This window comes from Cnephaeus nilssonii, assembly GCF_951640355.1.
Source record: "Cnephaeus nilssonii genome assembly, chromosome: 12".
In the NCBI taxonomy this organism is placed as follows: Eukaryota; Metazoa; Chordata; class Mammalia; order Chiroptera; family Vespertilionidae; genus Cnephaeus; species Cnephaeus nilssonii.
In genome coordinates this window covers 82,266,859-82,338,947 of record NC_137083.1, presented here as the reverse complement: position 1 = coordinate 82,338,947, position 72,089 = coordinate 82,266,859, and positions in this window count along the sequence as shown.

Below are 72,089 nucleotides of genomic sequence, written 5' to 3'. Positions count from 1 at the left end.
CTAGCCTAACTAACATTTTTATTTTATAGTGTTCTCAATACTTTCATGCTGTTCGATAGCTCTAGGAAAATGAGTTTTTCAGTGTTTCACCAAAACCTTTTCCCGAAAACGCCAACTCCTTTTGACGGTTAAAATAAATGTAAACAGGATCACACTCGCTTCTCAGCTGTTTGAACAAGAATTCCCAGTGACAAAATTGTGCTGCTCAGATATTCAGTCTATTGGAATATGTATTCCTATTGTGTGAAGCACATTTCTAAATATTTCCCTAGTCTGGAGTCGTAAGTTCTGAGTGCTACACACCAAATTGTCCAGTGATTGAAGCTTATTCATTGTGAATAGCCAACATTACTACACTGTGACCGTAACCCTGTCCCTAACCCTCTAACCCAAACCCTAAACCTAGCCCACACCTGAGCCTGAACCCTACCTAGCCCAAAACCTTATCCTAACCCTAACCATGAACAGAGCCCCAATTCTCTAACCCTAATACCAGAACTAATCTCGATGACGTCATCACTCCCAGCTAGTCCCCTGGCCAAATCATTATCATCTGGGATCAATTCAGCCTGCCCACGTGGCCCCTCCCCCTTGGTGACATCATCACATCCGGTTTAATGGCCTAACCAGGCCTCTTTCAAAATAGCCAACTCATTGTCCCAGAATAATAAATGTAACCAGTACCAACTCGGATCTATGTTCTTTGAACACGATTTCCTTGTCAGGAAACAATGTGTTACAGATATTAAGGCCCTTTACTCACGTATTCCTAGTGTTTGAAGCATTTTCTTAGATATTAACCTAGGTTATCATTGTGAATTTCCCGAGTTGGTGTCTCTCTCTTCCAGTGTCTCAAGCTTTTTTATTGTGAATTCTAATTTGGTAAAACAACCTTTTTTACAAATATACCAGCACTTTCAACATTATTACCACTTGACAGTCTATCCTACCTTTCACAGCGCTTTGGATACAAATTCTCAGTATTTCAAAATTCAGTAGAGATGTTCGGGTTCTAAAACGTATTCCAGGAGTTCTAGAGACACTCTGCCATTCCCCTGCTCTGTTGTTTTGAGCAATGAGACTTTTCATTTTAACACGGGTGTCATACCGGCTTTTTAAAGACACAGTAAAACATTACTTGGAACCCTAGCCTAACTAACATTTTTATTTCATAGTGTTCTCAATACTTTCATGCTGTTCGATAGCTCTAGGAAAATGAGTTTTTCAGTGTTTCACCAAAACCTTTTCCCGAAAACGCCAACTCCTTTTCATGGGAAAAATAAATGTAAACAGTGTCACACTCGCTTCTCAGCTGTTTGAACAAGATTTCCCAGTGAAAAAATTGTGCTGTTCAGATATTCAGTCTATTGGAATATGTATTCCTGTTGTGTGAAGCACATTTCTAAATCTTTCCCTAGTCTGGAGTCGTAATTTCTGAGTGCTACACACCAAGTTGTCCAGTGATTGAAGCTCATTCATTGTGAATAGCCAACATTACTACACTGTGACCGTAACCCTGTCCCTAACCCTCTAACCCAAACCCTAAACCTAGCCCACACCTGAGCCTGAACCCTACCTAGCCCAAAACCTTATCCTAACCCTAACCATGAACAGAGCCCCAATTCTCTAACCCTAATACCAGAACTAATCTCGATGACATCATCACTCCCAGCTGGTCCCCTGGCCAAATCATTATCACCTGGGATCAATTAAGCCTGCCCACGTGGCCCCTCCCCTTTGGTGACGTCATCACATCCAGTTTAATGGCCTAACCAGGCCTCTTTCAAAATCGCCAACTCATTGTCCCGGAATAATAAATGTAACCAGTATCCATCTCGGTTCTATGTTCTTTGAACACGATTTCCTTCTCAGGAAACAATGTGTTACAGATATTAAGGCCCTTTACTCAGGTATTCCTAATGTTTGAAGCACTTTCTTAGATATTCACCTAGGTTATCATTGTGAATTTCCCGAGTTGGAGTCTCTCTCTTCCAGTGTCTCAAGCTTTTTCATTGTGAATTCTAATTTGGTAAAACAACCTTTTTTACAAATATACCAGCACTTTCAACATTATTACCACTTGACAGTCTATCCTACCTTTCACAGCGCTTTGGATACAAATTGTCAGTATTTCAAAATTCAGTACAGATGTTCGGGTTCTAACACGTATTCCAGGAGTTCTAGAGACACTCTGCCATTCCCCTGGTCTGTTGTTTTGAGCAATGAGACTTTTCATTTTAACATGGGTGTCATACAGGCTTTTTAAAGGCACAGTAAAACATTGCTTGGAACCCTAGCCTAACTAACATTTTTATTTCATAGTGTTCTCAATACTTTCATACTGTTCGATAGCTCTAGGAAAATGAGTTTTTCACTGTTTCACCAAAACCTTTTCCCGAAAACGCCAACTCCTTTTGACGGGAAAAATAAATGTAAACAGTGTCACACTCGCTTCTCAGCTGTTTGAACAAGATTTCCCAGTGACAAAATTGTGCTGTTCAGATACTCAGTCTATTGGAATATGTATTCCTATTGTGTGAAGCACATTTATAAATATTTCCCTAGTCTGGAGTCGTAAGTTCTGAGTGCTACACACCAAATTTTCCAGTGATTGAAACTCATTCATTGTGAATAGCCAACATTACTACACTGTGACCGTAACCTTGTCCCGAACCCTCTAACCCAAACCCTAAACCTAGCCCACACCTGAGCCTGAACCCTACCTAGCCCAAAACCTTATCCTAACCCTAACCATGAACAGAGCCCCAATTCTCTAACCCTAATACCAGAACTAATCTCGATGACGTCATCACTCCCAGCTGGTCCCCTGGCCAAATCATTATCACCTGGGATCAATTAAGCCTGCCCACGTGGCCCCTCCCCCCTTGGTGACGTCATCACATCCAGTTTAATGGCCTAACCAGGCCTCTTTCAAAATCGCCAACTCATTGTCCCGGAATAATAAATGTAACCAGTATCCAACTCGGTTCTATGTTCTTTGAACACGATTTCCTTGTCAGGAAACAATGTGTTACAGATATTAAGGCCCTTTACTCAGGTATTCCTAATGTTTGAAGCACTTTCTTAGATATTCACCTAGGTTATCATTGTGAATTTCCCGAGTTGGAGTCTCTCTCTTCCAGTGTCTCAAGCTTTTTCATTGTGAATTCTAATTTGGTAAAACAACCTTTTTTACAAATATACCAGCGCTTTCAACATTATTACCACTTGACAGTCTATCCTACCTTTCACAGCGCTTTGGATACAAATTGTCAGTATTTCAAAATTCAGTACAGATGTTCGGGTTCTAACACGTATTCCAGGAGTTCTAGAGACACTCTGCCATTCCCCTGGTCTGTTGTTTTGAGCAATGAGACTTTTCATTTTAACATGGGTGTCATACCGGCTTTTTAAAGGCACAGTAAAACATTGCTTGGAACCCTAGCCTAACTAACATTTTTATTTCATAGTGTTCTCAATACTTTCATACTGTTCGATAGCTCTAGGAAAATGAGTTTTTCACTGTTTCACCAAAACCTTTTCCCGAAAACGCCAACTCCTTTTGACGGGAAAAATAAATGTAAACAGTGTCACACTCGCTTCTCAGCTGTTTGAACAAGATTTCCCAGTGACAAAATTGTGCTGTGCAGATATTCAGTCTATTGGAATATGTATTCCTATTGTGGAAAGCACATTTCTAAATATTTCCCTAGTCTGCAGTCGTAAGTTCTGAGTGCTACACACCAAATTGTCCAGTGATTGAAGCTCATTCATTGTGAATAGCCAACATTACTACACTGTGAGCGTAACCCTGTCCCTATCCCTCTAACCCAAACCCTAAACCTAGCCCACACCTGAGCCTGAACCCTACCTAGCCCAAAACCTTATCCTAACCCTAACCATGAACATAGCCCCAATTCTCTAACCCTAATAGCAGAACTAATCTCGATGACGTCATCACTCCCAGCTGGTCCCCTGGCCAAATCATTATCACCTGGGATCAATTAAGCCTGCCCACGTGGCCCCTCCTCCTTGGTGACGTCATCACATCCGGTTTAATGGCCTAACCAGGCCTCTTTCAAAATCGCCAACTCATTGTCCCGGAATAATAAATGTAACCAGTATCCAACTGGGTTCTATGTTCTTTGAACATGATTTCCTTGTCAGGAAACAAAGTGTTACAGATATTAAGGCCCTTTACTGACGTATTCCTAGTGTTTGAAGCACTTTCTTAGATATTAACCAAGGTTATCATTGTGAATTTCCAGAGTTGGAGTCTCTCTCTTCCAGTGTCTCAAGCTTTTTCATTGTGAATTCTAATTTGGTAAAACAACCTTTTTTACAAATATACCAGCACTTTCAACATTATTACCACTTGACAGTCTATCCTACCTTTCACAGTGCTTTGGATACAAATTCTCAGTATTTCAAAATTCAGTAGAGATGTTCGGGTTCTAAAACGTATTCCAGGAGTTCTAGAGACACTCTGCCATTCCCCTGGTCTATTGTTTTGAGCAATGAGACTTTTCATTTTAACATGGGTGTCATACCGGCTTTTTAAAGGCACAGTAAAACATTACTTGGAACCCTAGCCTAACTAACATTTTTATTTCATAGTGTTCTCAATACTTTCATACTGTTCGATAGCTCTAGGAAAATGAGTTTTTCAGTGTTTCACCAAAACCTTTTCCCGAAAACGCCAACTCCTTTTGACGGGAAATAAAAATGTAAACAGTGTCACACTCGCTTCTCAGCTGTTTGAACAAGATTTCCCAGTGACAAAATTGTGCTGTTCAGATATTCAGTCTATTGGAATATGTATTCCTATTGTGTGAAGCACATTTCTAAATATTTCCCTAGTCTGGAGTCGTAAGTTCTGAGTGCTACACACCAAATTGTCCAGTGATGGAAGCTCATTCACTGTGAATAGTCAACATTACTACACTGAGAGCATCACCCTGTCCCTAACCCTCTAACCCAAACCCTAAACGTAGCCCACACCTGAGCCTGAACCCTACCTAGCCCAAAACCTTATCCTAACCCTAAACATGAACAGAGCCCCAATTCTCTAACCCTAATACCAGAACTAATCTCGATGACGTCATCACTCCCAGCTGGTCCCCTGGCCAAATCATTATCACCTGGGATCAATTAAGCCTGCCCACGTGGCCCCTCCCCCTTGGTGACGTCATCACATCCGGTTTAATGGCCTAAACAGGCTTCTTTCAAAATCGCCAACTCATTGTCCCGGAATAATAAATGTAACCAGTATCCAACTTGGTTCTATGTTCTTTGAACACGATTTCCTTGTCAGGAAACAATGTGTTACAGATATTAAGGCCCTTTATTCACGTATTCCTAGTGTTTGAAGGACTTTCTTAGATATTAACCTAGGTAATCATTGTGAATTTCCAGAGTGGGAGTCTCTCTCTTCCAGTGTCTCAAGCTTTTTCATTGTTAATTCTAAATTGGTAAAACAACCTTTTTTACAAATATACCAGCACTTTCAACATTATTACCACTTGACAGTCTATCCTTCCTTTCACAGCGCTTTGGATACAAATTCTCAGTATTTCAAAATTCAGTAGAGATGTTTGGTTCTAAATCATATTGCAGGAGTTCTAGAGACACTCTGCCATTCCCCTGGTCTGTTCTTTTGAGCAATGAGACTTTTCATTTTAACACGGGTGTCATACCGGCTTTTTAAAGGCACAGTAAAAGATTACTTGGAACCCTAGCCTAACTAACATTTTTATTTCATAGTGTTCTCAATACTTTCATACTGTTCGATAGCTCTAGGAAAATGAGTTTTTCAGTGTTTCACCAAAACCTTTTCCCAAAAACGCCAACTCCTTTTGACGGGAAATAAAAATGTAAACAGTGTCACACTCGCTTCTCAGCTGTTTGAACAAGATTACCCAGTGAAAAAATTGTGCTGTTCAGATATTCAGTCTATTGGAATATGTATTCCTATTGTGTGAAGCACATTTCTAAATATTTCCCTAGTCTTGAGTCGTAAGTTCTGAGTGCTACACACCAAATTGTCCAGTGATTGAAGCTCATTCATTGTGAATAGCCAACATTAGTACACTGTGACCATCACCCTGTCCCTAACCATCTAACCCAAACCCTAAACCTAGCCCACACCTGAGCCTGAACCCTACCTAGCCCAAAACCGTATCCTAACCCTAACCATGAACAGAGCCCCAATTCTCTAACCCTAATACCAGAACTAATCTCGATGACGTCATCATTCCCAGCTGGTCCCCTGGCCAAATCATTATCACCTGGGATCAATTAAGCCTGCCCACGTGGCCCCTCCCCCTTGGTGACGTCATCACATCCGGTTTAATGGCCTAAACAGGCTTCTTTCAAAATCGCCAACTCATTGTCCCGGAATAATAAATGTAACCAGTATCCAACTCGGTTCTATGTTCTTTGAACACGATTTCCTTGTCAGGAAACAATGTGTTACAGATATTAAGGCCCTTTATTCACGTATTCCTAGTGTTTGAAGGACTTTCTTAGATATTAACCTAGGTAATCATTGTGAATTTCCAGAGTGGGAGTCTCTCTCTTCCAGTGTCTCAAGCTTTTTCATTGTTAATTCTAAATTGGTAAAACAACCTTTTTTACAAATATACCAGCACTTTCAACATTATTACCACTTGACAGTCTATCCTTCCTTTCACAGCGCTTTGGATACAAATTCTCAGTATTTCAAAATTCAGTAGAGATGTTTGGTTCTAAATCATATTGCAGGAGTTCTAGAGACACTCTGCCATTCCCCTGGTCTGTTCTTTTGAGCAATGAGACTTTTCATTTTAACACGGGTGTCATACCGGCTTTTTAAAGGCACAGTAAAAGATTACTTGGAACCCTAGCCTAACTAACATTTTTATTTCATAGTGTTCTCAATACTTTCATACTGTTCGATAGCTCTAGGAAAATGAGTTTTTCAGTGTTTCACCAAAACCTTTTCCCAAAAACGCCAACTCCTTTTGACGGGAAATAAAAATGTAAACAGTGTCACACTCGCTTCTCAGCTGTTTGAACAAGATTTCCCAGTGAAAAAATTGTGCTGTTCAGATATTCAGTCTATTGGAATATGTATTCCTATTGTGTGAAGCACATTTCTAAATATTTCCCTAGTCTTGAGTCGTAAGTTCTGAGTGCTACACACCAAATTGTCCAGTGATTGAAGCTCATTCATTGTGAATAGCCAACATTAGTACACTGTGACCATCACCCTGTCCCTAACCATCTAACCCAAACCCTAAACCTAGCCCACACCTGAGCCTGAACCCTACCTAGCCCAAAACCGTATCCTAACCCTAACCATGAACAGAGCCCCAATTCTCTAACCCTAATACCAGAACTAATCTCAATGACGTCATCATTCCCAGCTGGTCCCCTGGCCAAATCATTATCACCTGGGATCAATTAAGCCTGCCCACGTGGCCCCTCCCCCTTGGTGACGTCATCACATCCGGTTTAATGGCCTAACCAGGCTTCTTTCAAAATCGCCAATTCATTGTCCCTGAATAATAAATGTAACCAGTATCCAACTCGGTTCTATGTTCTTTGAACACGATTTCCTTGTCAGGAAACAATGTGTTACAGATATTAAGGCCCTTTATTCACGTATTCCTAGTGTTTGAAGCACTTTCTTAGATATTAACCTAGGTAATCATTGTGAATTTCCAGAGTGGGAGTCTCTCTCTTCCAGTGTCTCAAGCTTTTTCATTGTTAATTCTAAATTGGTAAAACAACCTTTTTTACAAATATACCAGCACTTTCAACATTATTACCACTTGACAGTCTATCCTTCCTTTCACAGCGCTTTGGATACAAATTCTCAGTATTTCAAAATTCAGTAGAGATGTTTGGTTCTAAATCATATTGCAGGAGTTCTAGAGACACTCTGCCATTCCCCTGGTCTGTTCTTTTGAGCAATGAGACTTTTCATTTTAACACGGGTGTCATACCGGCTTTTTAAAGGCACAGTAAAAGATTACTTGGAACCCTAGCCTAACTAACATTTTTATTTCATAGTGTTCTCAATACTTTCATACTGTTCGATAGCTCTAGGAAAATGAGTTTTTCAGTGTTTCACCAAAACCTTTTCCCAAAAACGCCAACTCCTTTTGACGGGAAATAAAAATGTAAACAGTGTCACACTCGCTTCTCAGCTGTTTGAACAAGATTTCCCAGTGAAAAAATTGTGCTGTTCAGATATTCAGTCTATTGGAATATGTATTCCTATTGTGTGAAGCACATTTCTAAATATTTCCCTAGTCTGGAGTCGTAAGTTCTGAGTGCTACACACCAAATTGTCCAGTGATTGAAGCTCATTCATTGTGAATAGCCAACATTAGTACACTGTGACCATCACCCTGTCCCTAACCATCTAACCCAAACCCTAAACCTAGCCCACACCTGAGCCTGAACCCTACCTAGCCCAAAACCGTATCCTAACCCTAACCATGAACAGAGCCCCAATTCTCTAACCCTAATACCAGAACTAATCTCGATGACGTCATCATTCCCAGCTGGTCCCCTGGCCAAATCATTATCACCTGGGATCAATTAAGCCTGCCCACGTGGCCCCTCCCCCTTGGTGACGTCATCACATCCGGTTTAATGGCCTAACCAGGCTTCTTTCAAAATCGCCAATTCATTGTCCCTGAATAATAAATGTAACCAGTATCCAACTCGGTTCTATGTTCTTTGAACACGATTTCCTTGTCAGGAAACAATGTGTTACAGATGTTAAGGCCCTTTATTCACGTATTCCTAGTGTTTGAAGCACTTTCTTAGATATTAACCTAGGTAATCATTGTGAATTTCCCGAGTTGGAGTCTCTCTCTTCCAGTGTCTCAAGCTTTTTCATTGTGAATTCTAATTTGGTAAAACAACCTTTTTTACAAATATACCAGCACTTTCAACATTATTACCACTTGACAGTCTATCCTTCCTTTCACAGCGCTTTGGATACAAATTCTCAGTATTTCAAAATTCAGTAGAGATGTTTGGGTTCTAAAACATATTGCAGGAGTTCTAGAGACACTGTGCCATTCCCCTGGTCTGTTGTTTTGAGCAATGTGACTTTTCATTTTAACACGGGTGTCATACCGGCTTTTTAAAGGCACAGTAAAACATTACTTGGAACCCTAGCCTAACTAACATTTTTATTTCATAGTGTTCTCAATACTTTCATACTGTTCGATAGCTCTAGGAAAATGAGTTTTTCAGTGTTTCACCAAAACCTTTTCCCGAAAACACCAACTCCTTTTGACGGGAAAAATAAATGTAAACAGTGTTACACTCGCTTCTCAGCTGTTTGAACAAGATTTCCCAGTGACAAAATTGTGCTGTTCAGATATTCAGTCTATTGGAATATGTATTCCTATTGTGTGAAGCACATTTCTAAATATTTCCCTAGTCTGGAGTCGTAAGTTCTGAGTGCTACACACCAAATTGTCCAGTGATTGAAGCTCATTCAGTGTGAATAGCCAACATTACTACACTGTGACCGTCACCCTGTCCCTAACCCTCTAACCCAAACCGTAAACTTAGCCCACACCTGAGCCTGAACCCTACCTAGCCCAAAACCTTATCCTAACCCTAACCATGAACAGAGCCCCAATTCTCTAACCCTAATACCAGAACTAATCTCGATGACGTCATCACTCCCAGCTGGTCCCCTGGCCAAATCATTATCACCTGGGATCAATTAAGCCTGCCCACGTGGTCCCTCCCCCTTGGTGACGTCATCACATCCGGTTTAATGGCCTAACCAGGCTTCTTTCAAAATCGCCAACTCATTGTCCCTGAATAATAAATGTAACCAGTATCCAACTCGGTTCTATGTTCTTTGAACACGATTTCCTTGTCCGGAAACAATGTGTTACAGATATTAAGGCCCTTTATTCACGTATTCCTAGTGTTTGCAGCACTTTCTTAGATATTAACCTAGGTAATCATTGTGAATTTCCCGAGTTGGAGTCTCTCTCTTCCAGTGTCTCAAGCTTTTTCATTGTGAATTCTAATTTGGTAAAACAACCTTTTTTACAAATATACCAGCACTTTCAACATTATTACCACTTGACAGTCTATCCTTCCTTTCACAGCGCTTTGGATACAAATTCTCAGTATTTCAAAATTCAGTAGAGATGTTCGGGTTCTAAAACATATTGCAGGAGTTCTAGAGACTCTGTGCCATTCCCCTGGTCTGTTGTTTTGAGCAATGTGACTTTTCATTTTAACACGGGTGTCATACCGGCTTTTTAAAGGCACAGTAAAACATTACTTGGAACCCTAGCCTAACTAACATTTTTATTTCATAGTGTTCTCAATACTTTCATACTGTTCGATAGCTCTAGGAAAATGAGTTTTTCAGTGTTTCACCAAAATCTTTTCCCGAAAACGCCAACTCCTTTTGACGGGAAAATAAATGTAAACAGTTTCACACTCACTTCTCAGCTGTTTGAACAAGATTTCCCAGTGACAAAATTGTGCTGTTCAGATATTCCTTCTATTGGAATATGTATTCCTATTGTGTGAAGCACATTTCTAAATATTTCCCTAGTCTGGAGTCGTAAGTCCTGAGTGCTACACACCAAATTGTGCAGTGATTGAAGCTCATTCACTGTGAATAGCCAACATTACTACACTGTGACTGTAACCCTGTCCCTAACCCTCTAACCCAAACCCTAAACCTAGCCCACACCTGAGCCGGAACCCTACCTAACCCAAAACCTTATCCTAACCCTAACCATGAACAGAGCCCCAATTCTCTAACCCTAATACCAGAACTAATCTCGATGACGTCATCACTTTCAGCTGGTCCCCTGGCCAAATCATTATCACCTGGGATCAATTAAGCCTGCCCACGTGGCCCCTCCCCCTTGGTGACGTCATCACATCCCATTTAATGGCCTAACCAGGCTTCTTTCAAAATCGCCAACTCATTGTCCCAGAATAATAAATGTAACCAGTATCCAACTCGGTTCTATGTTCTTTGAACACGATTTCCTTGTCAGGAAACAATGTGTTACAGATATTAAGGCCCTTTACTCACGTATTCCTAGTGTTTGAAGCACTTTCTTAGATATTAATCTAGGTTATCATTGTGAATTTCCCGAGTTGGAGTCTCTCTCTTCCAGTGTCTCAAGCTTTTTCATTGTGAATTCTAATTTGGTAAAACAACCTTTTTTACAAATATACCAGCACTTTCAACATTATTACCACTTGACAGTCTATCCTTCCTTTCACAGCGCTTTGGATACAAATTCTCAGTATTTCAAAATTCAGTAGAGATGTTCGGGTTCTAAAACGTATTCCAGGAGTTCTAGAGACACTTTGCCATTCCCCTGGTCTGTTGTTTTGAGCAATGAGACTTTTCATTTTAACACGGGTGTCATACTGGCTTTTTAAAGGCACAGTAAAACATTACTTGGAACCCTAGCCTAACTAACATTTTTATTTCATAGTGTTCTCAATACTTTCATACTGTTCGATAGCTGTAGGAAAATGAGTTTTTCAGTGTTTCACCAAAACCTTTTCCCGAAAACACCAACTCCTTTTGACGGGAAAAATAAATGTAAACAGTGTCACACTCGCTTCTCAGCTGTTTGAACAAGATTTCCCAGTGAAAAAATTGTGCTGTTCAGATATTCAGTCTATTGGAATATGTATTCCTATTGTGTGAAGCACATTTCTAAATATTTCCCTAGTCTTGAGTCGTAAGTTCTGAGTGCTACACACCAAATTGTCCAGTGATTGAAGCTCATTCATTGTGAATAGCCAACATTAGTACACTGTGACCATCACCCTGTCCCTAACCATCTAACCCAAACCCTAAACCTAGCCCACACCTGAGCCTGAACCCTACCTAGCCCAAAACCGTATCCTAACCCTAACCATGAACAGAGCCCCAATTCTCTAACCCTAATACCAGAACTAATCTCGATGACGTCATCATTCCCAGCTGGTCCCCTGGCCAAATCATTATCACCTGGGATCAATTAAGCCTGCCCACGTGGCCCCTCCCCCTTGGTGACGTCATCACATCCGGTTTAATGGCCTAACCAGGCTTCTTTCAAAATCGCCAATTCATTGTCCCTGAATAATAAATGTAACCAGTATCCAACTCGGTTCTATGTTCTTTGAACACGATTTCCTTGTCAGGAAACAATGTGTTACAGATATTAAGGCCCTTTATTCACGTATTCCTAGTGTTTGAAGCACTTTCTTAGATATTAACCTAGGTAATCATTGTGAATTTCCAGAGTGGGAGTCTCTCTCTTCCAGTGTCTCAAGCTTTTTCATTGTTAATTCTAAATTGGTAAAACAACCTTTTTTACAAATATACCAGCACTTTCAACATTATTACCACTTGACAGTCTATCCTTCCTTTCACAGCGCTTTGGATACAAATTCTCAGTATTTCAAAATTCAGTAGAGATGTTTGGTTCTAAATCATATTGCAGGAGTTCTAGAGACACTCTGCCATTCCCCTGGTCTGTTCTTTTGAGCAATGAGACTTTTCATTTTAACACGGGTGTCATACCGGCTTTTTAAAGGCACAGTAAAAGATTACTTGGAACCCTAGCCTAACTAACATTTTTATTTCATAGTGTTCTCAATACTTTCATACTGTTCGATAGCTCTAGGAAAATGACTTTTTCAGTGTTTCACCAAAACCTTTTCCCAAAAACGCCAACTCCTTTTGACGGGAAATAAAAATGTAAACAGTGTCACACTCGCTTCTCAGCTATTTGAACAAGATTTCCCAGTGAAAAAATTGTGCTGTTCAGATATTCAGTCTATTGGAATATGTATTCCTATTGTGTGAAGCACATTTCTAAATATTTCCCTAGTCTGGAGTCGTAAGTTCTGAGTGCTACACACCAAATTGTCCAGTGATTGAAGCTCATTCATTGTGAATAGCCAACATTAGTACACTGTGACCATCACCCTGTCCCTAACCCTCTAACCCAAACCCTAAACCTAGCCCACACCTGAGCCTGAACCCTACCTAGCCCAAAACCGTATCCTAACCCTAACCATGAACAGAGCCCCAATTCTCTAACCCTAATACCAGAACTAATCTCGATGACGTCATCATTCCCAGCTGGTCCCCTGGCCAAATCATTATCACCTGGGATCAATTAAGCCTGCCCACGTGGCCCCTCCCCCTTGGTGACGTCATCACATCCGGTTTAATGGCCTAACCAGGCTTCTTTCAAAATCGCCAATTCATTGTCCCTGAATAATAAATGTAACCAGTATCCAACTCGGTTCTATGTTCTTTGAACACGATTTCCTTGTCAGGAAACAATGTGTTACAGATATTAAGGCCCTTTATTCACGTATTCCTAGTGTTTGAAGCACTTTCTTAGATATTAACCTAGGTAATCATTGTGAATTTCCCGAGTTGGAGTCTCTCTCTTCCAGTGTCTCAAGCTTTTTCATTGTGAATTCTAATTTGGTAAAACAACCTTTTTTACAAATATACCAGCACTTTCAACATTATTACCACTTGACAGTCTATCCTTCCTTTCACAGCGCTTTGGATACAAATTCTCAGTATTTCAAAATTCAGTAGAGATGTTTGGGTTCTAAAACATATTGCAGGAGTTCTAGAGACACTGTGCCATTCCCCTGGTCTGTTGTTTTGAGCAATGTGACTTTTCATTTTAACACGGGTGTCATACCGGCTTTTTAAAGGCACAGTAAAACATTACTTGGAACCCTAGCCTAACTAACATTTTTATTTCATAGTGTTCTCAATACTTTCATACTGTTCGATAGCTCTAGGAAAATGAGTTTTTCAGTGTTTCACCAAAACCTTTTCCCGAAAACACCAACTCCTTTTGACGGGAAAAATAAATGTAAACAGTGTTACACTCGCTTCTCAGCTGTTTGAACAAGATTTCCCAGTGACAAAATTGTGCTGTTCAGATATTCAGTCTATTGGAATATGTATTCCTATTGTGTGAAGCACATTTCTAAATATTTCCCTAGTCTGGAGTCGTAAGTTCTGAGTGCTACACACCAAATTGTCCAGTGATTGAAGCTCATTCAGTGTGAATAGCCAACATTACTACACTGTGACCGTCACCCTGTCCCTAACCCTCTAACCCAAACCGTAAACTTAGCCCACACCTGAGCCTGAACCCTACCTAGCCCAAAACCTTATCCTAACCCTAACCATGAACAGAGCCCCAATTCTCTAACCCTAATACCAGAACTAATCTCGATGACGTCATCACTCCCAGCTGGTCCCCTGGCCAAATCATTATCACCTGGGATCAATTAAGCCTGCCCACGTGGTCCCTCCCCCTTGGTGACGTCATCACATCCGGTTTAATGGCCTAACCAGGCTTCTTTCAAAATCGCCAACTCATTGTCCCTGAATAATAAATGTAACCAGTATCCAACTCGGTTCTATGTTCTTTGAACACGATTTCCTTGTCCGGAAACAATGTGTTACAGATATTAAGGCCCTTTATTCACGTATTCCTAGTGTTTGCAGCACTTTCTTAGATATTAACCTAGGTAATCATTGTGAATTTCCCGAGTTGGAGTCTCTCTTTTCCAGTGTCTCAAGCTTTTTCATTGTGAATTCTAATTTGGTAAAACAACCTTTTTTACAAATATACCAGCACTTTCAACATTATTACCACTTGACAGTCTATCCTTCCTTTCACAGCGCTTTGGATACAAATTCTCAGTATTTCAAAATTCAGTAGAGATGTTCGGGTTCTAAAACATATTGCAGGAGTTCTAGAGACTCTGTGCCATTCCCCTGGTCTGTTGTTTTGAGCAATGTGACTTTTCATTTTAACACGGGTGTCATACCGGCTTTTTAAAGGCACAGTAAAACATTACTTGGAACCCTAGCCTAACTAACATTTTTATTTCATAGTGTTCTCAATACTTTCATACTGTTCGATAGCTCTAGGAAAATGAGTTTTTCAGTGTTTCACCAAAATCTTTTCCCGAAAACGCCAACTCCTTTTGACGGGAAAATAAATGTAAACAGTTTCACACTCACTTCTCAGCTGTTTGAACAAGATTTCCCAGTGACAAAATTGTGCTGTTCAGATATTCCTTCTATTGGAATATGTATTCCTATTGTGTGAAGCACATTTCTAAATATTTCCCTAGTCTGGAGTCGTAAGTCCTGAGTGCTACACACCAAATTGTGCAGTGATTGAAGCTCATTCACTGTGAATAGCCAACATTACTACACTGTGACTGTAACCCTGTCCCTAACCCTCTAACCCAAACCCTAAACCTAGCCCACACCTGAGCCGGAACCCTACCTAACCCAAAACCTTATCCTAACCCTAACCATGAACAGAGCCCCAATTCTCTAACCCTAATACCAGAACTAATCTCGATGACGTCATCACTTTCAGCTGGTCCCCTGGCCAAATCATTATCACCTGGGATCAATTAAGCCTGCCCACGTGGCCCCTCCCCCTTGGTGACGTCATCACATCCCATTTAATGGCCTAACCAGGCTTCTTTCAAAATCGCCAACTCATTGTCCCAGAATAATAAATGTAACCAGTATCCAACTCGGTTCTATGTTCTTTGAACACGATTTCCTTGTCAGGAAACAATGTGTTACAGATATTAAGGCCCTTTACTCACGTATTCCTAGTGTTTGAAGCACTTTCTTAGATATTAATCTAGGTTATCATTGTGAATTTCCCGAGTTGGAGTCTCTCTCTTCCAGTGTCTCAAGCTTTTTCATTGTGAATTCTAATTTGGTAAAACAACCTTTTTTACAAATATACCAGCACTTTCAACATTATTACCACTTGACAGTCTATCCTTCCTTTCACAGCGCTTTGGATACAAATTCTCAGTATTTCAAAATTCAGTAGAGATGTTCGGGTTCTAAAACGTATTCCAGGAGTTCTAGAGACACTTTGCCATTCCCCTGGTCTGTTGTTTTGAGCAATGAGACTTTTCATTTTAACACGGGTGTCATACTGGCTTTTTAAAGGCACAGTAAAACATTACTTGGAACCCTAGCCTAACTAACATTTTTATTTCATAGTGTTCTCAATACTTTCATACTGTTCGATAGCTGTAGGAAAATGAGTTTTTCAGTGTTTCACCAAAACCTTTTCCCGAAAACACCAACTCCTTTTGACGGGAAAAATAAATGTAAACAGTGTCACACTCGCTTCTCAGCTGTTTGAACAAGATTTCCCAGTGACAAAATTGTGCTGTTCAGATATTCAGTCTATTGGAATATGTATTCCTATTGTGTGAAGCACATTTCTAAATATTTCCCTAGTCTGGAGTCGTAAGTTCTGAGTGCTACACACCAAATTGTCCAGTGATTGAAGCTCATTCAGTGTGAATAGCCAACATTACTACACTGTGACCGTCACCCTGTCCCTAACCCTCTAACCCAAACCGTAAACTTAGCCCACACCTGAGCCTGAACCCTACCTAGCCCAAAACCTTATCCTAACCCTAACCATGAACAGAGCCCCAATTCTCTAACCCTAATACCAGAACTAATCTCGATGACGTCATCACTCCCAGCTGGTCCCCTGGCCAAATCATTATCACCTGGGATCAATTAAGCCTGCCCACGTGGCCCCTCCCCCTTGGTGACGTCATCACATCCGGTTTAATGGCCTAACCAGGCCTCTTTCAAAATCGCCAACTCATTGTTCCTGAATAATAAATGTAACCAGTATCCAACTCGGTTCTATGTTCTTTGAACACGATTTCCTTGTCCTGAAACAATGTGTTACAGATATTAAGGCCCTTTATTCACGTATTCCTAGTGTTTGAAGCACTTTCTTAGATATTAACCTAGGTAATCATTGTGAATTTCCCGAGTTGGAGTCTCTCTCTTCCAGTGTCTCAAGCTTTTTCATTGTGAATTCTAATTTGGTAAAACAACCTTTTTTACAAATATACCAGCACTTTCAACATTATTACCACTTGACAGTCTATCCTTCCTTTCACAGCGCTTTGGATACAAATTCTCAGTATTTCAAAATTCAGTAGAGATGTTCGGGTTCTAAAACATATTGCAGGAGTTCTAGAGACACTGTGCCATTCCCCTGGTCTGTTGTTTTGAGCAATGTGACTTTTCATTTTAACACGGGTGTCATACCGGCTTTTTAAAGGCACAGTAAAACATTACTTGGAACCCTAGCCTAGCTAACATTTTTATTTCATAGTGTTCTCAATACTTTCATACTGTTCGATAGCTCTAGGAAAATGAGTTTTTCAGTGTTTCACCAAAACCTTTTCCCGAAAACGCCAACTCCTTTTGACGGGAAAAATAAATGTAAACAGTCTCACACTCACTTCTCAGCTGTTTGAACAAGATTTCCCAGTGACAAAATTGTGCTGTTCAGATATTCCTTCTATTGGAATATGTATTCCTATTGTGTGAAGCACATTTCTAAATATTTCCCTAGTCTGGAGTCGTAAGTCCTGAGTGCTACACACCAAATTGTCCAGTGATTGAAGCTCATTCACTGTGAATAGCCAACATTACTACACTGTGACCATAACCCTGTCCCTAACCCTCTAACCCAAACCCTAAACCTAGCCCACACCTGAGCCTGAACCCTACCTAGCCCAAAACCTTATCCTAACCCTAACCATGAACAGAGCCCCAATTCTCTAACCCTAATACCAGAACTAATCTCGATGACGTCATCACTCCCAGCTGGTCCCTTGGCCAAATCATTATCACCTGGGATCAATTAAGCCTGCCCACGTGGCCCCTCCCCCTTGGTGACGTCATCACATCCGGTTTAATGGCCTAACCAGGCTTCTTTCAAAATCGCCAACTCATTGTCCCTGAATAATAAATGTAACCAGTATCCAACTCGGTTCTATGTTCTTTGAACACGATTTCCTTGTCAGGAAATAATGTGTTACAGATATTAAGGCCCTTTATTAACGTATTCCTAGTGTTTGAAGCACTTTTTTAGATATTAACCTAGGTAATCATTGTGAATTTCCCGAGTTGGAGTCTCTCTCTTCCAGTGTCTAAGGCTTTTTCATTGTGAATTCTAATTTGGTAAAACAACCTTTTTTACAAATATACCAGCGCTTTCAACATTATTACCACTTAACAGTCTATCCTACCTTTCACAGCGCTTTGGATACAAATTCTCAGTATTTCAAAATTCAGTAGAGATGTTCGGGTTCTAAAACGTATTCCAGGAGTTCTAGAGACACTCTGCCATTCCCCTGGTCTGTTGTTTTGAGCAATGAGACTTTTCATTTTAATACGGGTGTCATACTGGCTTTTTAAAGGCACAGTAAAACATTACTTGGAACCCTAGCCTAACTAACATTTTTATTTCATAGTGTTCTCAATACTTTCATACTGTTCGATAGCTCTAGGAAAATGAGTTTTTCAGTGTTTCACCAAAACCTTTTCCCGAAAATGCCAACTCCATTTGACGGGAAATAAAAATGTAAACAGTGTCACACTTGCTTCTCAGCTGTTTGAACAAGATTTCCCAGTGACAATATTGTGCTGTTCAGATATTCAGTATACTGGAATATGTATTCCTATTGTGTGAAGCACATTTCTAAACATTTCCCTAGTCTGTAGTCGTAAGTTCTGAGTGCTACACACCAAATTGTCCAGTGATTGAAGCTCATTCATTATGAATAGCCAACATTACTACACTGTGACCATCACCCTGTCCCTAACCCTCTAATCCAAACCCTAAACCTAGCCCACACCTGACCCTGAACCCTACCTAGCCCAAAACCTTATCCTAACCCTAACCATGAACAGAGCCCAAATTCTCTAACCCTAATACCAGAACTAATCTCGATGACGTCATCACTCCCAGCTGGTCCCTTGGCCAAATCATTATCACCTGGGATCATTTAAGCCTGCCCACGTGGCCCCTCCCCCTTGGTGATGTCTTCCCATCCGGTTTAATGGCCTAACCAGGCTTCTTTCAACATCGCCAACTCATTGTCCGGGAATAATAAATGTAACCAGTATCCAACTCGGTTCTATGTTCTTTGAACACGATTTCCTTGTCAGGAAACAATGTGTTACAGATATTAAGGCCCTTTACTCACGTATTCCTAGTGTTTGAAGCACTTTCTTAGATATTAACCTAGGTTATCATTGTGAATTTCCCGAGTTGGAGTCTCTCTCTTCCAGTGTCTCAAGCTTTTTCATTGTGAATTCTAATTTGGTAAAACAACCTTTTTTACAAATATACCAGCACGTTCAACATTATTACCACTTGACAGTCTATCCTTCCTTTCACAGCGCTTTGGATACAAATTCTCAGTATTTCAAAATTCAGTAGAAATGTTCGGGTTCCAAAACGTATTGTAGGAGTTCTAGAGACACTCTGCCATTCCCCTGGTCTATTGTTTTGAGCAATGAGACTTTTCATTTTAACACGGGTGTCATACCGGCTTTTTAAAGGCACAGTAAAACATTACTTGGAACCCTAGCCTAACTAACATTTTTATTTCATAGTGTTCTCAATACTTTCATACTGTTCGATAGCTCTAGGAAAATGAGTTTTTCAGTGTTTCACCAAAACATTTTCCCGAAAACGCCAACTCCTTTTGACGGGAAATAAAAATGTAAACAGTGTCATACTCGCTTCTCAGCTGTTTGAACAAGATTTCCCAGTGACAAAATTGTGCTGTTCAGATATTCAGTCTATTGGAATATGTATTCCTATTGTGTGAAGCACATTTCTAAATATTTCCCTAGTCTGCAGTCGTATGTTCTGAGTGCTACACACCAAATTGTCCAGTGATTGAAGCTCATTCATTGTGAATACCCATCTTACTGCACAGTGACCTTAACCCTGTCCCTATCCCTCTAACCCTAACCCTAAACCTAGCCCTAACCTGAGCCTGAACCCTACCTAGCCCGATCCCTTATCCTATCCCTAACCCTAGCCAGAACCCCAATTATCTAACCCTAACACCAGAACTAACCTGGATGAAGTCCACTCCCAGCTGGGCCCCAGGCTAAATCATTATCTCCTGGTATCAATGAAACCTGCCCTGGTGGCCCCTTCCCCTTGGTGACATCATCACTTCCTGTTTAATGGCCTAACCAGGCCTCTTTCAAAAATGCCAACTCATTGTCTCTTAATTATTAATGTAAACAGCATCCAACTCGGTTCTATGTTCTTCGAACATGATTTGCTTGTCAGGAAACAATGTGTGACAGATATTAAAGCCCTTTATTCACGTATTGCTAGTGTTTGAAACACTTTCTTTGATATTAACCTAGGTTTTCATTGTGAATTGCCCGAGGTGGAGTCTCTTTCTTCCAGTGTCTCAAGCTCCTTCATTGTGAATTCCAATTTGGTGAAACAGCGTTTTTTACAAATATACAAGTATTTTAACCATTATTACCACTTGAAATTCTACCCTACTTTTCACAGCGCTTTGGATACAAATTCTCAGTATTTCAAAATTCAGTAGAGATGTTCGTGTTCTAAAACGTATTCCAAGAGTTCTAGAGACACTCTGAGACATCCCCCTGTTCTGTTGTTTTGAGCTCTGAGAGTTTTCATTTTAACAGGGGTGTCATACCGGCTTTTTAAAGGTACTTTAAAACACTACTTGGAACCCTAGCCTAACTAACATTTTGTTTTCATAGTATTCTCAATACTTTCATACTATTCTATAGCTCTAGGAAAATGAATTTTTCAGTGTTTCACCAACTCTTTTTCCCGAAAACGCAAACGACTTTTGACGGGAAAAATAAATGTAAACAGTGTCACACTCGGTTCTCAGGGGTTTGAACAAGATTTCCCAGTGACAAAATTGTGCTGTTCAGATATTCAGTCTATTGGAATATGTATTCCTAGTGTGTGAAGCACATTTCTAAATATTTCCCTAGTCTGGAGTTGTAAATTCTCAGTGCTACACTGCAATTTGTCCAGTGGTTGAAGCTCATTCATTTTGAATACCCAACCTTACAGCACCGTGACCTTAACCCTGTCCCTAACCCTCTAACCCTAACCCTAAACCTAGCCCTAACCTGAGCCTGAACCCTACCTAGCCCGAACCCTTATCCTATCCCTAACCCTAGCCAGAACCCCAATTCTCTAACCCTAACACCAGAACTAACCTGGATGAGGACATCACTCCCAGCTGGGCCCCAGGCTAAATCATTATCTCCTGGTATCCATTAAACCTGCCCTCGTGGCCCCTCCCCCTTGGAGACATAATCACTTCCTTTTTAATGGCCTAAGGAGGCCTCTTTCAAAAACGCCAATTCATTGTCTCTTAATTATAAATGTTAACAGCATCCAACTGGGTTCTATGTTCTTTGAACACGATTTGCTTGTCATGAAACAATCTGTGACAGATATTAAGGCCCTTTATTCATGTATTGCTAGTGTTTGAAACACTTTCTTTGATATTAACCTAGGTTTTCATTGTAAATTGCCCGAGTTGGAGTCTCTCTCTTCCAGTGTCTCAAGCTCCTTAATTGTGAATTCCAATTTGGTGAAACAGCGTTTTTTACAAATATACAAGTACTTTAACCATTATTACCACTTGAAAGTCTACCCTACTATTCACAGCGCTTTGGATACAAATTCTCAGTATTTCAAAATTCAGTAGAGATGTTCGTGTTCTAAAACGTATTCCAAGAGTTCTAGAGACACTCTGAGACACCCCCCTGTTCTGTTGTTTTGAGCTCTGAGAGTTTTCATTTTAACAAGGGTGTCATACCGGCTTTTTAAAGATACTTGAAAACACTACTTGGAACCCTAGCCTAACTAACATTTTGATTTCATAGGGTTCTCAATACTTTCATACTATTCTATAGCTCTAGGAAAATGAATTTTTCAGTGTTTCACCAACTCCTTTTCTCGAAAACGCCAACGACTTTTGATGGGAAAAATAAATGTAAACACTGTCACACTCGGTTCTCAGCGGTTTGCACAAGATTTCCCAGTGAGAAATTGTGCTGTTCAGATATTCAGTCTATTGGAATATGTATTCCTAGTGTGTGAAGCACATTTCTAAATATTTCCCTAGTCTGGTTTGTAAATTCTCAGGGCTACATTCCAATTTGTCCAGTGGTTGAAGCTCATTCATTGTGAATACCCAACCTTACAGCACAGTGACCTTAACCCTTTCCCTAACCCTCTAACCCTAACCCTAAACCTAGCCCTAACCTGAGCCTGAACCGTACCTAGCCCGAACCCTTATCCTATCCCTAACCCTAGCCAGAACCCCAATTATCTAACCCTAACACCAGAACTAACCTCGATGACGTCATCACTCCCAGTTGGGCCCCAGGCTAAATCATTATCTCCTGGTATCAATTAAACCTGCCCTCGTGGACCCTCCCCCTTGGAGACATCACCACTTCCTGTTTAATGGCCTAACCAGGCCTCTTTCAAAAACGCCAACTCATTGTCTCTTAATTATTAATGTAAACAGCATCCAACTCGGTTCTATGTTCTTCGAACATGATTTGCTTGTCAGGAAACAATGTTTGACAGATATTAAGGCCCTTTATTCATGTATTTCTAGTGTTTGAAACACTTTCTTAGACATTAACCTAGGTTTTCATTGTAAATTGCCCGAGTTGGAGTCTCTCTCTTCCAGTGTCTCAAGCTCCTTCATTGTGAATTCCAATTTGCTGAAGCAGCGTTTTTTACAAATATACCAGTACTTTAACCATTATTACCACTTGAAAGTCTACCCTACTTTTCACAGTGCTTTGGATACAAATTCTCAGTATTTCAAAATTCAGTAGAGATGTTCGTGTTCTAAAACGTATTTAAAGAGTTCTAGAGACACTCTGAGAATTCCCCTGTTCTGTTTTTTTGAGATCTGAGAGTTTTCATTTTAACACGGGTGTCATATCGGCTTTTTAAAGGTAATTTAAACCACTACTTCGAACCCTAGCCTAACTAACATTTTGATTTCATAGTGTTCTCAATACTTTCATACTATTCTATAGCTCTAGGAAAATGAATTTTTCAGTGTTTCACCAACTCCCTTTCCCGAAAACGCCAACTCCTTTTGACGGGAAAAATAAATGTAAACAGTGTCACACATGATTCTCAAAGGTATGAACAAGATTTCCCAGTGACAAAATTGTACTGTTCAGATATTCAGTCTATTGGAATATGTATTCCTAGTGTGTGAAGCACATTTCTAAATATTTCCCTAGTCTGGCATTGTAAATTCTCAGTGCTACACTCCAATTTGTTCAGTGGTTGAAGCTCATTCATTGTGAATACCCAACCTTACTGCACCATGACCGTAACCCTTTCCCTAACCCTCTAACCCTAACCCTAAACCTAGCCCTAACCTGAGCCAGAACCCTACCTAGCCCGAACCCTTATCCTAACCCTAACCCTAGCCAGAACCCCAATTCTCTAACCCTAACACCAGAACTAACTTCAATGTTGTCATCACACCCAGCTGGGCCCCCGGCTAAATCATTATCTCCTGGTATCAATTAAACCTGCCCTCGTGGGCCCTCCCCCTTGGTGACGTCATCACTTCCTGTTTAATGGCCTAACCAGGCCTCTTTCAAAAACGCCAACTCATTGTCTCTTAATTATAAATGTAAACAGCATCCAACTCTGTTCTATATTCTTTGAACACGATTTGCTTGTCAGGAAACAATGTGTGACAGATATTAAGGCCCTATTTTCACGTATTTCTAGTGTTTGAAACACTGTCTTAGATATTAACCTAGGTTAAACTGAATCCTGGGTCTGGGCGAGGCCGTGTGCCCCTGGATCCGGGTGAGGCTGGGTCCCGGGCCGGGGAGAAGCCACGCGCCCCTGGGTCCGGGTGAGGCCATGCGCCCCTGGGTCCGGGTGAAGCTGAATCCTGGGTCTGGGCGAGGCCGTGTGCACCTGGATCCGGGTGAGACTCGGTCCCGGGTGTGGGTGAGGCTGTGGGCCCCTGGTCCGGGTGAAGCCGTGCCCCTCGGTCCGGCCGAGACCAAACCAGAGGGAATCGGACCTGCATTACCACCATTTCTCCACCATCCAGAGCTGAAGGGTCAGTGCCGACATGTACTCAAAAGGAACTGGTGGACATTGATATTGGGTCTCAAAAGAACTATTGGTCCAGAAAGAAACTCACTACAGACTGATTCGTTTGCCTGTCAGCATAACTATTATTGCTCGTCTCACATTCAATTCTTATAAGTATATCTCTAGTGACACATGATTTCGCTCATCTAGGGGAAATGATGAACAACATAGACTGATGAACAAGAACAGAACCAGAAACAAGGAGGCATCGATCGGACTATCGGGCCTCAGAGGGAGGATAGGGGAGGGTGGGGAGAGGGGGGAGAGATCAACCAAAGGTCTTGTGTGCACGCATATGAGCCTAACCAATGGTTAAGTTCAACAGGGGTTTGGGGCATCCATGGGGAGGTGTGTGGGATGGTAATGGGGGGATGAGGACAAATATGTGGCACCTTAATCAATAAAGAAATTAAAAAAAAAAGAAAGCAGTATTAATTTAGAGCAAATACTAATAAGTATCACAGAATTGTGTGAGAACAAGTGGAAAACCATCAAAATGTAAGTGTCGAATCTAGAAGGGATGTTGTACACTGCAGAAATCCTGGAAATAGAGTTAGTTCACATGAAACGTGTTTAAAACCACCAGAAGTCAGAGAAAAGTAGTTTTCAACTGTAAAACAGTTGAAAGACAAGTCTATATAGCTTTTCAAGTTCAGAGAAGAGTGTATAATGTTGTTTGTACTTGTGGAGAAGTCCCACAAGTAGAGCAGAAGGCCCTTTATACGACAGAGCTAGAAATTAGCAGTAATTGAGAGCAAACACTAATCAATATCATTGAATTTTGTGAGAACAAGTGGAAAACCATCAAAATGTAAGTGTCTAGTTCATAAAGGATGTTGTACACTGCAGAAATCCTTGAAATAGAGTTAGTTCACATTAAACCAGTGTTTGAAAACAACAGAATTCAATGAAAAGTAGTATTCTACTGTAAAACAGTTGAAAGACAAGTGTATATAGATTCTCAAGCTCAGAGAAGAGTGTATAATGTAGTTTGTACTAGTGGAGAAGTCCAACAAGTAGAGTAGAAAGCCCAAAATAGGACACAGCTAGAAATCAGTAGTAATTCAGAGCAAATAATAATAAATATCATAGAATTGTGTGAGAACAACTGGAAAACAATCAAAATGTAAGTGTGTCTAGTCCAGAAAGGATGTTGTACACTGAGGAAATCCTTGAAATAGAGTTAGTTCACATGAAACCAGTATTTGAAACCACCAGAAGTCACTGAAAAGTAGTTTTCAACTGTAAAACAGTGGAAAGACAAGTGTATATAGCTTCTGAAGTTCAGAGAAGAGTGTTTGAAGTAGTTTCTACATGTGGTGAAGTCCCACAAGTAGAGCAGAAGGGCTATTATAGGCACTGCATGAAAGCAGTAGTAATTCAGAGCAAATACTAATGAGTATCACAGAATTGTGAGAGACCAAGTAAAAAAGACATCAAAATGTAAGTGTCTATTCTAGAAAGGATGTTGTACACTGCAGATATCCTTGAAATAGAGTTAGTTCACATGAAACCAGTGTTTGAAACCATCAGAATTCACTGAGAAGTATATTCAACAGGAAAAGAGTTGAAGAACAAGTGTATATAGCTTCTCTAATTCAGTTAAGAATGTATAAAGTTGTTTCTACAAGTGGTGAAGTCCCACAAGTAGAGGAGAAGGTCCATTATAGGACACTGCAAGAAAGCAGTAGTAATTCAGAGCAAATACTAATGAGTATCACAGAATTTGAGAGACCAGGTGGAAAAGACATCAAAATGTAAGTGTCTAGTCTAGAAAGGATGTAGTACACTGCAGAAATCCAGAAAATAGAGCTAGTTCACATGAAAACAGTGTTTGAAACCCCTAGAATACAATAAAAATTTGCATACAACTGTAAAACTGTTGAAAGACAAGTGTATATACCTTCTCAAGTTCAGAGAAGAGTGTATGAAGTTGTTTCTACATGTCGTGAAGTCCCACAAGTAGAGCAGAGGGCTCATTACAGGACACAGCTAGAAATCTGTAGTAATTCAGAGCAAATATTAATGAATGGCAGGGAATTTTGTGAGAACAAGTAGTAAACCATCACAATGTAAGTGTCTAGTGTAGAAAGGATGTTGTAAACTGCGGAAATCCATGAAATAGAGTTAGTTCACATGAAACCAGTTTTTGAAACCACCAGAATTCACTGAAAATTAGCATTCAACTGTAAAACTGTTGAAAGACAAGTATATATAGCTTCTCAAGTTCAGAGAAGAGTGTATAAAATTGTTTGTACATTTGGTGAAGTCCCACAAATAGAGCAGCAGGCCCATTATAAGACACAGCTAGAAATCAGTAGTAATTCAGAGCAAATACTAATGAGTATCACAGAATTGTGAGAGACCAAGTGGAAAAGACATCAAAATGTAAGTGTCTAGTCTAGAAAGGATGTTGTACACTGCGGAAATCATTGAAATAGAGTTAGTTCACATGAAACCAGTGTTTGAAACCACCAGAAGTTACTGAATAGTAGTTTTCAACTGTAAAACAGTTGAAAGACAAGTGTATATAGCTTCTCAAGTTCAGAGAAGAATGTATGAAGTTGTTTTTACATGTGGTGAAGTTCCACAAATAGAGCAGAAGGCCTATTATAAGACACAGCTAGAAATCAGTAATATTTAAGAGCATATATTAATGAATATCATACAATTGTGAGAGACCAAGTGGAAAAGACATCAAAATGTAAGTGTCTAGTCTAGAAGGGATGTTGTACACTGCAGAAATCTTGGAAATAGAGTAAGTTCACATGAAACCAGTGTTTGAAACCCCTAGAATACAATGAAAATTAGCATTCAACTGTAAAACTGTTGAGAGACAAGTGTATATAGCTTCTCAAGTTCAGTGAAGAGTGTACGAAGTTGTTTTTACATGTGGTGACGGCCCAAAAGTAGAGCAGAAGGGCTATTATAGGACACTGCTAGAAATCTGTAGTAATTCAGAGCAAATATTAATGAATAGCATGGAATTGTGTGAGAATAAGTAGAAAACCATCAAAATGTAAGTGTCTAGTCTAGAAAGGATGTTGTACACTGCGGAAATCCTTGAAATAGAGTTAGTTCACATGAAACCAGTGTTTGAAACCATCAGAATTCACTGAAAAGTAGTATTGAACAGTAAAACAGTTGAAAGACAAGTGTATATAGCTTCTCTAATTCAGAGAAGAATGTATAAAGTTGTTTCTACAAGTGGTGAAGTCCCACAAGTAGAGCAGAAGGCCCATTAAAGGACACTGCAAGAAAGCAGTAGTAATTCAGAGCAAATACTAATGAGTATCACAGAATTGTGAGAGACCAAGTGTAAAAGACATCAAAATGTAAGTGTCTTGTCAATAAAGGATGTTATATACTGCAGAAATAATGGAAATAGAGTTAGTTCACATGAAACCAGGGTTTGAAACCCCTAGAATACAAAAAAAATTAGCATTCCACTGTAACACTGTTGAAAGACAAGTGTATATAGCTTCTCAATTTCAGAGAAGAGTGTATAAAATTGTTTGTACATTTGGTGATGTCCCACAAATAGAGCAGCAGGCCCATTATAAGACACATCTAGAAATCAGTAGTATTTCACAGCAAATACTAATGAATATCATAGAATTGTGTGAGAACAAGTGGAAAACCATCAAAATGTAAGTGTATAGTCTAGAAAGGATGTTGTACACTACAGAAATCCTGGAAATAGAGTTAGTTCACATGAAACCAGTGTTTGAAACCTCTAGAATACAATGAAAATTAGCATTCCACTGTAAAACTGTTGAAAGACAAGTGTATATAGCTTCTCAAGTTCAGAGAAGAATGTATGAAGTTGTTTTTACATGTGGTGAAGTCCCACAAATAGAGCAGAAGGCCTATTATAAGACACAGCTAGAAATCTGTAGTATTTCAGAGCAAATATTAATTAATATCATAGAATTGTGTGAGAACAAGTGGAAAACCATCAAAATGTAAGTGTCTAGTCTAGAAAGGATGTTGTACACTGCAGAAATCGTGTAAATAGAGTTAGTTTACATGAAACAAGTGTTTGAAACCCCTAGAATACAATGAAAATTAGCATTCAACTGTAAAACTGTTGAAAGACAAGTGTATATAGCTTCTCAAGTACAGAGAAGAGTGTATGAAGTTGTTTTTTACATGTGGTGACGTCCCACAAGTAGAGCAGAAAGGCTATAATAGGACACTGCTAGAAATCTGTAGTAATTCAGAGCAAATATTAATTAATAGCATGGAATTGTGTGAGAATAAGTAGAAAACCATCAAAATGTAAGTGTCTAGTCTAGAAAGGATGTTGTACACTGCAGAAATCATTGAAATAGAGTTAGTACACATTAAACCAGTGTTTGAAACCATCTGAATTCACTGAAAAGTAGTATTGAACAGTAAAACAGTTGAAAGACAAGTGTATATAGCTTCTCTAATTCAGAGAAGAATGTATAAAGTTGTTTCTACAAGTGGTGAAGTCCCACAAGTAGAGCAGAAGGCCCATTAAAGGACACTGCAAGAAAGCAGTAGTAATTCAGAGCAAATACTAATGAGTATCACAGAATTGTGAGAGACCAAGTGGAAAATGCATCAAAATGTAAGTGTCTAGTCTATAAAGCATGTTATACACTGCAGAAATCTTGGAAATAGAGTTAGTTCACATGAAACCAGGGTTTGAAACCCCTAGAATACAGAAAAAAAATTAGCATTCCACTGTAAAACTGTTGAAAGACAAGTGTATATAGCTTCTCAAGTTCAGAGAAGAGTGTATAAAATTGTTTGTACATGTGGTGAAGTCCCACAAGTAGAGCAGAAGAGCTATTATAGGACACTGCAAGAAAGCAGTAGTAATTCAGAGCAAATACTAATGAGTATCACAGAATTGTGAGAGACCAAGTGTAAAAGACATCAAAATGTAACTGTCTAGACTAGAAAGGATGTTGTACACTACAGAAATCCTGGAAATAGAGTTAGTTCACATGAAACAAGTGTTTGAAACCCCTAGAATACAATGAAAATTAGCATTCAAATGTAAAACTGTTCAAAGACAAGTGTATATAGCTTCTCAAGTTCAGAGAAGAATGTATGAAGTTGTTTTTACATGTGGTGAAGTCCCACAAATAGAGGAGAAGGCCTATTATAAGACACAGCTAGAAATCTATAGTATTTCAGAGCAAATATTAATGAATATCATAGAATTGTGTGAGAACAAGTGGAAAACCATCAAAATGTAAGTGTCTAGTCTAGAAAGGATGTTGTACACTGCAGAAATCCTGGAAATAGAGTTAGATCACATGAAAGCAGTGTTTGAAACCAAGAGAATTCACTGAAAAGTAGTATTCAACTGTAAAACAGTTGAAAGACAGGTGTATATAGCTTCTCAAGTTCAGTGAAGAGTGTACGAAGTTGTTTTTACATGTGGTGACGGCCCAAAAGTAGAGCAGAAGGGCTATTATAGGACACTGCTAGAAATCTGTAGTAATTCAGAGCAAATATTAATGAATAGCATGGAATTGTGTGAGAATAAGTAGAAAACCATCAAAATGTAAGTGTCTAGTCTAGAAAGGATGTTGTACACTGCGGAAATCCTTGAAATAGAGTTAGTTCACATGAAACCAGTGTTTGAAACCATCAGAATTCACTGAAAAGTAGTATTGAACAGTAAAACAGTTGAAAGACAAGTGTATATAGCTTCTCTAATTCAGAGAAGAATGTATAAAGTTGTTTCTACAAGTGGTGAAGTCCCACAAGTAGAGCAGAAGGCCCATTAAAGGACACTGCAAGAAAGCAGTAGTAATTCAGAGCAAATACTAATGAGTATCACAGAATTGTGAGAGACCAAGTGTAAAAGACATCAAAATGTAAGTGTCTAGTCAATAAAGGATGTTATATACTGCAGAAATAATGGAAATAGAGTTAGTTCACATGAAACCAGGGTTTGAAACCCCTAGAATACAAAAAAAATTAGCATTCCACTGTAACACTGTTGAAAGACAAGTGTATATAGCTTCTCAATTTCAGAGAAGAGTGTATAAAATTGTTTGTACATTTGGTGATGTCCCACAAATAGAGCAGCAGGCCCATTATAAGACACATCTAGAAATCAGTAGTATTTCACAGCAAATACTAATGAATATCATAGAATTGTGTGAGAACAAGTGGAAAACCATCAAAATGTAAGTGTATAGTCTAGAAAGGATGTTGTACACTACAGAAATCCTGGAAATAGAGTTAGTTCACATGAAACCAGTGTTTGAAACCCCTAGAATACAATGAAAATTAGCATTCCACTGTAAAACTGTTGAAAGACAAGTGTATATAGCTTCTCAAGTTCAGAGAAGAATGTATGAAGTTGTTTTTACATGTGGTGAAGTCCCACAAATAGAGCAGAAGGCCTATTATAAGACACAGCTAGAAATCTGTAGTATTTCAGAGCAAATATTAATTAATATCATAGAATTGTGTGAGAACAAGTGGAAAACCATCAAAATGTAAGTGTCTAGTCTAGAAAGGATGTTGTACACTGCAGAAATCGTGTAAATAGAGTTAGTTTACATGAAACAAGTGTTTGAAACCCCTAGAATACAATGAAAATTAGCATTCAACTGTAAAACTGTTGAAAGACAAGTGTATATAGCTTCTCAAGTACAGAGAAGAGTGTATGAAGTTGTTTTTTACATGTGGTGACGTCCCACAAGTAGAGCAGAAAGGCTATAATAGGACACTGCTAGAAATCTGTAGTAATTCAGAGCAAATATTAATTAATAGCATGGAATTGTGTGAGAATAAGTAGAAAACCATCAAAATGTAAGTGTCTAGTCTAGAAAGGATGTTGTACACTGCGGAAATCATTGAAATAGAGTTAGTACACATTAAACCAGTGTTTGAAACCATCTGAATTCACTGAAAAGTAGTATTGAACAGTAAAACAGTTGAAAGACAAGTGTATATAGCTTCTCTAATTCAGAGAAGAATGTATAAAGTTGTTTCTACAAGTGGTGAAGTCCCACAAGTAGAGCAGAAGGCCCATTAAAGGACACTGCAAGAAAGCAGTAGTAATTCAGAGCAAATACTAATGAGTATCACAGAATTGTGAGAGACCAAGTGGAAAATGCATCAAAATGTAAATGTCTAGTCTATAAAGCATGTTATACACTGCAGAAATCTTGGAAATAGAGTTAGTTCACATGAAACCAGGGTTTGAAACCCCTAGAATACAGAAAAAAAATTAGCATTCCACTGTAAAACTGTTGAAAGACAAGTGTATATAGCTTCTCAAGTTCAGAGAAGAGTGTATAAAATTGTTTGTACATGTGGTGAAGTCCCAAAAGTAGAGCAGAAGAGCTATTATAGGACACTGCAAGAAAGCAGTAGTAATTCAGAGCAAATACTAATGAGTATCACAGAATTGTGAGAGACCAAGTGTAAAAGACATCAAAATGTAACTGTCTAGACTAGAAAGGATGTTGTACACTACAGAAATCCTGGAAATAGAGTTAGTTCACATGAAACAAGTGTTTGAAACCCCTAGAATACAATGAAAATTAGCATTCAAATGTAAAACTGTTCAAAGACAAGTGTATATAGCTTCTCAAGTTCAGAGAAGAATGTATGAAGTTTTTTTTACATGTGGTGAAGTCCCACAAATAGAGCAGAAGGCCTATTATAAGACACAGCTAGAAATCTGTAGTATTTCAGAGCAAATATTAATGAATATCATAAAATTGTGTGAGAAAAAGTGGAAAACCATCAAAATGTAAGTGTCTAGTCTAGAAAGGATGTTGTACAATGCAGAAATCCTGGAAATAGAGTTAGATCACATGAAAGCAGTGTTTGAATCCAACAGAATTCACTGAAAAGTAGTATTCAACTGTAAAACAGTTGAAAGACAGGTGTATATAGCTTCTCAAGTTCAGAGAAGAGTGTATAAAGATGTTGCTACATGTGGTGAAGTCCCACAAGTAGAGAAGAAGGCCCATTAGTGGACACAGCTAGAAATCAGTAATAATTCAGAGCAAATACTAATGAATATCATAGAATTGTGTGAGAACAAGTGTAAAAGACATCAAAATGTAAGTGTCTAGTCTAGAAAGGATGTTGTACACTACAGAAATCCTGGAAATAGAGTTAGTTCACATGAAACCAGTGTTTCAAACCCCTAGAATACAATGAAAATTAGCATTCAACTGTAAAACTGTTGAAAGACAAGTGTATATAGCTTCTCAAGTTCAGAGAAGAATGTATGAAGTTGTTTTTACATGTGGTGAAGTCCCACAAATAGAGCAGAAGGCCTATTATAAGACACAGCTAGAAATCTGTAGTATTTCAGAGCAAATATTAATGAATATCTTAAATTGTGTGAGAAAAAGTGGAAAACCATCAAAATGTAAGTGTCTAGTCTAGAAAGGATGTTGTACAATGCAGAAATCCTGGAAATAGAGTTAGTTCACATGAAAACAGTGTTTGAAACCCCTAGAATACAATGAAAATTAGCATTCAACTGTAAAACTGTTGAAAGACAAGTGTATATAGCTTCTCAAGTTCAGAGAAGAGTGTATGAAGTTGTTTTTACATGTGGTGACGTCCCTCGAGTAGAGCAGAAAGGCTATAATAGGACACTGCTAGAAATCTGTAGCAATTCAGAGCAAATATTAATTAATAGCATGGAATTGTGTGAGAATAAGTAGAAAACCATCAAAATGTAAGTGTCTAGTCTAGAAAGTATGTTGTACACTGCGGAAAATCTTGAAATAGAGTTAGTTCACATGAAACCAGTGTTTGAAACCCCTAGAATACAATGAAAATTAGCATTCAACTGTAAAACTGTTGAAAGACAAGTGTATATAGCTTCTCAAGTTCAGAGAAGAATGTATGAAGTTGTTTTTACATGTGGTGAAGTCCCACAAATAGAGGAGAAGGCCTATTATAAGACACCGCTAGAAATCTATAGTATTTCAGAGCAAATATTAATGAATATCATAGAATTGTGTGAGAACAAGTGGAAAACCATCAAAATGTAAGTGTCTAGTCTAGAAAGGATGTTGTACACTGCAGAAATCCTGGAAATAGAGTTAGATCACATGAAAGCAGTGTTTGAAACCAACAGAATTCACTGAAAAGTAGTATTCAACTGTAAAACAGTTGAAAGACAGGTGTATATAGCTTCTCAAGTTCAGAGAAGAGTGTATAAAGTTGTTTCTACATGTGGTGAAGTCCCACAAGTAGAGCAGAAGGCCCATTAGAGGACACAACTAGAAATCAGTAGTAATTCAGAGCAAATACTAATGAATATCATAGAATTGTGTGAGAACAAGTGGAAAAACATCAAAATGTAAGTGTCTAGTCTAGAAGGGATGTTATACACTGCAGAAATCCTGGAAATAGAGTTAGTTCACATGAAAACAGTGTTTGAAACCCCTAGAATACAATGAAAATTAGCATTCAACTGTAAAACTGTTGAAAGACAAGTGTATATAGCTTCTCAAGTTCAGAGAAGAGTGTATGAAGTTGTGTTTACATGTGGTGACGTCCCACGAGTAGAGCAGAAAGGCTATTATAGGACACTGCTAGAAATCTGTAGTAATTCAGAGCAAATATTAATTAATAGCATGGAATTGTGTTAGAATAAGTCGAAAACCATCAAAATATAAGTGTCTAGTCTAGAAAGGATGTTGTACACTGCGGAAATCCTTGAGATAGAGTTAGTACACATGAAACCAGTGTTTGAAACCATCAAAATTCACTGAAAAGTAGTATTCAACAGTAAAACAGTTGAAGGACAAGTGTATATAGCTTCTCTAATTCAGAGAAGAATGTATTAAGTTGTTTCTACAAGTGGTGAAGTCCCACAAGTAGAGCAGAAGGCCCATTAAAGGACACTGCAAGAAAGCAGTAGTAATTCAGAGCAAATACTAATGAGTATCACAGAATTGTGAGAGAGCAAGTGGAAAAGACATCAAAATGTAAGTGTCTAGTCTATAAAGGATGTTATACACTGCAGAAATCTTGGAAATAGAGTTAGTTCACATGAAAACAGTGTTTGAAACCCCTAGAATACAATGAAAATAAGCATTCAACTGTAAAACTGTTGAAAGACAAGTGTATATAGCTTCTCAAGTTCAGAGAAGAGTGTATAAAATTGTTTGTACATTTGGTGAAGTCCCACAAGTAGAGCAGAAGGCCCATTATAGGACACAGCTAGAAATCAGTAGTAATTCAGAGCAAATACTAATGAATATCATAGAATTGTGTGAGAACAAGTGGAAAACCATCAAAATCTAAGTGTCTAGTCTAGAAGGGATGTTTTACACTGCAGAAATCCTTGAAATAGAGTTAGTTCTCATGAAACCAGTGTTTGAAACCACCAGAATTCACTGAAAAGTAGTTTTCAACTGTAAAACAGTTGAAAGACAAGTGTATATAGCTTCTCAAGTTCAGAGAAGAGTGTATGAAGTTGTTTCTACATGTGGTGAAGTCCCACAAGTAGAGCAGAAGAGCTATTATAGGACACTGCAAGAAAGCAGTAGTAATTCAGAACAAATACTAATGAGTATCACAGAATTGTGAGAGAACAAGTGGAAAAGACATCAAAATGTAAGTGTCTAGTCTAGAAAGGATGTTGTACACTGCAGAAATCCTGGAAATAGAGTTAGTGCACATGAAACCAGTGTTTGAAACCCCTAGAATGCAATGAAAATGAGCATTCAAATGTAAAACTGTTGAAAGACAAGTATATATTGCTTCTCAAGTTCAGATAAGAGTGTATGAATTTGTTTTTACATGTGGTGAAGTCCCACAAGTAGAGCAGATGTCCCATTATAGGACACAGCTAGAAATCAGTAGTAATTCAGAGCAAATACTAATGAATATCATAGAATTGTGTGAGAACAAGTGGAAAACCATCAAAATGTAAGTGTATAGTCTAGAAAGGATGTTGTGCACTGCAAAAATCCTTGAAATAGAGTTAGTTCACAGGAAACCAGTGTTTGAACCCACTAGAATTCACTGAAAAGTTGCATTCAACACTACAACAGTTGAGAGACAAGTGTATATACCTTCTCAAGTTCAGAGAAGAGTGTATGAAGTTGTTTCTACATGTGGTGAAGTCCCACAAGTAGAGTAGAAGAGCTATTATAGGACACTGCAAGAAAGCAGTAGTAATTCAGAGCAATTGCTAATATGTATCACAGAATTGTGAGAGAGCAAGTGGAAAAGACATCAAAATGTAAGTGTCTAGTCTAGAAAGGATGTTGTACACTACAGAAATCCTGGAAATAGAGTTAGTTCACATGAAACCAGTGTTTGAAACCCCTAGAATACAATGAAAATTAGCATTCAATTGTAACACTTTTGAAAGACAAGTGTATATAGCTTCTCAAGTTCAGAGAAGAATGGATGAAGTTGTTTTTACATGTGGTGAAGTCCCACAAATAGAGCAGAAGGCCTATTATAAGATACAGCTAGAAATCTGTAGTATTTCAGAGCAAATATTAATTAATATCATAGAATTGTGTGAGAACAAGTGGAAAACCATCAAAATGTAAGTGTCTAGTCTAGAAAGGATGTTGTAAACTGCAGAAACCCTGGAAATAGAGTTAGATCACATGAAACCAGTGTTTGAAACCACCAGAAGTCACTGAAAAGTAGTACTCAACTGTAAAACAGTTGAAAGACAAGTTTATATAGCTTCTCAAGTTCAGAGAAGAGTGTATGAATTTGTTTTTACATGTGGTGAAGTCCCACAAATAGAGCAGAAGAGCTATTATAGGACACTGCAAGAAAGCAGTAGTAATTCAGAGCAAATACTAATGAGTATCACAGAATTGTGAGAGAACAAGTGGAAAAGACATCAAAATGTAAGTGCCTATTCTAGAAAGGATGTTGTACACTGCAGAAATCCTGGAAATAGAGTTAGTGCACATGAAACCAGTGTTTGAAACCCCTAGAATACAATGAAAATTAGCATTCAACTGTAAAACTGTTAAAAGACAAGTGTATATTGATTCTCAAGCTCAGAGAAGAGTGTATAATGTTGATTGTACTTGTGGAGAAGTCCAACAAGTAGAGCAGAAGGCCCATTATAGGACACGGCAAGAAAGCAGTAGTAATTCAGAGCAAATACTAATGAGTATCACAGAATTGTGAGAGACCAAGGTGAAAAGACATCAAAATGTAAGTGTATAGTCTAGAAAGGATGTTGTACACTGCAGAAATCGTGGAAATAGAGTTAGTTTACATGAAACCAGTGTTGAAACCCCTAGAATACAATGAAAATGAGCATTCAACTGTAAAACAGTTGAAAGACAAGTATATATTGCTTCTCACGTTCAGATAAGAGTGTATGAATTTGTTTTTACATGTGGTGAAGTCCCACAAGTAGAGCAGATGTCCCATTATAGGACACAGCTAGAAATCAGTAGTAATTCAGAGCAAATACTAATGAATACCATAGAAATGTGTGAGAACAAGTGGAAAACCATCAAAATGTAAGTGTCTAGTCTAGGAGGGATGTTTTACACTGCAGATATCCTTGAAATAGAGTTAGTTCACATGAAACCAGTGTTTGAAACCAGCAGAAGTGACGGAAAAGTAGTTTTCTGCTGTAAAACAGTTGAAAGACAAGTGTATATAGCTTCTCAAGTTCAGAGAAGAGTGAATGAAGTTGTTTCTACATGTGCTGAATTCCCACAAGTAGAGCAGAAGAGCTATTATAGGACACTGCAAGAAAGCAGTAGTAATTCAGAGCAAATACTAATGAGTATCACAGAATTGTGAGAGACCAAGTGGAAAAGACATCAAAATGTAAGTGTCTAGTCTAGAAAGGATGTTGTACACTGCGGAAATCCCTGAAATAGAGTTAGTTCACATGAAACCAGTGTTTGAAACCATCAGAATTTACTGAAAAGTAGTATTCAACAGTAAAACAGTTGAAAGACAAGTGTATATAGCTTCTCTAATTCAGAGAAGAATGTATAAAGTTGTTTCTACACGTGGTGAAGTCCCACAAGTAGAGCAGAAGGCCCATTAAAGGACACTGCAAGAAAGCAGTAGTCATTCAGAGCAAATACTAATGAATATCATAGAATTGTGTGAGAACAAGTGGAAAACCATCAAAATGTAAGTGTATAGTCTAGAAGGGATGTTTTACACTGCAGAAATCCTGGAAATAGAGTTAGTTCACATGAAAACAGTGTTTGAAACCCCTAGAATACAATGAAAATTAGCATTCAACTGTAAAACTGTTGAAAGACAAGTGTATATAGCTTCTCAAGTTCAGAGAAGAGTGTATAAAATTGTTTGTACATTTGTTAAAGTCCCACAAGTAGAGCAGAAGGCCCATTATAGGACACAGCTAGAAATCAGTAGTAATTCAGAGCAAATACTAATGAATATCATAGAATTCTATGAGAACAAGTGGAAAAACATCTAAATGTAATTGTGTAGTCTAGAAGGGATGTTTTACACTGCAGAAATCCTTGAAATAGAGTTAGTTCACATGAAAACAGTCACTGAAAAGTCACTGAAGTCACTGAAAAGTAGTTTTCAACTGTAAAACAGTTGAAAGACAAGTGTATATAGCTTCTCAAGTTCAGAGAAGAGTGTATGACGTTGTTTCTACATGTGGTGAAGTCCCACAAGTAGAGCAGAAGAGCTATTATAGGACACTGCAAGAAAGCAGTAGTCATTCAGAGCAAATACTAATGAGTATCACAGAATTGTGAGAGAACAAGTGGAAAAGACATCAAAATGTAAGTGTCTAGTCTAGAAAGGGTGTTGTAAACTGCAGAAATCCTGGAAAAAGAGTTAGTGCACATGAAACCAGTGTTTGAAACCCCTAGAATAAAATGAAAATTAGCATTCAACTGTAAAACTGTTGAAAGACAAGTGTATATTGATTCTCAATTTCAGAGAAGAGTGTATAATGTTGTTTGTACTTGTGGAGAAGTCCAACAAGTAGAGCAGAAGGCCCATTATACGACACTGCAAGAAAGCAGTAGTAATTCAGAGCAAATACTAATGAGTATCACAGAATTGTGAGAGACCAAGGTGAAAAGACATCAAAATGTAAGTGTATAGTATAGAAAGGATGTTGTACACTGCAGAAATCGTGGAAATAGAGTTAGTTTACATGAAACTAGTGTTTGAAACCCCTAGAATACAATGAAAATGAGCATTCAACTGTAAAACTGTTGAAAGACAAGTATATATTGCTTCTCAAGTTCAGATAAGAGTGTATGAATTTGTTTTTACATGTGGTGAAGTCCCACAAGTAGAGCAGATGTCCCATTATAGGACACAGCTAGAAATCAGTGGTAATTCAGAGCAAATACTAATGAATAGCATGGAATTGTGTGAGAATAAGTAGAAAACCATCAAAATGTAAGTGTCTAGTCTAGAAAAGATGTTGTACACTGCGGAAATCCTTGAAATAGAGTTAGATCACATGAAACCAGTGTTTAAAACCACCAGAATTCATTGAAAAGTAGTATTCAACTGTAAAACAGTTGAGAAACAAGTGTATATAGCTTCTCAAGTTCAGAGAAGAATGTATAAAGATGTTGCTACAAGTGGTGAAGTCCCACAAGTAGAGCAGAAGGCCCATTAAAGGACACTGCAAGAAAGCATAGTAATTCAGAGCAAATACTAATAAATATCATAGAATTGTGTTAGAACAACTGGAAAACCATCAAAATGTAAGTGTCTAGAATAGAAAGGATGTTGTACACTGCAGAAATCCTTGAAATAGAGTTAGTTCACATGAAACCAGTGTTTGAATCCACCATAAGTCACTGAAAAGTAGTACTCAACTATAAAACAGTTGAAAGACAAGTTTATATAGCTTCTCAAGTTCAGAGAAGAGTGTATAAAGTTGTTTGTACATGTGGTGAAGTCCCACAAATAGAGCAGATGGCCCAGTATAAGACAAAGCTAGAAATCATTAGTGATTGAATCTCATTCATTGAGAATAGCCAACGTTACTACATGGTGACCAGAACCCTGTTTCTAACCCTCCAACCCAAACCCTAAACCTAGCCCTAACCTGAGCCTGAACCCTACCTAGCCCAAAACTTTATCCTAACCCTAACCCTGAACAGAGCCCCAATTCTCTAACCCTAATTCCAGAACTAATCTCGATGACATCATCACTCGCAACTGGTCCCCTGGCCAAATCATTATCACCTGGGATCAATTAAGCCTGCCCACATAGCCTCTCCCCCTTGGTGAAGTGATCACTTCCGGTTTAATGGCCTAACCTGGCTTCTTTCAAAATCGCCAACTCATTGTCCCTGAATAATAAATGTAACCAGTATCCAACTCGGTTCTATGTTCTTTGAACACGATTTCCTTGTCAGGAAACAATGTGTTACAGATATTAAGGCCCTTCATTCACGTATTCCTAGTGTTTGAAGCACTGTCTTAGATATTAACCTAGGTTATCATTGTGAATTTCCCGCGTTGGAGTCTCTCTCTTCCAGTGTCTCAAGCTTTTTCATTGTGAATTCTAATTTGGTAAAACAACCTTTTTTAAAAATATACCAGCACTTACAACATTATTACCACTTGAAAGTCTATCCTACCTTTCAAAGCGCTTTGGATACAAATTCTCAGTATTTCAAAATTCAGTAGAGATGGTCGGGATCTAAAACGTATTCCAGGAGTTCTAGAGGCACTCTGACATTCCCCTGGTCTTTTGTTTTGAGCTATGAGACTTTTCATTTTAACATATGTGTCATACCGGCTCTTTAAAGGCATATAAAAACATTACTTGGAACCCTAGCCTAAGTAACATTTTTATTTCATAGTGTTCTCAATACTTTCATACTATTCTATAGCTCTAGGAAAATGAGTTTTTCAGTGTTTCACCAACATCTTTTCCCGAACACGCCAACTCCTTTTGACGGGAAAAATAAATGTAAACAGTGTCACACTGGGTTCTCAGCTGTTTGAACAAGATTTCCCAGTGACAAAATTGTGCTGTTCAGATATTTAGTCTATTGGAATATGTATTCCTATTGTGTGAAGCACATTTCTAAATATTTCCCTAGTCTGGAGTCGTAAGTTCTCAGTGATACACAGCAAATAGTCCAGTGATTGAAGCTTATTCATTGAGAATAGCCAACGTTACTACACCCACACCGGAACCATGTCCCTAACCCTCTAACCCTATCCCTAATCCTAGCCCTATCCTGAGCCTGAACCCTACGTACCCCGAAACCTTATTCTAACCCTAACCATGAACAGAGCCCCAATTCTCTAACCCTAATACCAGAACTAATCTCGATGACGTCATCACTCCCAGCTGATCCCCTGGCCAAATCATTATCACCTGGGATCAATTAAGCCTGCCCACGTGGCCCCTCCCCCTTGGTGACGTCATCACTTCCGGTTTAATGGCCTATCCAGGCTTCTCTCAAAATCGCCAACTCATTTTCCAGGAATAATAAATGTAACCAGTATCCAACTCGGGTCTATGTTCTTTGAACACGATTTCCTTGTCAGGAAACAATGTGTTACAGATATTAAGGCCCTTTATTCACCTAGTTCTAGTGTTTGAAACACTTTCTTAGATATTAACCTAGGTTATCATTGTGAATTTCCCGCGTTGGAGTCTCTCTCTTCCAGTGTCTCAAGCTTTTTCATTGTGAATTCTAATTTGGTAAAACAACCTTTTTTACAAATATACCAGCATTTTCAACATTATTACCACTTGAATCTCTATCCTACCTTTAAAAGCGTTTTGGATACAAATTGTCAGTATTTCAAAATTCAGTAGAGATGTTCGGGATCTAAAACGTATTCCAGGAGTTCTAGAGACACTCTGCCATTCCCCTGGTCTGTTGTTTTGAGCTATGAGACTTTTCATTTTAACACGGGTGTCATACCGGGTTTTTAAGGGCACATTAAAACAGTACTTTGAACCCTAGCCTAAGTAACATTTTTATTTCATAGTGTTCTCAATACTTTCATACTGTTCTATATCTCTAGGAAAATGAGTTTTTCAGTGTTTCACCAAAACCTTTTCTCGAAAACGCCAACTCCTTGTCCCGGGAAAAATAAATGTAAACAGTGTCACACTCGGTTCTCAGCTGTTTGAAGAAGATTTCCCAGTGACAAAATTGTGCTGTTCAGATATTCAGTCTATTGGAATATGTATTCCAATTGTGTGAAGCACATTTCTAAATATTTCCCTAGTCTGGAGTCGTAAGTTCTGAGTGCTACACACCAAATTGTCCAGTGATTGAAGCTCATTCATTGTGAATAGCCAACATTACTACACTGTGACCATAACCCTGTCCCTAACCCTCTAACCCAAACCCTAAACCTAGCGCACTCCTGCGCCGGAACCCTACCTAGCCCAAAACGTAATCCTAACCCTATCCATGAACAGAGCCCCAATTCTCTAACCCTAATACCAGAACTTATCTCGATGATGTCATCACTCCCAGCTGGTCCCCTGTCCAAATCATTATCACCTGGGGTCAATTAAGCCTGCCCACGGGGCCCCTCCCCCTTGGTGACGTCATCACTTCCGGTTCAATGGCCTATCCAGGCTTCTTTCAAAATCGCCAACTCATTTTCCAGGAATAATAAATGTAACCAGTATCCAACTCGGTTCTATGTTCTTTGAACACGATTTCCTTGTCAGGAAACAATGTGTTACAGATATTAAGGCCCTTTATTCACGTATTCCTAGTGTTTGAAGCACTTTCTTAGATATTAACCTAGGTTATCATTGTGAATTTCCAGAGTTGGAGTCTCTCTCTTCCAGTGTCTCAAGCTTTTTCATTGTGAATTCTAATTTGGTGAAACAACTTTTTTACAAATATACCAGCACTTTCAACAATATTACCACTTGAACGTCTATCCTACCTTTAACAGCGTTTTGGATACAAATTGTCAGTATTTCAAAATTCAGTAGAGATGTCGGGTTCTAAAACGTATTCCAGGAGTTCTAGAGACACTCTGCCATTCCCCTGGTCTGTTGTTTTGAGCAATGAGACTTTTCATTTTAACCCGGGTGTCATACCGGCTTTTCAAAGGCACACTAAAACATTACTTGGAACCCTAGCCTGACTAACATTTTTATTTCATAGTGTTCTCAATACTTTCATACTGTTCGATAGCTCTAGGAAAATGAGTTTTTCAGTGTTTCACCAAAACCTTTTCCCGAAAACGCCAACTCCTTTTGACGGGAAAAATAAATGTAAACAGTGTCACACTCGCTTCTCAGCTGTTTGAACAAGATTTCCCAGTGACAAAATTGTGCTGTTCATATATTCAGTCTATTGGAATATATATTCCTATTGTGTGAAGCACATTTCTAAATATTTCCCTAGTCTGGAGTCGTAAGTTCTGAGTGCTACACACCAAATTGTCCAGTGATTGAAGCTCATTCATTGTGAATAGCCAACATTACTACACTGTGACCGTAACCCTGTCCCTAGCCCTCAAACCCAAACCCTAAACCTAGCCCACACCTGAGCCTGAACCCTACCTAGCCCAAAACCTTATCCTAACCCTAACCATGAACAGAGCCCCAATTCTCTAACCCTAATACCAGAACTAATCTCGATGACGTCATCACTCACAGCTGGTCCCCTGGCCATATCATTATCACCTGGGATCAATTAAGCCTGCCCACGTGGCCCCTCCCCCTTGGTGACGTCATCACATCCGGTTTAATGGCCTAACCAGGCTCCTTTCAAAATCACCAACTCATTGTCCCGGAATAATAAATGTAACCAGTATCCAACTCGGTTCTATGTTCTTTGAACACGATTTCCTTGTCAGGAAAGAATGTGTTACAGATATTAAGGCCCTTTATTCACGTATTCCTAGTGTTTGAAGCACTTTCTTAGATATTAACCTTGGTTATCATTGTGAATTTCCCGAGTTGGAGTCTCTCTCTTCCAGTGTCTCAAGCTTTTTCATTGTGAATTCTAATTTGGTAAAACAACCTTTTTTACAAATATACCAGCACTTTCAACATTATTGCCACTTCACAGTCTATCCTACCTTTCACAGCGCTTTGGATACAAATTCTCAGTATTTCAAAATTCAGTAGAGATGTTCGGGTTCTAAAACGTATTCCAGGAGTTCTAGAGACACTCTGCCATTCCCCTGGTCTGTTGTTTTGAGCAATGAGACTTTTAATTTTAACACGGGTGTCTTACCGGCTTTTTAAAGGCAAAGTAAAACATTACTTGGAACCCTAGCCTAACTAACATTTTTATTTCATAGTGTTCTCAATACTTTCATACTGTTCGATAGCTCTAGGAAAATGAGTTTTTCAGTTTTTCACCAAAACCATTTCCCGAAAACGCCAACTACTTTTGACAGGAAAAATAAATGTAAACAGTGTCACACTGGGTTCTCAGCAGTTTGAACAAGATTTCCCAGTGACAAAATTGTGCTGTTCAGATACTCAGTCTATTGGAATATGTATTCCTATTGTGTGAAGCACATTTCTCAATATTTACCTAGTCTGGAGTCGTAAGTTCTGAGTGCTACACACCAAATAGTCCAGTGATTGAAGCTCATTCATTGTGAATAGCCAACATTACTACACTGTGACCATAACCCTGTCCCTAACCCTCTAAACCAAACCCTAAACCTAGCCCACACCTGAGCCTGAACCCTACCTAGCCCAAAACCTTATCCTAACCCTAACCATGAACAGAGCCCCAATTCTCTAACCCTAATACCAGAACTAATCTCGATGACGTCATCACTCCCAGCTGGTCCCCTGTCCAAATCATTATCACCTGGGATCAATTAAGCCTGCCCACGTGGCCCCTCCCCCTTGGTGACGTCATCATTTCCGGTTTAATGGCCTATCCAGGCTTCTTTCAAAATCGCCAACTCATTGTCCCTGAATAATAAATGTAACCAGTATCCAACTCGGTTCTATGTTCTTTGAACACGATTTCCTTGTCAGGAAACAATGTGTTACAGATATTAAGGCCCTTCATTCACGTATTCCTAGTGTTTGAAGCACTGTCTTAGATATTAACCTAGGTTATCATTGTGAATTTCCCGCGTTGGAGTCTCTCTCTTCCAGTGTCTCAAGCTTTTTCATTGTGAATTCTAATTTGGTAAAACAACCTTTTTTAAAAATATACCAGCACTTACAACATTATTACCACTTGAAAGTCTATCCTACCTTTCAAAGCGCTTTGGATACAAATTCTCAGTATTTCAAAATTCAGTAGAGATGGTCGGGATCTAAAACGTATTCCAGGAGTTCTAGAGGCACTCTGACATTCCCCTGGTCTTTTGTTTTGAGCTATGAGACTTTTCATTTTAACATATGTGTCATACCGGCTCTTTAAAGGCATATAAAAACATTACTTGGAACCCTAGCCTAAGTAACATTTTTATTTCATAGTGTTCTCAATACTTTCATACTATTCTATAGCTCTAGGAAAATGAGTTTTTCAGTGTTTCACCAACATCTTTTCCCGAACACGCCAACTCCTTTTGACGGGAAAAATAAATGTAAACAGTGTCACACTGGGTTCTCAGCTGTTTGAACAAGATTTCCCAGTGACAAAATTGTGCTGTTCAGATATTTAGTCTATTGGAATATGTATTCCTATTGTGTGAAGCACATTTCTAAATATTTCCCTAGTCTGGAGTCGTAAGTTCTCAGTGATACACAGCAAATAGTCCAGTGATTGAAGCTTATTCATTGAGAATAGCCAACGTTACTACACCCACACCGGAACCATGTCCCTAACCCTCTAACCCTATCCCTAATCCTAGCCCTATCCTGAGCCTGAACCCTACGTACCCCGAAACCTTATTCTAACCCTAACCATGAACAGAGCCCCAATTCTCTAACCCTAATACCAGAACTAATCTCGATGACGTCATCACTCCCAGCTGATCCCCTGGCCAAATCATTATCACCTGGGATCAATTAAGCCTGCCCACGTGGCCCCTCCCCCTTGGTGACGTCATCACTTCCGGTTTAATGGCCTATCCAGGCTTCTCTCAAAATCGCCAACTCATTTTCCAGGAATAATAAATGTAACCAGTATCCAACTCGGGTCTATGTTCTTTGAACACGATTTCCTTGTCAGGAAACAATGTGTTACAGATATTAAGGCCCTTTATTCACCTAGTTCTAGTGTTTGAAACACTTTCTTAGATATTAACCTAGGTTATCATTGTGAATTTCCCGCGTTGGAGTCTCTCTCTTCCAGTGTCTCAAGCTTTTTCATTGTGAATTCTAATTTGGTAAAACAACCTTTTTTACAAATATACCAGCATTTTCAACATTATTACCACTTGAATCTCTATCCTACCTTTAAAAGCGTTTTGGATACAAATTGTCAGTATTTCAAAATTCAGTAGAGATGTTCGGGATCTAAAACGTATTCCAGGAGTTCTAGAGACACTCTGCCATTCCCCTGGTCTGTTGTTTTGAGCTATGAGACTTTTCATTTTAACACGGGTGTCATACCGGGTTTTTAAGGGCACATTAAAACAGTACTTTGAACCCTAGCCTAAGTAACATTTTTATTTCATAGTGTTCTCAATACTTTCATACTGTTCTATATCTCTAGGAAAATGAGTTTTTCAGTGTTTCACCAAAACCTTTTCTCGAAAACGCCAACTCCTTGTCCCGGGAAAAATAAATGTAAACAGTGTCACACTCGGTTCTCAGCTGTTTGAAGAAGATTTCCCAGTGACAAAATTGTGCTGTTCAGATATTCAGTCTATTGGAATATGTATTCCAATTGTGTGAAGCACATTTCTAAATATTTCCCTAGTCTGGAGTCGTAAGTTCTGAGTGCTACACACCAAATTGTCCAGTGATTGAAGCTCATTCATTGTGAATAGCCAACATTACTACACTGTGACCATAACCCTGTCCCTAACCCTCTAACCCAAACCCTAAACCTAGCGCACTCCTGCGCCGGAACCCTACCTAGCCCAAAACGTAATCCTAACCCTATCCATGAACAGAGCCCCAATTCTCTAACCCTAATACCAGAACTTATCTCGATGATGTCATCACTCCCAGCTGGTCCCCTGTCCAAATCATTATCACCTGGGGTCAATTAAGCCTGCCCACGGGGCCCCTCCCCCTTGGTGACGTCATCACTTCCGGTTCAATGGCCTATCCAGGCTTCTTTCAAAATCGCCAACTCATTTTCCAGGAATAATAAATGTAACCAGTATCCAACTCGGTTCTATGTTCTTTGAACACGATTTCCTTGTCAGGAAACAATGTGTTACAGATATTAAGGCCCTTTATTCACGTATTCCTAGTGTTTGAAGCACTTTCTTAGATATTAACCTAGGTTATCATTGTGAATTTCCAGAGTTGGAGTCTCTCTCTTCCAGTGTCTCAAGCTTTTTCATTGTGAATTCTAATTTGGTGAAACAACTTTTTTACAAATATACCAGCACTTTCAACAATATTACCACTTGAACGTCTATCCTACCTTTAACAGCGTTTTGGATACAAATTGTCAGTATTTCAAAATTCAGTAGAGATGTCGGGTTCTAAAACGTATTCCAGGAGTTCTAGAGACACTCTGCCATTCCCCTGGTCTGTTGTTTTGAGCAATGAGACTTTTCATTTTAACCCGGGTGTCATACCGGCTTTTCAAAGGCACACTAAAACATTACTTGGAACCCTAGCCTGACTAACATTTTTATTTCATAGTGTTCTCAATACTTTCATACTGTTCGATAGCTCTAGGAAAATGAGTTTTTCAGTGTTTCACCAAAACCTTTTCCCGAAAACGCCAACTCCTTTTGACGGGAAAAATAAATGTAAACAGTGTCACACTCGCTTCTCAGCTGTTTGAACAAGATTTCCCAGTGACAAAATTGTGCTGTTCATATATTCAGTCTATTGGAATATATATTCCTATTGTGTGAAGCACATTTCTAAATATTTCCCTAGTCTGGAGTCGTAAGTTCTGAGTGCTACACACCAAATTGTCCAGTGATTGAAGCTCATTCATTGTGAATAGCCAACATTACTACACTGTGACCGTAACCCTGTCCCTAGCCCTCAAACCCAAACCCTAAACCTAGCCCACACCTGAGCCTGAACCCTACCTAGCCCAAAACCTTATCCTAACCCTAACCATGAACAGAGCCCCAATTCTCTAACCCTAATACCAGAACTAATCTCGATGACGTCATCACTCACAGCTGGTCCCCTGGCCATATCATTATCACCTGGGATCAATTAAGCCTGCCCACGTGGCCCCTCCCCCTTGGTGACGTCATCACATCCGGTTTAATGGCCTAACCAGGCTCCTTTCAAAATCACCAACTCATTGTCCCGGAATAATAAATGTAACCAGTATCCAACTCGGTTCTATGTTCTTTGAACACGATTTCCTTGTCAGGAAAGAATGTGTTACAGATATTAAGGCCCTTTATTCACGTATTCCTAGTGTTTGAAGCACTTTCTTAGATATTAACCTTGGTTATCATTGTGAATTTCCCGAGTTGGAGTCTCTCTCTTCCAGTGTCTCAAGCTTTTTCATTGTGAATTCTAATTTGGTAAAACAACCTTTTTTACAAATATACCAGCACTTTCAACATTATTGCCACTTCACAGTCTATCCTACCTTTCACAGCGCTTTGGATACAAATTCTCAGTATTTCAAAATTCAGTAGAGATGTTCGGGTTCTAAAACGTATTCCAGGAGTTCTAGAGACACTCTGCCATTCCCCTGGTCTGTTGTTTTGAGCAATGAGACTTTTAATTTTAACACGGGTGTCTTACCGGCTTTTTAAAGGCACAGTAAAACATTACTTGGAACCCTAGCCTAACTAACATTTTTATTTCATAGTGTTCTCAATACTTTCATACTGTTCGATAGCTCTAGGAAAATGAGTTTTTCAGTTTTTCACCAAAACCTTTTCCCGAAAACGCCAACTACTTTTGACAGGAAAAATAAATGTAAACAGTGTCACACTCGCTTCTCAGCAGTTTGAACAAGATTTCCCAGTGACAAAATTGTGCTGTTCAGATACTCAGTCTATTGGAATATGTATTCCTATTGTGTGAAGCACATTTCTCAATATTTACCTAGTCTGGAGTCGTAAGTTCTGAGTGCTACACACCAAATAGTCCAGTGATTGAAGCTCATTCATTGTGAATAGCCAACATTACTACACTGTGACCATAACCCTGTCCCTAACCCTCTAAACCAAACCCTAAACCTAGCCCACACCTGAGCCTGAACCCTACCTAGCCCAAAACCTTATCCTAACCCTAACCATGAACAGAGCCCCAATTCTCTAACCCTAATACCAGAACTAATCTCGATGACGTCATCACTCCCAGCTGGTCCCCTGTCCAAATCATTATCACCTGGGATCAATTAAGCCTGCCCACGTGGCCCCTCCCCCTTGGTGACGTCATCATTTCCGGTTTAATGGCCTATCCAGGCTTCTTTCAAAATCGCCAACTCATTTTCCAGGAATAATAAATGTAACCAGTATCCAACTCGGTTCTATGTTCTTTGAACACGATTTCCTTGTCAGGAAACAATGCGTTACAGATATTAAGGCCCTTTATTCACGTATTCCTAGTGTTTGAAGCACTTTCTTAGATATTAACCTAGGTTATCATTGTGAATTTCCCGAGTTGGAGTCTCTCTCTTCCAGTGTCTCAAGCTTTTTCATTGTGAATTCTAATTTGGTAAAACAACCTTTTTTACAAATATACCAGCGCTTTCAACATTATTACCACTTGACAGTCTATCCTACCTTTCACAGCGCTTTGGATACAAATTCTCAGTATTTCAAAATTCAGTAGAGATGTTCGGGTTCTAAAACGTATTCCAGGAGTTCTAGAGACACTCTGCCATTCCCCTGGTCTGTTGTTTTGAGCAATGAGACTTTTCATTTTAACACGGGTGTCATACCGGCTTTTTAAAGGCACAGTAAAACATTACTTGGAACCCTAGCCTAACTAACATTTTTATTTCATAGTGTTCTCAATACTTTCATACTGTTCGATAGCTCTAGGAAAATGAGTTTTTCAGTGTTTCACCAAAACCTTTTCCCGAAAACGCCAACTCCTTTTGACGGGAAAAATAAATGTAAACAGTGTCACACTCGCTTCTCAGCTGTTTGAACAAGATTTCCCAGTGACAAAATTGTGCTGTTCAGATATTCAGTCTATTGGAATATGTATTCCTATTGTGTGAAGCACATTTCTAAACATTTCCCTAGTCTGGAGTCGTAAGTTCTGAGTGCTACACACCAAATTGTCCAGTGATTGAAGCTCATTCATTGTGAATAGCCAACATTACTACACTGTGACCTTACCCCTGTCCAGAACCCTCTAACCCAAACCCTAAACCTAGCCCACACCTGAGCCTGAACCCCACCTAGCCCAAAACCTTATCCTAACCCTAACCATGAACAGAGCCCCAATTCTCTAACCCTAATACCAGAACTAATCTCGATGACGTCATCACTCCCAGCTGGTCCCCTGGCCAAATCATTATCACCTGGGATCAATTAAGCCTGCCCACGTGGCCCCTCCCCCTTGGTGACGTCATCACATCCGGTTTAATGGCCTAACCAGGCCTCTTTCAAAATCGCCAACTCATTGTCCCGGAATAATAAATGTAACCAGTATCCAACTCGGTTCTATGTTCTTTGAACACGATTTCCTTGTCAGGAAACAACGCGTTACAGATATTTAGGCCCTTCATTCACGTATTCCTAGTGTTTGAAGGACTTTCTTAGATATTAACCTAGGTTATCATTGTGAATTTCCCGAGTTGGAGTCTCTCTCTTCCAGTGTCTCAAGCTTTTTCATTGTGAATTCTAATTTGGTAAAACAAACTTTTTTACAAATATACCAGCGCTTTCAACATTATTACCACTTGACAGTCTATCCTACCTTTCACAGCGCTTTGGATACAAATTCTCAGTATTTCAAAATTCAGTAGAGATGTTTGGGTTCTAAAAAGTATTCCAGGAGTTCTAGAGACACTCTGCCATTCCCCTGGTCTGTTGTTTTGAGCAATGAGACTTTTCATTTTAACCCGGGTGTCATACCGGCTTTTTAAAGGCACAGTAAAACATTACTTGGAACCCTAGCCTAACTAACATTTTTATTTCATAGTGTTCTCAATACTTTCATACTGTTCGATAGCTCTAGGAAAATGAGTTTTTCAGTGTTTCACCAAAACCTTTTCCCGAAAACGCCAACTCCTTTTGACGGGAAAAATAAATGTAAACAGTGTCACACTCGCTTCTCAGCTGTTTGAACAAGATTTCCCAGTGACAAAATTGTGCTGTTCAGATATTCAGTCTATTGGAATATGTATTCCTATTGTGTGAAGCACATTTCTAAACATTTCCCTAGTCTGGAGTCGTAAGTTCTGAGTGCTACACACCAAATTGTCCAGTGATTGAAGCTCATTCATTGTGAATAGCCAACATTACTACACTGTGACCTTACCCCTGTCCCTAACCCTCTATCCCAAACCCTAAACCTAGCCCACACCTGAGCCTGAACCCTACCTAGCCCAAAACCGTATCCTAACCCTAACCATGAACAGAGCCCCAATTCTCTAACCCTAATACCAGAACTAATCTCGATGACGTCATCACTCCCAGCTGGTCCCCTGGCCAAATCATTATCACCTGGGATCAATTAAGCCTGCCCACGTGGCCCCTCCCCCTTGGTGACGTCATCACATCCTGTTTAATGGCCTAACCAGGCCTCTTTCAAAATCGCCAACTCATTGTCCCGGAATAATAAATGTAACCAGTATCCAACTCGGTTCTATGTTCTTTGAACACGATTTCCTTGTCAGGAAACAATGCGTTACAGATATTAAGGCCCTTTATTCACGTATTCCTAGTGTTTGAAGGACTTTCTTAGATATTAACCTAGGTTATCATTGTGAATTTCCCGAGTTGGAGTCTCTCTCTTCCAGTGTCTCAAGCTTTTTCATTGTGAATTCTAATTTGGTAAAACAACCTTTTTTACAAATATACCAGCGCTTTCAACATTATTACCACTTGACAGTCTATCCTACCTTTCACAGCGCTTTGGATACAAATTCTCAGTATTTCAAAATTCAGTAGAGATGTTCGGGTTCTAAAACGTATTCCAGGAGTTCTAGAGACACTCTGCCATTTCCCTGGTCTGTTGTTTTGAGCAATGAGACTTTTCATTTTAACCCGGGTGTCATACCGGCTTTTTAAAGGCACAGTAAAACATTACTTGGAACCCTAGCCTAACTAACATTTTTATTTCATAGTGTTCTCAATACTTTCATACTGTTCGATAGCTCTAGGAAAATGAGTTTTTCAGTGTTTCACCAAAACCTTTTCCCGAAATCGCCAACTCCTTTTGACGGGAAAAATAAATGTAAACAGTGTCACACTCGCTTCTCAGTTGTTTGAACAAGATTTCCCAGTGACAAAATTGTGCTGTTCAGATATTCAGTCTATTGGAATATGTATTCCTATTGTGTGAAGCACATTTCTAAACATTTCCCTAGTCTGGAGTCGTAAGTTCTGAGTGCTCCACACCAAATTGTCCAGTGATTGAAGCTCATTCATTGTAAATAGCCAACATTACTACACTGTGACCTTACCCCTGTCCCTAACCCTCTATCCCAAACCCTAAACCTAGCCCACACCTGAGCCTGAACCCTACCTAGCCCAAAACCTTATCCTAACCCTAACCATGAACAGAGCCCCAATTCTCTAACCCTAATACCAGAACTAATCTCGATGACGTCATCACTCCCAGCTGGTCCCCTGGCCAAATCATTATCACCTGGGATCAATTAAGCCTGCCCACGTGGCCCCTCCCCCTTGGTGACGTCATCACATCCGGTTTAATGGCCTAACCAGGCCTCTTTCAAAATCGCCAACTCATTGTCCGGGAATAATAAATGTAACCAGTATCCAACTCGGTTCTATGTTCTTTGAACACGATTTCCTTGTCAGGAAACAATGCGTTACAGATATTAAGGCCCTTTATTCACGCATTCCTAGTGTTTGAAGCACTTTCTTAGATATTAACCTAGGTTATCATTGTGAATTTCCCGAGTTGGAGTCTCTCTCTTCCAGTGTCTCAAGCTTTTTCATTGTGAATTCTAATTTGGTAAAACAACCTTTTTTACAAATATACCAGCGCTTTCAACATTATTACCACTTGACAGTCTATCCTACCTTTCACAGCGCTTTGGATACAAATTCTCAGTATTTCAAAATTCAGTAGAGATGTTCGGGTTCTAAAACGTATTCCAGGAGTTCTAGAGACACTCTGCCATTCCCCTGGTCTGTTGTTTTGAGCAATGAGACTTTTCATTTTAACACGGGTGTCATACCGGCTTTTTAAAGGCACAGTAAAACATTACTTGGAACCCTAGCCTAACTAACATTTTTATTTCATAGTGTTCTCAATACTTTCATACTGTTCGATAGCTCTAGGAAAATGAGTTTTTCAGTGTTTCACCAAAACCTTTTCCCGAAAACGCCAACTCCTTTTGACGGGAAAAATAAATGTAAACAGTGTCACACTCGCTTCTCAGCTGTTTGAACAAGATTTCCCAGTGACAAAATTGTGCTGTTCAGATATTCAGTCTATTGGAATATGTATTCCTATTGTGTGAAGCACATTTCTAAACATTTCCCTAGTCTGGAGTCGTAAGTTCTGAGTGCTACACACCAAATTGTCCAGTGATTGAAGCTCATTCATTGTGAATAGCCAACATTACTACACTGTGACCTTACCCCTGTCCCTAACCCTCTATCCCAAACCCTAAACCTAGCCCACACCTGAGCCTGAACCCTACCTAGCCCAAAACCTTATCCTAACCCTAACCATGAACAGAGCCCCAATTCTCTAACCCTAATACCAGAACTAATCTCGATGACGTCATCACTCCCAGCTGGTCCCCTGGCCAAATCATTATCACCTGGGATCAATTAAGCCTGCCCACGTGGCCCCTCCCCCTTGGTGACGTCATCACATCCGGTTTAATGGCCTAACCAGGCCTCTTTCAAAATCGCCAACTCATTGTCCGGGAATAATAAATGTAACCAGTATCCAACTCGGTTCTATGTTCTTTGAACACGATTTCCTTGTCAGGAAACAATGCGTTACAGATATTAAGGCCCTTTATTCACGCATTCCTAGTGTTTGAAGCACTTTCTTAGATATTAACCTAGGTTATCATTGTGAATTTCCCGAGTTGGAGTCTCTCTCTTCCAGTGTCTCAAGCTTTTTCATTGTGAATTCTAATTTGGTAAAACAACCTTTTTTACAAATATACCAGCGCTTTCAACATTATTACCACTTGACAGTCTATCCTACCTTTCACAGCGCTTTGGATACAAATTCTCAGTATTTCAAAATTCAGTAGAGATGTTCGGGTTCTAAAACGTATTCCAGGAGTTCTAGAGACACTCTGCCATTCCCCTGGTCTGTTGTTTTGAGCAATGAGACTTTTCATTTTAACACGGGTGTCATACCGGCTTTTTAAAGGCACAGTAAAACATTACTTGGAACCCTAGCCTAACTAACATTTTTATTTCATAGTGTTCTCAATACTTTCATACTGTTCGATAGCTCTAGGAAAATGAGTTTTTCAGTGTTTCACCAAAACCTTTTCCCGAAAACGCCAACTCCTTTTGACGGGAAAAATAAATGTAAACAGTGTCACACTCGCTTCTCAGCTGTTTGAACAAGATTTCCCAGTGACAAAATTGTGCTGTTCAGATATTCAGTCTATTGGAATATGTATTCCTATTGTGTGAAGCACATTTCTAAACATTTCCCTAGTCTGGAGTCGTAAGTTCTGAGTGCTAGACACCAAATTGTCCAGTGATTGAAGCTCATTCATTGTGAATAGCCAACATTATTACACTGTGACCTTACCCCTGTCCAGAACCCTCTAACCCAAACCCTAAACCTAGCCCACACCTGAGCCTGAACCCTACCTAGCCCAAAACCTTATCCTAACCCTAACCATGAACAGAGCCCCAATTCTCTAACCCTAATACCAGAACTAATCTCGATGACGTCATCACTCCCAGCTGGTCCCCTGGCCAAATCATTATCACCTGGGATCAATTAAGCCTGCCCACGTGGCCCCTCCCCCTTGGTGACGTCATCACATCCGGTTTAATGGCCTAACCAGGCCTCTTTCAAAATCGCCAACTCATTGTCCCGGAATAATAAATGTAACCAGTATCCAACTCGGTTCTATGTTCTTTGAACACGATTTCCTTGTCAGGAAACAATGCGTTACAGATATTAAGGCCCTTTATTCACGTATTCCTAGTGTTTGAAGGACTTTCTTAGATATTAACCTAGGTTATCATTGTGAATTTCCCGAGTTGGAGTCTCTCTCTTCCAGTGTCTCAAGCTTTTTCATTGTGAATTCTAATTTGGAAAAACAACCTTTTTTACAAATATACCAGCGCTTTCAACATTATTACCACTTGACAGTCTATCCTACCTTTCACAGCGCTTTGGATACAAATTCTCAGTATTTCAAAATTCAGTAGAGATGTTCGGGTTCTAAAAGGTATTCCAGGAGTTCTAGAGACACTCTGCCATTCCCCTGGTCTGTTGTTTTGAGCAATGAGACTTTTCATTTTAACACGGGTGTCATACCGGCTTTTTAAAGGCACAGTAAAACATTACTTGGAACCCTAGCCTAACTAACATTTTTATTTCATAGTGTTCTCAATACTTTTATACTGTTCGACAGCTCTAGGAAAATGAGTTTTTCAGTGTTTCACCAAAACCTTTTCCCGAAAACGCCAACTCCTTTTGACGGGAAAAATAAATGTAAACAGTGTCACACTCGCTTCTCAGCTGTTTGAACAAGATTTCCCAGTGACAAAATTGTGCTGTTCAGATATTCAGTCTATTGGAATATGTATTCCTATTGTGTGAAGCACATTTCTAAACATTTCCCTAGTCTGGAGTCGTAAGTTCTGAGTGCTCCACACCAAATTGTCCAGTGATTGAAGCTCATTAATTGTGAATAGCCAACATTACTACACTGTGACCTTACCCCTGTCCCTAACCCTCTATCCCAAACCCTAAACCTAGCCCACACCTGAGCCTGAACCCTACCTAGCCCAAAACCTTATCCTAACCCTAACCATGAACAGAGCCCCAATTCTCTAACCCTAATACCAGAACTAATCTCGATGACGTCATCACTCCCAGCTGGTCCCCTGGCCAAATCATTATCACCTGGGATCAATTAAGCCTGCCCACGTGGCCCCTCCCCCTTGGTGACGTCATCACATCCGGTTTAATGGCCTAACCAGGCCTCTTTCAAAATCGCCAACTCATTGTCCGGGAATAATAAATGTAACCAGTATCCAACTCGGTTCTATGTTCTTTGAACACGATTTCCTTGTCAGGAAACAATGTGTTACAGATATTAAGGCCCTTTATTCACGTATTCCTAGTGTTTGAAGCACTTTCTTAGATATTAACCTAGGTTATCATTGTGAATTGCCCGAGTTGGAGTCTCTCTCTTCCAGTGTCTCAAGCTTTTTCATTGTGAATTCTAATTTGGTAAAACAACCTTTTTTACAAATATACCAGCGCTTTCAACATTATTACCACTTGACAGTCTATCCTACCTTTCACAGCGCTTTGGATACAAATTCTCAGTATTTCAAAATTCAGTAGAGATGTTCGGGTTCTAAAACGTATTCCAGGAGTTCTAGAGACACTCTGCCATTCCCCTGGTCTGTTGTTTTGAGCAATGAGACTTTTCATTTTAACACGGGTGTCATACCGGCTTTTTAAAGGCACAGTAAAACATTACTTGGAACCCTAGCCTGACTAACATTTTTATTTCATAGTGTTCTCAATACTTTCATACTGTTCGATAGCTCTAGGAAAATGAGTTTTTCAGTGTTTCACCAAAACCTTTTCCCGAAAACGCCAACTCCTTTTGACGGGAAAAATAAATGTAAACAGTGTCACACTCGCTTCTCAGCTGTTTGAACAAGATTTCCCAGTGACAAAATTGTGCTGTTCAGATATTCAGTCTATTGGAATATGTATTCCTATTGTGTGAAGCACATTTCTAAACATTTCCCTAGTCTGGAGTCATAACTTCTGAGTGCTCCACACCAAATTGTCCAGTGATTGAAGCTCATTCATTGTGAATAGCCAACATTACTACACTGTGACCTTACCCCTGTCCCTAACCCTCTATCTCAAACCCTAAACCTAGCCCACACCTGAGCCTGATCCCCACCTAGCCCAAAACCTTATCCTAACCCTAACCATGAACAGAGCCCCAATTCTCTAACCCTAATACCAGAACTAATCTCGATGACGTCATCACTCCCAGCTGGTCCCCTGGCCAAATCATTATCACCTGGGATCAATTAAGCCTGCCCACGTGGCCCCTCCCCCTTGGTGACGTCATCACATCCTGTTTAATGGCCTAACCAGGCCTCTTTCAAAATCGCCAACTCATTGTCCCGGAATAATAAATGTAACCAGTATCCAACTCGGTTCTATGTTCTTTGAACATGATTTCCTTGTCAGGAAACAATGCGTTACAGATATTAAGGCCCTTTATTCACGTATTCCTAGTGTTTGAAGGACTTTCTTAGATATTAACCTAGGTTATCATTGTGAATTTCCCGAGTTGGAGTCTCTCTCTTCCAGTGTCTCAAGATTTTTCATTGTGAATTCTAATTTGGTAAAACAACCTTTTTTACAAATATACCAGCGCTTTCAACATTATTACCACTTGACAGTCTATCCTACCTTTCACAGCGCTTTGGATACAAATTCTCAGTATTTCAAAATTCAGTAGAGATGTTCGGGTTCTAAAACGTATTCCAGGAGTTCTAGAGACACTCTGCCATTCCCCTGGTCTGTTGTTTTGAGCAATGAGACTTTTCATTTTAACACGGGTGTCATACCGGCTTTTTAAAGGCACAGTAAAACATTACTTGGAACCCTAGCCTAACTAACATTTTTATTTCATAGTGTTCTCAATACTTTCATACTGTTCGATAGCTCTAGGAAAATGAGTTTTTCAGTGTTTCACCAAAACCTTTTCCCGAAAACAACAACTCCTTTTGACGGGAAAAATAAATGTAAACAGTGTCACACTCGCTTCTCAGCTGTTTGAACAAGATTTCCCAGTGACAAAATTGTGCTGTTCAGATATTCAGTCTATTGGAATATGTATTCCTATTGTGTGAAGCACATTTCTAAACATTTCCCTAGTCTGGAGTCGTAAGTTCTGAGTGCTACACACCAAATTGTCCAGTGATTGAATCTCATTCATTTTGAATAGCCAACATTATTACACTGTGACCTTACCCCTGTCCAGAACCCTCTAACCCAAACCCTAAACCTAGCCCACACCTGAGCCTGAACCCTACCTATCCCAAAACCTTATCCTAACCCTAACCATGAACAGAGCCCCAATTCTCTAACCCTAATACCAGAACTAATCTCGATGACGTCATCACTCCCAGCTGGTCCCCTGGCCAAATCATTATCACCTGGGATCAATTAAGCCTGCCCACGTGGCCCCTCCCCCTTGGTGACGTCATCACATCCTGTTTAATGGCCTAACCAGGCCTCTTTCAAAATCGCCAACTCATTGTCCCGGAATAATAAATGTAACCAGTATCCAACTCGGTTCTATGTTCTTTGAACACGATTTCCTTGTCAGGAAACAATGCGTTACAGATATTAAGGCCCTTTATTCACGTATTCCTAGTGTTTGAAGGACTTTCTTAGATATTAACCTAGGTTATCATTGTGAATTTCCCGAGTGGAGTCTCTCTCTTCCAGTGTCTCAAGCTTTTTCATTGTGAATTCTAATTTGGTAAAACAACCTTTTTTACAAATATACCAGCGCTTTCAACATTATTACCACTTGACAGTCTATCCTACCTTTCACAGCGCTTTGGATACAAATTCTCAGTATTTCAAAATTCAGTAGAGATGTTCGGGTTCTAAAACGTATTCCAGGAGTTCTAGAGACACTCTGCCATTCCCCTGGTCTGTTGTTTTGAGCAATGAGACTTTTCATTTTAACCCGGGTGTCATACCGGCTTTTTAAAGGCACAGTAAAACATTACTTGGAACCCTAGCCTAACTAACATTTTTATTTCATAGTGTTCTCAATACTTTCATACTGTTCGATAGCTCTAGGAAAAAGAGTTTTTCAGTTTTTCACCAAAACCTTTTCCCGAAAACGCCAACTCCTTTTGACGGGAAAAATAAATGTAAACAGTGTCACACTCGCTTCTCAGCTGTTTGAACAAGATTTCCCAGTGACAAAATTGTGCTGTTCAGATATTCAGTCTATTGGAATATGTATTCCTATTGTGTGAAGCACATTTCTAAACATTTCCCTAGTCTGGAGTCGTAAGTTCTGAGTGCTACACACCAAATTGTCCAGTGATTGAAGCTCATTCATTGTGAATAGCCAACATTACTACACTGTGACCTTACCCCTGTCCCTAACCCTCTATCCCAAACCCTAAACCTAGCCCACACCTGAGCCTGAACCCTACCTAGCCCAAAACCTTATCCTAACCCTAACCATGAACAGAGCCCCAATTCTCTAACCCTAATACCAGAACTAATCTCGATGACGTCATCACTCCCAGCTGGTCCCCTGGCCAAATCATTATCACCTGGGATCAATTAAGCCTGCCCACGTGGCCCCTCCCCCTTGGTGACGTCATCACATCCGGTTTAATGGCCTAACCAGGCCTCTTTCAAAATCGCCAACTCATTGTCCCGGAATAATAAATGTAACCAGTATCCAACTCGGTTCTATGTTCTTTGAACACGATTTCCTTGTCAGGAAACAATGCGTTACAGATATTAAGGCCCTTTATTCACGTATTCCTAGTGTTTGAAGGACTTTCTTAGATATTAACCTAGGTTATCATTGTGAATTTCCCGAGTTGGAGTCTCTCTCTTCCAGTGTCTCAAGCTTTTTCATTGTGAATTCTAATTTGGTAAAACAACCTTTTTTACAAATATACCAGCGCTTTCAACATTATTACCACTTGACAGTCTATCCTACCTTTCACAGCGCTTTGGATACAAATTCTCAGTATTTCAAAATTCAGTAGAGATGTTCGGGTTCTAAAACGTATTCCAGGAGTTCTAGAGACACTCTGCCATTCCCCTGGTCTGTTGTTTTGAGCAATGAGATTTTCATTTTAACCCGGGTGTCATACCGGCTTTTTAAAGGCACAGTAAAACATTACTTGGAACCCTAGCCTAACTAACATTTTTATTTCATAGTGTTCTCAATACTTTCATACTGTTCGATAGCTCTAGGAAAATGAGTTTTTCAGTGTTTCACCAAAACCTTTTCCCGAAAACGCCAACTCCTTTTGACGGGAAAAATAAATGTAAACAGTGTCACACTCGCTTCTCAGCTGTTTGAACAAGATTTCCCAGTGACAAAATTGTGCTGTTCAGATATTCAGTCTATTGGAATATGTATTCCTATTGTGTGAAGCACATTTCTAAACATTTCCCTAGTCTGGAGTCGTAAGTTCTGAGTGCTACACACCAAATTGTCCAGTGATTGAAGCTCATTCATTGTGAATAGCCAACATTACTACACTGTGACCTTACCCCTGTCCAGAACCCTCTAACCCAAACCCTAAACCTAGCCCACACCTGAGCCTGAACCCCACCTAGCCCAAAACCTTATCCTAACCCTCACCATGAACAGAGCCCCAATTCTCTAACCCTAATACCAGAACTAATCTCGATGACGTCATCACTCCCAGCTGGTCCCCTGGCCAAATCATTATCACCTGGGATCAATTAAGCCTGCCCACGTGGCCCCTCCCCCTTGGTGACGTCATCACATCCGGTTTAATGGCCTAACCAGGCCTCTTTCAAAATCGCCAACTCATTGTCCCGGAATAATAAATGTAACCAGTATCCAACTCGGTTCTATGTTCTTTGAACACGATTTCCTTGTCAGGAAACAACGCGTTACAGATATTTAGGCCCTTCATTCACGTATTCCTAGTGTTTGAAGGACTTTCTTAGATATTAACCTAGGTTATCATTGTGAATTTCCCGAGTTGGAGTCTCTCTCTTCCAGTGTCTCAAGCTTTTTCATTGTGAATTCTAATTTGGTAAAACAAACTTTTTTACAAATATACCAGCGCTTTCAACATTATTACCACTTGACAGTCTATCCTACCTTTCACAGCGCTTTGGATACAAATTCTCAGTATTTCAAAATTCAGTAGAGATGTTTGGGTTCTAAAAAGTATTCCAGGAGTTCTAGAGACACTCTGCCATTCCCCTGGTCTGTTGTTTTGAGCAATGAGACTTTTCATTTTAACCCGGGTGTCATACCGGCTTTTTAAAGGCACAGTAAAACATTACTTGGAACCCTAGCCTAACTAACATTTTTATTTCATAGTGTTCTCAATACTTTCATACTGTTCGATAGCTCTAGGAAAATGAGTTTTTCAGTGTTTCACCAAAACCTTTTCCCGAAAACGCCAACTCCTTTTGACGGGAAAAATAAATGTAAACAGTGTCACACTCGCTTCTCAGCTGTTTGAACAAGATTTCCCAGTGACAAAATTGTGCTGTTCAGATATTCAGTCTATTGGAATATGTATTCCTATTGTGTGAAGCACATTTCTAAACATTTTCCTAGTCTGGAGTCGTAAGTTCTGAGTGCTACACACCAAATTGTCCAGTGATTGAAGCTCATTCATTGTGAATAGCCAACATTACTACACTGTGACCTTACCCCTGTCCCTAACCCTCTATCCCAAACCCTAAACCTAGCCCACACCTGAGCCTGAACCCTACCTAGCCCAAAACCGTATCCTAACCCTAACCATGAACAGAGCCCCAATTCTCTAACCCTAATACCAGAACTAATCTCGATGACGTCATCACTCCCAGCTGGTCCCCTGGCCAAATCATTATCACCTGGGATCAATTAAGCCTGCCCACGTGGCCCCTCCCCCTTGGTGACGTCATCACATCCTGTTTAATGGCCTAACCAGGCCTCTTTCAAAATCGCCAACTCATTGTCCCGGAATAATAAATGTAACCAGTATCCAACTCGGTTCTATGTTCTTTGAACACGATTTCCTTGTCAGGAAACAATGCGTTACAGATATTAAGGCCCTTTATTCACGTATTCCTAGTGTTTGAAGGACTTTCTTAGATATTAACCTAGGTTATCATTGTGAATTTCCCGAGTTGGAGTCTCTCTCTTCCAGTGTCTCAAGCTTTTTCATTGTGAATTCTAATTTGGTAAAACAACCTTTTTTACAAATATACCAGCGCTTTCAACATTATTACCACTTGACAGTCTATCCTACCTTTCACAGCGCTTTGGATACAAATTCTCAGTATTTCAAAATTCAGTAGAGATGTTCGGGTTCTAAAACGTATTCCAGGAGTTCTAGAGACACTCTGCCATTTCCCTGGTCTGTTGTTTTGAGCAATGTGACTTTTCATTTTAACCCGGGTGTCATACCGGCTTTTTAAAGGCACAGTAAAACATTACTTGGAACCCTAGCCTAACTAACATTTTTATTTCATAGTGTTCTCAATACTTTCATACTGTTCGATAGCTCTAGGAAAATGAGTTTTTCAGTGTTTCACCAAAACCTTTTCCCGAAATCGCCAACTCCTTTTGACGGGAAAAATAAATGTAAACAGTGTCACACTCGCTTCTCAGCTGTTTGAACAAGATTTCCCAGTGACAAAATTGTGCTGTTCAGATATTCAGTCTATTGGAATATGTATTCCTATTGTGTGAAGCACATTTCTAAACATTTCCCTAGTCTGGAGTCGTAAGTTCTGAGTGCTACACACCAAATTGTCCAGTGATTGAAGCTCATTCATTGTAAATAGCCAACATTACTACACTGTGACCTTACCCCTGTCCCTAACCCTCTATCCCAAACCCTAAACCTAGCCCACACCTGAGCCTGAACCCTACCTAGCCCAAAACCTTATCCTAACCCTAACCATGAACAGAGCCCCAATTCTCTAACCCTAATACCAGAACTAATCTCGATGACGTCATCACTCCCAGCTGGTCCCCTGGCCAAATCATTATCACCTGGGATCAATTAAGCCTGCCCACGTGGCCCCTCCCCCTTGGTGACGTCATCACATCCGGTTTAATGGCCTAACCAGGCCTCTTTCAAAATCGCCAACTCATTGTCCGGGAATAATAAATGTAACCAGTATCCAACTCGGTTCTATGTTCTTTGAACACGATTTCCTTGTCAGGAAACAATGCGTTACAGATATTAAGGCCCTTTATTCACGCATTCCTAGTGTTTGAAGCACTTTCTTAGATATTAACCTAGGTTATCATTGTGAATTTCCCGAGTTGGAGTCTCTCTCTTCCAGTGTCTCAAGCTTTTTCATTGTGAATTCTAATTTGGTAAAACAACCTTTTTTACAAATATACCAGCGCTTTCAACATTATTACCACTTGACAGTCTATCCTACCTTTCACAGCGCTTTGGATACAAATTCTCAGTATTTCAAAATTCAGTAGAGATGTTCGGGTTCTAAAACGTATTCCAGGAGTTCTAGAGACACTCTGCCATTCCCCTGGTCTGTTGTTTTGAGCAATGAGACTTTTCATTTTAACACGGGTGTCATACCGGCTTTTTAAAGGCACAGTAAAACATTACTTGGAACCCTAGCCTAACTAACATTTTTATTTCATAGTGTTCTCAATACTTTCATACTGTTCGATAGCTCTAGGAAAATGAGTTTTTCAGTGTTTCACCAAAACCTTTTCCCGAAAACGCCAACTCCTTTTGACGGGAAAAATAAATGTAAACAGTGTCACACTCGCTTCTCAGCTGTTTGAACAAGATTTCCCAGTGACAAAATTGTGCTGTTCAGATATTCAGTCTATTGGAATATGTATTCCTATTGTGTGAAGCACATTTCTAAACATTTCCCTAGTCTGGAGTCGTAAGTTCTGAGTGCTACACACCAAATTGTCCAGTGATTGAAGCTCATTCATTGTGAATAGCCAACATTACTACACTGTGACCTTACCCCTGTCCCTAACCCTCTATCCCAAACCCTAAACCTAGCCCACACCTGAGCCTGAACCCTACCTAGCCCAAAACCTTATCCTAACCCTAACCATGAACAGAGCCCCAATTCTCTAACCCTAATACCAGAACTAATCTCGATGACGTCATCACTCCCAGCTGGTCCCCTGGCCAAATCATTATCACCTGGGATCAATTAAGCCTGCCCACGTGGCCCCTCCCCCTTGGTGACGTCATCACATCCGGTTTAATGGCCTAACCAGGCCTCTTTCAAAATCGCCAACTCATTGTCCGGGAATAATAAATGTAACCAGTATCCACCTCGGTTCTATGTTCTTTGAACACGATTTCCTTGTCAGGAAACAATGCGTTACAGATATTAAGGCCCTTTATTCACGCATTCCTAGTGTTTGAAGCACTTTCTTAGATATTAACCTAGGTTATCATTGTGAATTTCCCGAGTTGGAGTCTCTCTCTTCCAGTGTCTCAAGCTTTTTCATTGTGAATTCTAATTTGGTAAAACAACCTTTTTTACAAATATACCAGCTCTTTCAACATTATTACCACTTGACAGTCTATCCTACCTTTCACAGCGCTTTGGATACAAATTCTCAGTATTTCAAAATTCAGTAGAGATGTTCGGGTTCTAAAACGTATTCCAGGAGTTCTAGAGACACTCTGCCATTCCCCTGGTCTGTTGTTTTGAGCAATGAGACTTTTCATTTTAACACGGGTGTCATACCGGCTTTTTAAAGGCACAGTAAAACATTACTTGGAACCCTAGCCTAACTAACATTTTTATTTCATAGTGTTCTCAATACTTTCATACTGTTCGATAGCTCTAGGAAAATGAGTTTTTCAGTGTTTCACCAAAACCTTTTCCCGAAAACGCCAACTCCTTTTGACGGGAAAAATAAATGTAAACAGTGTCACACTCGCTTCTCAGCTGTTTGAACAAGATTTCCCAGTGACAAAATTGTGCTGTTCAGATATTCAGTCTATTGGAATATGTATTCCTATTGTGTGAAGCACATTTCTAAACATTTCCCTAGTCTGGAGTCGTAAGTTCTGAGTGCTAGACACCAAATTGTCCAGTGATTGAAGCTCATTCATTGTGAATAGCCAACATTATTACACTGTGACCTTACCCCTGTCCAGAACCCTCTAACCCAAACCCTAAACCTAGCCCACACCTGAGCCTGAACCCTACCTAGCCCAAAACCTTATCCTAACCCTAACCATGAACAGAGCCCCAATTCTCTAACCCTAATACCAGAACTAATCTCGATGACGTCATCACTCCCAGCTGGTCCCCTGGCCAAATCATTATCACCTGGGATCAATTAAGCCTGCCCACGTGGCCCCTCCCCCTTGGTGACGTCATCACATCCGGTTTAATGGCCTAACCAGGCCTCTTTCAAAATCGCCAACTCATTGTCCCGGAATAATAAATGTAACCAGTATCCAACTCGGTTCTATGTTCTTTGAACACGATTTCCTTGTCAGGAAACAATGCGTTACAGATATTAAGGCCCTTTATTCACGTATTCCTAGTGTTTGAAGGACTTTCTTAGATATTAACCTAGGTTATCATTGTGAATTTCCCGAGTTGGAGTCTCTCTCTTCCAGTGTCTCAAGCTTTTTCATTGTGAATTCTAATTTGGAAAAACAACCTTTTTTACAAATATACCAGCGCTTTCAACATTATTACCACTTGACAGTCTATCCTACCTTTCACAGCGCTTTGGATACAAATTCTCAGTATTTCAAAATTCAGTAGAGATGTTCGGGTTCTAAAACGTATTCCAGGAGTTCTAGAGACACTCTGCCATTCCCCTGGTCTGTTGTTTTGAGCAATGAGACTTTTCATTTTAACACGGGTGTCATACCGGCTTTTTAAAGGCACAGTAAAACATTACTTGGAACCCTAGCCTAACTAACATTTTTATTTCATAGTGTTCTCAATACTTTCATACTGTTCGATAGCTCTAGGAAAATGAGTTTTTCAGTGTTTCACCAAAACCTTTTCCCGAAAACGCCAACTCCTTTTGACGGGAAAAATAAATGTAAACAGTGTCACACTCGCTTCTCAGCTGTTTGAACAAGATTTCCCAGTGACAAAATTGTGCTGTTCAGATATTCAGTCTATTGGAATATGTATTCCTATTGTGTGAAGCACATTTCTAAACATTTCCCTAGTCTGGAGTCGTAAGTTCTGAGTGCTCCACACCAAATTGTCCAGTGATTGAAGCTCATTAATTGTGAATAGCCAACATTACTACACTGTGACCTTACCCCTGTCCCTAACCCTCTATCCCAAACCCTAAACCTAGCCCACACCTGAGCCTGAACCCTACCTAGCCCAAAACCTTATCCTAACCCTAACCATGAACAGAGCCCCAATTCTCTAACCCTAATACCAGAACTAATCTCGATGACGTCATCACTCCCAGCTGGTCCCCTGGCCAAATCATTATCACCTGGGATCAATTAAGCCTGCCCACGTGGCCCCTCCCCCTTGGTGACGTCATCACATCCGGTTTAATGGCCTAACCAGGACTCTTTCAAAATCGCCAACTCATTGTCCGGGAATAATAAATGTAACCAGTATCCAACTCGGTTCTATGTTCTTTGAACACGATTTCCTTGTCAGGAAACAATGTGTTACAGATATTAAGGCCCTTTATTCACGTATTCCTAGTGTTTGAAGCACTTTCTTAGATATTAACCTAGGTTATCATTGTGAATTGCCCGAGTTGGAGTCTCTCTCTTCCAGTGTCTCAAGCTTTTTCATTGTGAATTCTAATTTGGTAAAACAACCTTTTTTACAAATATACCAGCGCTTTCAACATTATTACCACTTGACAGTCTATCCTACCTTTCACAGCGCTTTGGATACAAATTCTCAGTATTTCAAAATTCAGTAGAGATGTTCGGGTTCTAAAACGTATTCCAGGAGTTCTAGAGACACTCTGCCATTCCCCTGGTCTGTTGTTTTGAGCAATGAGACTTTTCATTTTAACACGGGTGTCATACCGGCTTTTTAAAGGCACAGTAAAACATTACTTGGAACCCTAGCCTAACTAACATTTTTATTTCATAGTGTTCTCAATACTTTCATACTGTTCGATAGCTCTAGGAAAATGAGTTTTTCAGTGTTTCACCAAAACCTTTTCCCGAAAACGCCAACTCCTTTTGACGGGAAAAATAAATGTAAACAGTGTCACACTCGCTTCTCAGCTGTTTGAACAAGATTTCCCAGTGACAAAATTGTGCTGTTCAGATATTCAGTCTATTGGAATATGTATTCCTATTGTGTGAAGCACATTTCTAAACATTTCCCTAGTCTGGAGTCGTAAGTTCTGAGTGCTAGACACCAAATTGTCCAGTGATTGAAGCTCATTCATTGTGAATAGCCAACATTATTACACTGTGACCTTACCCCTGTCCAGAACCCTCTAACCCAAACCCTAAACCTAGCCCACACCTGAGCCTGAACCCTACCTAGCCCAAAACCTTATCCTAACCCTAACCATGAACAGAGCCCCAATTCTCTAACCCTAATACCAGAACTAATCTCGATGACGTCATCACTCCCAGCTGGTCCCCTGGCCAAATCATTATCACCTGGGATCAATTAAGCCTGCCCACGTGGCCCCTCCCCCTTGGTGACGTCATCACATCCTGTTTAATGGCCTAACCAGGCCTCTTTCAAAATCGCCAACTCATTGTCCCGGAATAATAAATGTAACCAGTATCCAACTCGGTTCTATGTTCTTTGAACATGATTTCCTTGTCAGGAAACAATGCGTTACAGATATTAAGGCCCTTTATTCACGTATTCCTAGTGTTTGAAGGACTTTCTTAGATATTAACCTAGGTTATCATTGTGAATTTCCCGAGTTGGAGTCTCTCTCTTCCAGTGTCTCAAGATTTTTCATTGTGAATTCTAATTTGGTAAAACAACCTTTTTTACAAATATACCAGCGCTTTCAACATTATTACCACTTGACAGTCTATCCTACCTTTCACAGCGCTTTGGATACAAATTCTCAGTATTTCAAAATTCAGTAGAGATGTTCGGGTTCTAAAACGTATTCCAGGAGTTCTAGAGACACTCTGCCATTCCCCTGGTCTGTTGTTTTGAGCAATGAGACTTTTCATTTTAACCCGGGTGTCATACCGGCTTTTTAAAGGCACAGTAAAACATTACTTGGAACCCTAGCCTAACTAACATTTTTATTTCATAGTGTTCTCAATACTTTCATACTGTTCGATAGCTCTAGGAAAATGAGTTTTTCAGTGTTTCACCAAAACCTTTTCCCGAAAACGCCAACTCCTTTTGACGGGAAAAATAAATGTAAACAGTGTCACACTCGCTTCTCAGCTGTTTGAACAAGATTTCCCAGTGACAAAATTGTGCTGTTCAGATATTCAGTCTATTGGAATATGTATTCCTATTGTGTGAAGCACATTTCTAAACATTTCCCTAGTCTGGAGTCGTAAGTTCTGAGTGCTACACACCAAATTGTCCAGTGATTGAAGCTCATTCATTGTGAATAGCCAACATTACTACACTGTGACCTTACCCCTGTCCCTAACCCTCTATCCCAAACCCTAAACCTAGCCCACACCTGAGCCTGAACCCTACCTAGCCCAAAACCTTATCCTAACCCTAACCATGAACAGAGCCCCAATTCTCTAACCCTAATACCAGAACTAATCTCGATGACGTCATCACTCCCAGCTGGTCCCCTGGCCAAATCATTATCACCTGGGATCAATTAAGCCTGCCCACGTGGCCCCTCCCCCTTGGTGACGTCATCACATCCGGTTTAATGGCCTAACCAGGCCTCTTTCAAAATCGCCAACTCATTGTCCCGGAATAATAAATGTAACCAGTATCCAACTCGGTTCTATGTTCTTTGAACACGATTTCCTTGTCAGGAAACAATGCGTTACAGATATTAAGGCCCTTTATTCACGTATTCCTATTGTTTGAAGGACTTTCTTAGATATTAACCTAGGTTATCATTGTGAATTTCCCGAGTTGGAGTCTCTCTCTTCCAGTGTCTCAAGCTTTTTCATTGTGAATTCTAATTTGGAAAAACAACCTTTTTTACAAATATACCAGCGCTTTCAACATTATTACCACTTGACAGTCTATCCTACCTTTCACAGCGCTTTGGATACAAATTCTCAGTATTTCAAAATTCAGTAGAAATGTTCGGGTTCTAAAACGTATTCCAGGAGTTCTAGAGACACTCTGCCATTCCCCTGGTCTGTTGTTTTGAGCAATGAGACTTTTCATTTTAACACGGGTGTCATACCGGCTTTTTAAAGGCACAGTAAAACATTACTTGGAACCCTAGCCTGACTAACATTTTTATTTCATAGTGTTCTCAATACTTTCATACTGTTCGATAGCTCTAGGAAAATGAGTTTTTCAGTGTTTCACCAAAACCTTTTCCCGAAAACGCCAACTCCTTTTGACGGGAAAAATAAATGTAAACAGTGTCACACTCGCTTCTCAGCTGTTTGAACAAGATTTCCCAGTGACAAAATTGTGCTGTTCAGATATTCAGTCTATTGGAATATGTATTCCTATTGTGTGAAGCACATTTCTAAACATTTCCCTAGTCTGGAGTCATAAGTTCTGAGTGCTCCACACCAAATTGTCCAGTGATTGAAGCTCATTCATTGTGAATAGCCAACATTACTACACTGTGACCTTACCCCTGTCCCTAACCCTCTATCTCAAACCCTAAACCTAGCCCACACCTGAGCCTGATCCCCACCTAGCCCAAAACCTTATCCTAACCCTAACCATGAACAGAGCCCCAATTCTCTAACCCTAATACCAGAACTAATCTCGATGACATCATCACTCCCAGCTGGTCCCCTGGCCAAATCATTATCACCTGGGATCAATTAAGCCTGCCCACGTGGCCCCTCCCCCTTGGTGACGTCATCACATCCTGTTTAATGGCCTAACCAGGCCTCTTTCAAAATCGCCAACTCATTGTCCCGGAATAATAAATGTAACCAGTATCCAACTCGGTTCTATGTTCTTTGAACATGATTTCCTTGTCAGGAAACAATGCGTTACAGATATTAAGGCCCTTTATTCACGTATTCCTAGTGTTTGAAGGACTTTCTTAGATATTAACCTAGGTTATCATTGTGAATTTCCCGAGTTGGAGTCTCTCTCTTCCAGTGTCTCAAGCTTTTTCATTGTGAATTCTAATTTGGTAAAACAACCTTTTTTACAAATATACCAGCGCTTTCAACATTATTACCACTTGACAGTCTATCCTACCTTTCACAGCGCTTTGGATACAAATTCTCAGTATTTCAAAATTCAGTAGAGATGTTCGGGTTCTAAAACGTATTCCAGGAGTTCTAGAGACACTCTGCCATTCCCCTGGTCTGTTGTTTTGAGCAATGAGACTTTTCATTTTAACACGGGTGTCATACCGGCTTTTTAAAGGCACAGTAAAACATTACTTGGAACCCTAGCCTAACTAACATTTTTATTTCATAGTGTTCTCAATACTTTCATACTGTTCGATAGCTCTAGGAAAATGAGTTTTTCAGTGTTTCACCAAAACCTTTTCCCGAAAACGCCAACTCCTTTTGACGGGAAAAATAAATGTAAACAGTGTCACACTCGCTTCTCAGCTGTTTGAACAAGATTTCCCAGTGACAAAATTGTGCTGTTCAGATATTCAGTCTATTGGAATATGTATTCCTATTGTGTGAAGCACATTTCTAAACATTTCCCTAGTCTGGAGTCGTAAGTTCTGAGTGCTACACACCAAATTGTCCAGTGATTGAAGCTCATTCATTGTGAATAGCCAACATTACTACACTGTGACCTTACCCCTGTCCCTAACCCTCTATCCCAAACCCTAAACCTAGCCCACACCTGAGCCTGAACCCTACCTAGCCCAAAACCTTATCCTAACCCTAACCATGAACAGAGCCCCAATTCTCTAACCCTAATACCAGAACTAATCTCGATGACGTCATCACTCCCAGCTGGTCCCCTGGCCAAATCATTATCACCTGGATCAATTAAGCCTGCCCACGTGGCCCCTCCCCCTTGGTGACGTCATCACATCCGGTTTAATGGCCTAAAGAGGCCTCTTTCAATATCGCCAACTCATTGTCCCGGAATAATAAATGTAACCAGTATCCAACTCGGGTCTATGTTCTTTGAACACGATTTCCTTGTCAGGAAACAATGTGTTACAGATATTAAGGCCCTTTATTCACGTATTCCTAGTGTTTGAAGCACTTTCTTAGATATTAACCTAGGGTATCATTGTGAATTTCCCGAGTTGGAGTCTCTCTCTTCCAGTGTCTCAAGCTTTTCATTGTGAATTCTAATTTGGTAAAACAACCTTTTTTACCAATATACCAGCACTTTCAACATTTTTACCACTTGACAGTCTATCCTATCTTTCACAGCGCTTTGGATACAAATTCTCAGTATTTCAAAATTCAGTAGAGATGTTCGGATTTTAAAATGTATTCCAGGAGTTCTAGAGACACTCTGCCATTCCCCTGGTCTGTTGTTTTGAGCAATGAGACTTTTCATTTTAACACGGGTGTCATACCGGCTTTTTAAAGGCACAGTAAAACATTACTTGGAACCCTAGCCTAACTAACATTTTTATTTCATAGTGTTCTCAATACTTTCATACTGTTCGATAGCTCTAGGAAAATGAGTTTTTCAGTGTTTCACCAAAACCTTTTCCCGAAAAAGCCAACTCCTTTTGACGGGAAAAATAAATGTAAACAGTGTCACACTCGCTTCTCAGCTGTTTGAACAAGATTTCCCAGTGACAAAATTGTGCTGTTCAGATATTCAGTCTATTGGAATATGTATTCCTATTGTGTGAAGCACATTTCTAAACATTTCCCTAGTCTGGAGTCGTAAGTTCTGAGTGCTACACACCAAATTGTCCAGTGATTGAAGCTCATTCATTGTGAATAGCCAACATTACTACACTGTGACCTTACCCCTGTCCCTAACCCTCTATCCCAAACCCTAAACCTAGCCCACACCTGAGCCTGAACCCTACCTAGCCCAAAACCTTATCCTAACCCTAACCATGAACAGAGCCCCAATTCTCTAACCCTAATACCAGAACTAATCTCGATGACGTCATCACTCCCAGCTGGTCCCCTGGCCAAATCATTATCACCTGGGATCAATTAAGCCTGCCCACGTGGCCCCTCCCCCTTGGTGACGTCATCAAGTCCGGTTTAATGGCCTAACCAGGCCTCTTTCAAAATCGCCAACTCATTGTCCGGGAATAATAAATGTAACCAGTATCCAACTCGGTTCTATGTTCTTTGAACACGATTTCCTTGTCAGGAAACAATGCGTTACAGATATTAAGGCCCTTTATTCACGTATTCCTAGTGTTTGAAGCACTTTCTTAGATATTAACCTAGGTTATCATTGTGAATTTCCCGAGTTGGAGTCTCTCTCTTCCAGTGTCTCAAGCTTTTTCATTGTGAATTCTAATTTGGTAAAACAACCTTTTTTACAAATATACCAGCGCTTTCAACATTATTACCACTTGACAGTCTATCCTACCTTTCACAGCGCTTTGGATACAAATTCTCAGTATTTCAAAATTCAGTAGAGATGTTCGGGTTCTAAAACGTATTCCAGGAGTTCTAGAGACACTCTGCCATTCCCCTGGTCTGTTGTTTTGAGCAATGAGACTTTTCATTTTAACACGGGTGTCATACCGGCTTTTTAAAGGCACAGTAAAACATTACTTGGAACCCTAGCCTAACTAACATTTTTATTTCATAGTGTTCTCAATACTTTCATACTGTTCGATAGCTCTAGGAAAATGAGTTTTTCAGTGTTTCACCAAAACCTTTTCCCGAAAACGCCAACTCCTT